This window comes from Rutidosis leptorrhynchoides, chromosome 1 (assembly GCF_046630445.1).
Source record: "Rutidosis leptorrhynchoides isolate AG116_Rl617_1_P2 chromosome 1, CSIRO_AGI_Rlap_v1, whole genome shotgun sequence".
NCBI classification, from domain to species: Eukaryota; Viridiplantae; Streptophyta; class Magnoliopsida; order Asterales; family Asteraceae; genus Rutidosis; species Rutidosis leptorrhynchoides.
In genome coordinates this window covers 640,997,362-641,069,450 of record NC_092333.1, presented here as the reverse complement: position 1 = coordinate 641,069,450, position 72,089 = coordinate 640,997,362, and the positions used below count along the sequence as shown (strand labels likewise).

General features: G+C 32.3%; 1 protein-coding gene and 1 pseudogene across 1 annotated transcript; one reads left to right on the top strand and one right to left on the bottom strand.

Annotated features, from left to right (window-relative positions):
• Window positions 1-30,693: 30,693 nt before the first annotated feature.
• LOC139886927 (uncharacterized) lies at window positions 30,694-42,546 on the top strand (annotated as a pseudogene).
• Window positions 42,547-43,381: 835 nt separating this feature from the next.
• On the bottom strand, window positions 43,382-46,997 carry LOC139885705 (protein DEHYDRATION-INDUCED 19 homolog 3-like). Its single transcript, XM_071869460.1, has 5 exons — window positions 46,719-46,997; window positions 46,354-46,496; window positions 45,990-46,067; window positions 45,466-45,719; window positions 43,382-43,712 (listed from the first exon to the last, which is right to left on the bottom strand). Exons 1-5 carry the CDS (start codon window positions 46,798-46,800, stop codon window positions 43,601-43,603), a joined length of 669 nt encoding a protein of 222 aa, XP_071725561.1. The 5' UTR covers window positions 46,801-46,997; the 3' UTR covers window positions 43,382-43,600.
• Between the last annotated feature and the right edge of the window lie 25,092 nt (window positions 46,998-72,089).

Sequence of the window (72,089 nt, the reverse complement as noted above, 5' to 3'; positions counted from 1 at the left end):
CAAACCTTTCATAATTCTTGAAAACACCTCAATCGAGAGGATGAACCAACTGCACTTCATCTACGGAAGAAAAGATCGATGCATATAGTTATGCACCTGAAAACTCTCGAAAACTGAGTAAACGTTTAACGCGTAACTGTGCTAATTCCTTTAGCATTATTATTACCGAAAATAACTTTGCAATCTCTTTCCAAATTAGCCAATTTTGTCACAGCTCCAACAAGTCAACTTCGATTTTTTGTTCGAAACAACCTTATTATAACCTTGATATATATGTGTGCTCTTTTATTATTACCGGGGAATTCTGTATATTCCATCATATTACCAGCAGACGTACCAGCAACCCCGTTGCTCCTTGGCTTAAATCTCTTCGACAAAACACTATATTTATCTATTGAAGTCTTATCATGAACTCATCGGCATCTTGTAACAAGAATTGCCATACCAAGTATCGGGAAATCAGCAATCAGTATTTTAAATCTCGCAGCGTTTCTACATCAAAAGTTATATATACATATAACATTTATCTCTTAGAATTATGATATCTCATTCTGAAACTCTGAACAAATCACAAGGACTAAACTTGTACATAAAGAATCCTGATGATTCTGTTTCAGATGAAATCTTAAGCGAATACCTTGCTCCTTAATCGCTCTAAATCATCGTGAATGAATTTCTTCATCACAATTTGATTCTAAAATTCTAAGATATTATCGTATCTTTCAATATTAATATCCTCAATATTTCTCAAGATATCTTCATAAATATTCTTATCCAAAATCATCTATTTTCTCGCGTTATCAGTATTACATCATAAAGGAAACTGTATAGTTTCTATATTCTGTAAACCTTCGAGTTTAAATTATGAATGTTTTTGAAGAAGTGTTGGGAACTGAAGCATGAGTTAGTATAATATAATGACACTTGATCAACGTGATTATATTACAGTAAGGCATGCTGAGTTTCTAATGGAACGTGATGATTCACAGACTATACCGTCATGATGTGCCATATTACACGACTCTTACATTCTATCTAATCTCTAAACATATCAAGAACGTATCTTCCTGATAGTTCTATCTTTTCTCGTGACTTCTGGTAATTTGAAATGTTAGACCAAACAATCGAGACATATTATTGCATTTAAGAAAAGAAAATTTTAATTTCTATAATTATCGAAGAATCGAATCTTATTACGAAGATTTTCTCTAAATTCCTTGAATTCCGGAAATCCACTGTGACTACGTCAAAAGATATGACGAAACTTTACCTTTCTTATTTCACTCTTTTGTGATAACTTCACTCGTACTCTTCACATAAACAAATTGTTGTATCCATATTACTCGCTGATGATAAAAATCTAATTTCTAGCTCGTATGCGTCATGAAAACATACTTATTGTCAGTCATGACCATCCCAATCAAATTTCGGGACGAAATTTCTTTAACGGGTAGGTACTGTGATGACCCGAAATTTTTTGACCAAATTTAAACCTAATCTTATTATGATTTCGACACGATAAGCAAAGTCTGTAATGTTGAGTCTCAAAAATTTTGAACTGTTTCATATATTCAATTGACCTTCGACTGCTATCGACGATTCACGTGAAAGGACCCGTTCATATACATTATAAACGATTCACAATAGTTGATTACATTGCGAGGTATTTGACCTCTATATGATACATTTTACAAACATTGCATTCGTTTTTAAAAGACAAACTTTCTTTACATCAAAAATTGACAGGCATGCATACCATTTCATAATATCCACTATCCAACTATAAATTGATTTAATAATAATCTTTGATGAACTCAATGACTCGAATGCAACGTTCTTCGAAATATGCTATGAAAGACTCCAAGTAATATCTTTAAAATGAGCAAATGCACAGCGGAAGATTTCTATAACACCTGAGAATAAACATGCTTTAAAGTATCAACCAAAAGGTTGGTGAGTTCATTAGTTTATCATAATTATTTATTTCCATCATTTTAATAGACCACAAGAATTTCATTTCCAGTTCTCATAAATATACGTCTCATGCATAGAGACAAAAATAATCATTCATATGGTGAACACCTGGTAACCGACATTAACTAGATACATATAAGAATATCCCCTATCATTCCGGGATCCTCTTTCGGACATGATAAAAATTTCGAAGTACTAAAGCATCCGGTACTTTGGATGGGGTTTGTTAGGCCCAATAGATCTATCTTTAGGATTCGCGTCAATTAGGGTGTATGTTCCCTAATTCTTAGATTACCAGACTTTAATAAAAAGGGGCATATTCGATTTCGATAATTCAACCATAGAATGTAGTTTCAATTACTTGTGTCTATTTCGTCAAACATTTATAAAAGCGCATGTATTCTCAGTCCCAAAAATATAAAGGGTAAAAAGGCAAATGAATCTCACGCATATAATTATTGTAAAACAGTTAATAAAACATTTGCATGTATTCTCAGCCCCAAAAATGTAAAGAGTAAAAGGGAATCAAATGAAACTCACGCATATAATTATTGTAAAACAGTTAATAAAACATTTGCATGTATTCTCAGCCCCAAAAATGTAAAGAGTAAAAGGGAATCAAATGAAACTCACCATACTGTATTTCGTAGTAAAAATACATATAATGTCATTTAACAAGTGCAAGGTTGGCCTCGGATTCACGAACCTAAATTAATTATATATATTTATGTGTTGGTCAATATTTGTCTAACAAATTAGGTCAAGTCATAGTGTACCACAATCCTAATGCTCGAGACTAATATGCAAAAGTCAACAAAAGTAAATTTGACTCAAAATAATTTCCAAAAATCTATACATGATTAATATATAGTTTAAATATCGTCGTTTTATATTTTTAAATATTTTTAAAAGATTTATTAGAGTAAATAATATAATTTATTTATTAATAAATAAAATTTTATATTAAATTTATATAATAAAATATACCTTTATATATATTAAGTAATAAAATTTATAGGGTTCATTTAATATCATAAAGATAATATGATAGGTATTATTAAAGTAAGTTATTACAAGTAGTAAAATATGTTTGTATCACATATTTATTTGATAAAATAATATCTATAATGATAGTAAGTAAAAGTTGTATTATTTTGTAATAATAATTATTATTATAAAAATATCAATATTTATAATTACTAAGATGACATTATGATAAAACGATAATTCTAATTATGATAACTTTAATATTTACGATAATTTTTAATATTATCTTTAAAATAATAATTCTATTTAAAATAATAATAATAATAATAATATTTTATAGTAACAATGACATTTCTATTAAAATGATAATTTTTGTTAAAATGATAGTTTTAATACTAACGATACTTTTAATAATAACAGTAATGATAAAAATAATAAGAATGATAATTTTATCTAAATCAATATCTTATAATATTTTAATTTCATCATGATACTCTTATTCATTATTTCCTAATCGTTTCGTTTAATAGCTTTTAATCGTCTTTTATATCGTGTTCATAATAATGATTATAATAGTAATCAAAATAATTAGGTGTTACAAATATTTGTTTTAATTACACTAATATTAATAATGATAGTTACTATAACATTATTAACGATAATACTAATAATTATCTTAATAATAATATAGTAATAATAATAATAACAATAACAATAACCATTTTTAAATAATGATATATATATATTAATAATGATAATAATAATAATAATAATAATAATACTAATAATAATAATAATAATAATAATAATAATAATAATAATAATAATTGGATAATAATAATAATACTAATTATAACTTTAATGATAATAACGATAGTTATAATAAAAAAATAACAATTTTTAATGATAAATCTCTTTTATTGATAAAGATAATAATAATAATGATAATAATAAGATAAAACTAGAACGACGATAAAAACGACGATAATAATAATCATTTTTAGTAAAAATATCAAAAATTCAATTGATTATAACTTCTAATCCGTTCATCGAAACCATTCGATATCTAAAGGAAAAGTTCTTAATTTTTCGCTAGCTTTCCAAAGACATGCATATCTTATACCTTATCTCAACCGTAAGTGTAACTAATTTAAGATTCAACCTAACCTGTCTAAGGGCAATATCAAAAGTACAAGCATGCATAATCCTAAATACTCGAGCACTAGTCAGGGATACACTATTAGTATGTAAAAGTTAAATTATGAGTACTCACGTATCAATATTGAGATTCAATATTGCAGGAAAGGTACGTAGATGCAACGGAAATGATAAACACTATATTGACCTCACGAGCATACCCATGAACCATACTCAATCACCTCCATAGCTATAACCCATAATTTCCTTAATCATATCCTACTCGAAAAACAATTTCGAAATCACTCGGACAGCACTCCGTCGTAATATTTTATGTATACTAATAATATCTTGAAATAATACGGAGTAAATATATATATGTAAATCGATTGAGAGAGTTTAGAGAAAAATATTTTCAAGTTTCTATGAAATAATGAAACCTATTGAATTCTATTTATAATATATTTTTGAATTATTAAAGTGAATTATTAAAGTATGAATTATTAAAGTGAATTATTAAAGTATGAATTATTAAAGTAAATTATTAAAGTATGAATTATTAAAGTGAATTATTAAAGTATGAATTATTAAAGTGAATTATTAAAGTATGAATTATTAAAGTATGAATTATGAAAGTTAAAGTAAAGTAAAAATAAAGTAAAGGTAAAGTTTAAGTATAGTAAAAGTATAAAACTATGTACGTATAATACGCGTATAAATATATATAATATTAATTTAAATCGTTATATATATTTAATAAAATAAAATATAAATATCGTTATCTTTATCATACTAGTTAAGTAATGAGTTGTCAAAAGTGGTTCTAGATATTTATAAAAGTTATATACGTTTTAATAATAAAGTTCTTTTTAAACTGAAAACGTTTTTGTACGTTTGAAACTAAATAGATCAATCGAGTTTTTATGAGATTCAATATTCCACTATCCTTTGTCTAGTTCTCAATGATTAACAATTTGTTCTTATTTATAAATCACTTTACCATTTTCCGAATATTGTTAAAATGGAAAGATTTCTCAAATCAACGTGGGCCTTTCAACAGAGACTTGCAATCATAATTCAATATATATGATAATTCAATCATTTGATCTTATCTTCTAATTCCATTGATAAACATTTTGAAACAGATACAATCATATAAAGTATTTAATCTAATATTTTGTTTACGTTTCAAGTTATAATATATATACACATATACATATATAATCATATTCGTTTAATGGTTCATGAATCGTTGGAACTTGGTCGAGGTTGAATGAATGTATGAACATAGTTTAAAATTCTTGAAATTTAACTTAACAAATATTGCTTATCGTGTCGGAAACATATAAAGATTAAAGTTTAAATTTGGTTGAAAATTTTTGGGTTGTCACAGTACCTACCTGTTAAAGAAATTTCGTCCCAAAATTTGAGTGGAAAGGTCGTGAATGATAATAAGTATGTTTTCATGATGCATACGGGCTGAAAATTAGAGTTTTATCATCAGCGAATAATTTGGATAAACAATCCATTTATATGAAGAGTACGAATGAAGCTAACATAGAAGAGTGAAATGAGTAAGTGTAGATTCATCTTATTATTTGACGTAGATATGATTGATTCCCAGATTTCAAGGGATTTGAAGAAAATCTTCTTAATAAGATTTGACTCTCCGATAATCAAGGGAATTAGGATCCGCTTTAAATGTGATCGTCCATTTTAATTGTTCTGTCGGAGATTTTCTTATAAATTCACCTCCTTCATTTCCTTACAACTCACACCTTCTGTTGATGCATTTTATGCAAGTCCCTAGACATCTACCCACGTCCATTGCAGGTACAATAGTCTACATGCCACCATGATTGCTCGTTATTATCCTATCCATGTTTGTATGTGGTTACAGGAACTGCAGGAACGAGATTTAGATGTTTGACTATGTTAGACTTAGTCAAACGTATGAGTGAATCCTCACTAGTACAGTTGATAGGCTCATATGCACGGTTGATGCTAAGCTAAGTCACAATTACAACCTAAATGAGAGGACACGAGTGAGTGATCACCCGTACGGCTGTTGAAGCCAACTCGTACGTATGTTGAATGAATCGTATGGGTGAGTCAACAGCAGGGGTATATAAAGTCTTATGTTCTTCATTTTAGGTTAAGCCTCTCATTTGTTACACACACTCAGATCTAGTGAGCTCCTCCGATTCTCTCTCAGTCCAAATCACCCAGGTGGTGAATAATAGCTCTAGGTGTTGATCTAATCACACTTGATTTAGTTGTGGTTTGACTAAATTAATCAAAAAAAACTTAACCTAATCACTAAAGGGTTTGATTCACTTATTCCGCCATTGTGTGAGTTAAATCTGTTGATTTCTAAGTTCCTAGTCATGTTTCATCACCTTCTATTCTTCCCCCTCAACTCATATTTTAAAGTATTCATCAATATGCTCCATCCAGTTCTGATTCTCGATATACTTCTAACTTTCATATCGGTCATTCTTCTTTTTCATCTACCGCCGGAAGAATCTATTTACTTCTACTATACTCTTAGGTTTATAGTGGTTCTAGTTCTCCCGTGTCTTTATATTGCTATATGCATCGATATATATGGTTTATAATTTCTGGTTTGTCGTTGGGCTTTATATGTTCCCTTATATTTCAAAGTCTCTGCTTCTGTCTTCTATAATCATTATCATTCAAAGTTAATGCTCTCTTTTATTTGCTGCAAATTATACCCCAATTTCTTTTTCGGAGTTTTGTCCTTTCGTTTCTTCTTCTTGCGATTAAGCACCGCTTGTAATGGTCCAGAATTCACATATATGAATTTCAGAATGAACATTGTTAATGTTCTAGGAAGGAAATTGTGATGGCACGATCTTGACTTGTCAAATTACTAGAATACCTTGGAAAAGGCCGAATCATCAAGAAATATTTTCTTGATATTTTAGAGGTTAAATAGAATACAAGAGTCGTATAACATGGCACATGATGATGTTATGATCTGTGAATCATCACATTCCATTTAGAAACTCAGCATGACTTACTGTAATATAATCACATTGATCAAGTGTCATTATATTATACTAATTAATGCTTCAGTTCCCAACACTACTTCAAAATATTCTTATTTTAAACTTGAATGTTTCAGAATTTAGAAACTAAAATAGTTTCTTTTATGATGTAATACAGATAACGCGAAGAGGTAAATGATTTCAAATAAGAAAAATTAAGAAAATATCTTCAGAAATATGGAGGATATTTATAATGAAAGATATGATGATATTTTAGAATTTCTAATATTAGAGGATGATGAAAAATATTGTCCGCAGGGGTTTAGAGTCAGGAGCAAGGTATTCGTTAATGACTTCAGCAGGTACTGAATCATTTGGATCCTTTGAAGTCAGGTTCAGTCTTTGTAATTTGTCCACAGCCTCCTTCCTACTTGGCTCAATCCGTTTTCCAGTTCCAAAACTTCTCTTTTTCTGCGCTTTGCCAGTACACTTCATCATTATCATCCAGCTTTTACCGTTTAAAGTCGTTTATAGTTTTTGCTGCTTCATCAGCATTTTTTCCATTTTCGGAGAACCAATTCGTAGTTCGGAGTGTTTTTCAGAAACTTCACATTCATATTAAGTCCAGAAGATAGATGTTATATATACACATATAACTGTTGGCGTAGACATGCTGCGAGATTTCAAAATACTGATTGCTAATTCCTAATCATTCGTATGGCAATTCTCATTACAAGATGCGAATGAGTAAATGATGGGGTTTCAATAAATAATTATAATGACTTTGATGTCGTAGGGGGTGTATACAAAATAGTATTATTTTTAGTACGAAATAATATTAAATATGCTACAATTTTACACAAGTTATTTATTTATTTATCGAGTGGATATACTTAAACCTTGCTACAACACTTATAGGCAGTGTACCTAATCGTATTATAGTATAGTTTTTAGTAAGTCCGGTTCGTTCCACAGGGAGCTCGTGAAGTATAACACTATATTTTTTTTAAAACTATATTTTTACAAATATATATATATAAGTAATATTATTATTATAAAGGGGGGTTTTTACCGTTTTATGACCGGTTTGTCAATTTTAAAACTTTAGTCGCAGTTAAAACCAAATGTAAAATATTAAAAATAAATACAAGACTTAAATTAAAGCATAAAGTAAATAACGATAATGAAATTGCGAATAATAAAAGTGCGATAAAATAAACTTGCGATAATTAAAAAGTACGATAATTAAAAGTGCAATTAAATACAATAACAATAAAAATGCGAATATTAGAAGTGCAATTAAATATAAAATAAAGGAAATAAAAGAATTATGCTTATTTAAACTTCCGTAATCATGATGTTTGACGTGTTGATTTTAGTTTTATGCCCATGGGTTAATTGTCCTTTGTCCTGGATTATTTAATATGTCCGTCTGGTTTTTGTCCATAACAGTCCATCAGTCATAAATATAAAGTGCGAGTGTCCTCGTCAAATTATCCTTATACCCGAAGTTAAATATTCCAACTAATTGGGGACTTAAACTGTAACAAGATTTTAATATTTTGTTTAATAATTACACCAGGATGTCGACTGAGTGTAACCCAAGGTTTTAATATTTTGTTATCAATTATACAAAGTGTCCTTGTACATAATTTCACCCCTGTTTTAATTATTCTAGTGGCTATTAATCCATTCCCGTGTCCGGTTAAATGAACGATTATTCGTACATATAAATACCCCGCCCATCGTGTCCGATTGAGTGTATATGGTAATTTATAGGGACGCCCAATTGTAAATCTTTATATTAACATTAACAAACTATCATTTAGTTAAACAAATATAAAGCCCATTAATAGCCCATAGTCTAATTTCCACAAGTGTCGTTCTTTTGTCCAAACCCCAATTATGGTACAAAGCCCAATTACCCAATTTTAGTAATTAGCCCAACATCATGATTACTTCGTTTTAAATAAGCATAATAATAACTTAGCTACGAGACATTAATGTAAAAAGGTTGAACATAACTTACAATGATTAAAAATAGCGTAGCGTTACACGGACAGAATTTCGACTTACACACTCAAATGATCTCTATCATAAATCTTATTATTATCATAATTTAAACTTAAAATTAAGATTATTGTTATATCTTATTACATTAACATTATGATAGAGATATAGAATATAGATATTGATAATTGATATTGATAATAGATAGATGGATCGAAAAAAGGATAGAAAAAATGATCGAAAAAGAAGTCTCCTCAATTGATCGTATTACATAGCTTTTATAGGCGAAATTAGAATTGAAATTTTCATTTATGACCCCTGAACTATGCTCAATTAACAACTTTTTATTATTTAATATTATACTTATTATGAATTATTTAAATATTATATTTTATTCTTGTGCATAGTTGACTCGTAATTTTTACACCGTTGCGTCGAGCGCTGAAAGTTGGTTCATGCCTCGGTTCCGGATTTTCGAACGCCCTTTCGTACAATTTTATATCGTGTACTTTGTGTTTTGTAACTTGTACTCTTGTCATTTTTAGACGTTCTTCATCAATAATTTGAACCTTTTTGATTGTATCTTGTACTTTTGAGCTTTTTGGACCTTTGTGTCTTCAATTCGTCGTTTTCGCCTTTTGTCTTCGCACTTATTTAATATAAACGAATATTACTTGAAAATGGAAAAATTGCAACTAAAATCTTGTCTTTCTTGGGGGATAATGCTATGAAATATATGTTCCTTTTTAGCCTTATCAATATTCCCACACTTAAGCGTTGCTTGTCCTCAAGCAATATAGTCTTGAAAAACACTTGAATCACTTCTTTATTCTTCACACTTTGTACATAAGTGATTTTGATAGAGCGGTATAAACAATGATAGTAACGATATGGTTAAAGGTGGGTGTGTCATCCACAGTTGCCTTGGGTTTAGGACAACGACACTTGCAATCAAATAGCCGATTTACTTTCGGTTTCCAAAGCAAAGTGCATAATTGAAAGGCGGTTTACAGTCCCTCATGACTATGAAAATGTAGATCCTTAAGGAAATTGGATCTTTATGAAAACATTTGATCTTTTGAAAATTCAAGCTAGATTTTACTCTAGACAAGTTTTCTGATTTGATCCATCATCGGTGTTGCAAAATATATTTGTGGATCAATATTTTGGCTAAAAACTTTTAGGTTCGTGTAATCCACTGCTATCCCGGTATCGGAAAGCACACATCCAGGTTACTTGTTCCGTATATTACCTTTCGGTAAACTACCGTCCGATTGTAAAGGAAAGAGATGAACAATAAACTGTTAAGGCAATGTCCCGTGACATGCATTTGATTATGGTCTTTTAACGTGTCGGATGCTAGAACTATCCTTGGTAGGAGCGATAGTAAAGATCATCCTATGATTTTTCGGTCTGGCACAGGGTCCTGTCTCCGACCATGCTATGCAACCACCGTTCTTACGGTTGACACCCGATTTGGTTCAGGTGACCTAATGAATTCCAGGTGAATTCCTAGGATTTTACGTTCAATGGTAATGAACGCATTGAAAATGGGTTTTCAGAAAACAAATCGGTTTGTATTTTTGATCAAAATATTTTCTCGTTCAAGCTCGAGTTTAGATATCATTGAATTCCATGAGTTTGAATTCTCAATCTTTAAGGTCAATCTCAAGGATTGAGTAATATCAGTCTTAAAAGCTGATTTTTAATCTTTAAGGAGATTATCCTTTCTGGGGATCTGATTCATTAGTCTTATCAAGCTAATTTGCACGGTGCCTCCCCATTGTACGAGATAAATCCTTCTCATGGTTAGGATAAATCTGACCACTTGGCGACCCTGTTTGATGCTGAGGTCCGTGGATTTCCTGCTGATTTTAGAGATGACTTTTCTAGATTTTTCGTCAACCTACAGCTGGTCTGGACGACAACTTCTTGACCTAAATCAAGAAGCGCGTGTCTTTTTCGGAAGACTTTACTTCCTTTTAATGATAGAATTGATTCATCGTGTAGATCCATCTTTCTTTCAAATATATTACAGTAAACCGGGTAAAACTGATTAGTATCATCCAAAACAAAAGTACCTGCAATAATCTTGTACAAAGATATGTGATAGATAGTTTTTAATTGAATAACTTGGTACATTCTCCCCACACTTAGTTTCTTTCTTTGCCTTTTTATTCTCCTTTATTCCATTTTAAATGAATTCAAGCATTTTAGGTTGTTTCTCAATTTATGTCCTTTCCGATGTAACGATAATTTCGGTATTATCACCTAGTTTTCACCGTTCATAAATATGTATAAACATGATTTTGACTTCATTTAATTGAAAATTTTTCAAATTTTCACAAAATTTGGCAAATAAACCAAGTATAAACCTGAGAGAATTTATAACCCTTCCCCACACTTAAGATCATGCAATGCCCTCATTTGCATGAAATCAGACTATAATTTAAATTCATGAGGGTGATTAGCGTAGAAAAGTGATTAAAAATACCGAGTTTGTAATTACAAAGCTCGTCGAATGATAGATGGCGCCTCATCGTTCATTCCTTCATTTGTTATATCATATTTGTTGTTTTGCGTCTTGTCGTCAAAATTAGTACCTTTTGCTGAACTTTAATGACAGTCTTTGAAAGTGCGTTGTTTTACCCTGTTTTGTACATAAGATAAAATACAAACATATATATATATATATTTTTGAAGTTTGGTTTATAACCCCACTTTTCAAAAATTTATAAAGTATAATATTTTTGGCATACTTTAAATCAATAAAATTAAAAATAATGATAACAAAATTTGTCGCCCCGCCCTCGGGTAAAGTAATTTCGGCTTAATGACCTAGTCTTCAACTCACGACGAATTTTAGAAATCATTTTTGAAATCATTTTTTTCAACTTAATGAATTAAAGTAAATTTTGTTTTTAAAAACTTAAATTAAAATGCATATTAATTTCATAAAAAAAAAACTACAAAACAAAAAATTCAGAATGGAGGGAGAAAACTAGTTCTTTAGTGTCTGCTAGCGGAAAAGACCAATCGGGTTCCATTCTCGGAACTACACGAGAACAGAACAACTAACTCTAGATAGCATTTTCTTTTTAGAACATTTGAATCTCCCCACACTTAGGTAGCCGTGGTGTCAAAATTGTGATTAACTTCATCGTTAATTTCTCTTGGTCCATAATCAACTTGCATATCCGTGACTTTTTCTTTAAGCCATTGGTCGGATTCCTGTGTAATATCCACAATTTCAACTAGTTTCTCCTTTTCTTTAGGTGATAGATTGGATACTAACCGGTTACATAACTTAAAGTTCCCCTTGGTTCTAGCATCGCGAATCCGTTTAATAAGTTTCTTCATTGAACTATTAATAACGGGATCATTTAATTTCGTATCAACAACGGGGTTCTTTGTTATCATGTCATCATTAGGTGTTACTTCATTTTCCCCACACTTAGGCGTTTCATTATTGTTAAGCACTACCGTTGGAGTTGGTAAAACCACATGGTTCTTACCAATTGTTTTTACTGGTTCAACGGTTTTGGCTGGTGGAGATTTAGACTTTCGAATCATAAAGGTGATCGATTTGTCACCACTTTTAAGTGTCATTCTTCCATTTCCTACATCAAATAACGCCCCGGTGGACGCTAAGAATGGTCGACCTAAAATTAGAGGAATGTTTGGGTCCTCTTCTATGTCAATGACAATGAATTCGACTAGAAAGGTTAAATTGCCTACTTGAACGGGTAGGTTGTCGGCAATTCCAACTGGGTGCTTAATGGTTTGATCAAAGAGTCGAACACTCATATCCGTTGGACTTAACTCACCTACACCTAATCTCTTATATAAGGAAAGAGGCATAACACTCACACTCGCACCTAAATCTGCTAGTGCATCATACATGACACAATCACTAAGTAGACAAGGAACAATAAATTCACCCGGATCACCTACCCTAGGTGGAGGTTTTGGTGGAACTGTCTTTACCGGGTTTACTTCTACGGCTTTTGTTTCTTGTACTTTCTTATTCTTCTTCTTCTTTTTCTTTCCAGAAGTATCACAATCTTTATTACCTATCACTTGCTCATACTCAACTCCTTTTCTTGGAAACGGGATGGGTGGTTTGTATGGTGCCACCACTGGCTTTACATACTCTGGTGGTGGTGGTGTAACTTCTTCATTGTTACTCACATCTAAAACCTTCCCAACTTCTGGAGCTGGTTTTTCAGAATTTGTTGACACCATGTTAACATTCTCATTCCGAGGATTTACTTCAGTATTACTCGGTAGCTTTCCTTGTTCCCTCTCACTCATCATGCTAGCAAGGGTACCTACGTGTTTTTCAAGATTCAAAATGGAAGCTTGTTGAGTTCTTAATGACTGATCAAACCTCTCGTTCGTTTGGGTTTGAGATGTAATGAATTGTGTTTGAGATTCAATCAGCTTTGCCATCATTTCTTCTAGATTTGGCTTTTTCTCTTCGGGTTGTTGTGGTGGTTTATACAAGCTAGGTCTTTGTTGATTGAAAGTGTTGTTTTGAGTCGGTTGGTTATTCGGACCTTGTTGGTTATACCAGTTATTTTCGGTCCTTTTGGATTGTAAAGAATGTTTTGATTTCGATTTAAGTTTAGCCTTGGCGGTTGATAATTATTTTGATAATTATTTCCCGGCCTTTGGTTCATATAGGAAACATTCTCTCGTTGTTCCATCGTTGGTTTAATGTGACAATCTTTCAATAAGTGTGGTCCACCGCATTGCTCACAACTGATTCGTATTGTGTGAATATCTTTATTCATCTTTTCCATTCGTCTTTTGAAAGCATCTATTTTTGCGGAAACGGAATCAAAGTCATGGCTAGAATCGGCTCTAGCCGCTTTAGATGATCGAAAGATATCTTTTTCTTGGTGCCACTCATGCGAGTGGGAGGCTGTGTTATCAATAATTTTGTAAGCTTCAGTTGCGGTTTTCTTCATAATGGATCCACCGGCTGTTATGTCGATGTCTTTTTGTGTGGCGATGTCTACGCCTTTATAGAAGATTTATACTATTTGAAAAGTATCTAATCCGTGTTGAGGACATCCTCTCAACATCCTTCCGAATCTTATCCACGCCTCATATAATGTTTCATTTGGATTTTGCGCGAACGTAACAATTTCTCCTTGAAGTCTCACGACTTTGGATGCCGGAAAGAATTGTTTAAGAAATTTTTCAACTAAAACATCCCATGTGTCAATCGCCCCTTCAGGTAACGATTCTAACCAATCTTTGGCTTCTCCCTTTAAAGTCCAGGGAAATAACATGAGATAGATCTGCTCATCTTCCACTTCTCGGATTTTGAATAGTGTACAAATTCTTTTAAACGTACGAAGGTGTTCGTTAGGATCTTCATTCGGTGCACCACTGAATTGGCATTGGTTAGTTACCATGTGTAGAATTTGTCCTTTGATTTCATAATCTGGCGCATTAACTTCTGGCTTAATAATGGCGTGACCTTGGCCCGTGCGTGTAGCTCTCATTCGGTCTTCCATACTTAGAGGTTCTAGATTTTCCATGATTAGAAGTGTTGTATCTGAATCACTAGAGGTTTCTGATTTAATGGTTTCTTCCTCAACAATCTCTGTTTGAATGATTGGTGGTTCCGGAGGAAAGTTTAATGGTTCGGGATCTACAAACCGTTCCTGAATATTCTCCGGATTCTCAATTGTGAGGTTTGTTTCAAAAACTGGATTATCGGAAATTTGAGTTTGAGGATTTGGCGGCGATATTCGTTAAACGATGTCTTGATCGAGTTACAGCTGGTGAACGTATGACCGGCGGCGAACGTCTTGCTCGGTGCATTCACTGAATATCCTATTAGTTTTTAAAAAGGAAAGAAAAATTATAATAAGTTATCCAATTAATAGACTTTTCTGATTTTGCCCACGTTTTGAATAGCCAAAAGATGCAGCAGAGGGGCAGGATTCGTTTGGTCTCAATATAATTGAGTACTGTTTGGCTCCAATAACCCGGTCCACGTACAAATCCAACTATTACTACGAACCAGAAAATTTTGATGTCTATCAATTTAACCACTTAAAATAAATTTTCGTAATTTTAAGAAATTTAGAGAAGAAGTAGAAAAAATTCTAAGTCCTAAAAACTAGAATGGCGAGAAATAAGAGAGAAAAAGATTGCGCGTCGAAAAGTGTCGAAAAATGAAAAAGACGAAGAGTGGTTTGTAAACACGCGGTTAATCCAACCTTATAACTATCACTATCTTAAAATTAAAACTACAAATAGAGATTACTAATTGGAATTGTAATTGATACATAGGTAAACGGCGTCGAAAGATAAAAATAAGAAAGTAGCACGAAAAATAGCGTCGCAAAATTCTAAAGCACCTAAAACTTAGTCTAAGGAATAAGTACTTAAGGGATTTTACGGCAAAGCCTAAAAATCTAAAAATGAAAATAACTATGGCAAAACTAAACTTAATACTAAAAGTTGTGACTGAGTCTAAAAATCTAAAGGTAATAAAACTTAAAATAAATTTTTTTTTTTTTTACGTTTTTTTTTTTTTTACGTTTTTGTTTTTTTTTTTTTTGCGTTTTTTTTTTTTTTTACGTTTTTTTTTTTTTTTTTATATTTTTGCAAATATAAATTAAAAATATAGCGTTTTAGTGCTCCCCGGCAGCGGCGTCAAAAATACTTGATGTCGTAGGGGGTGTATACAAAATAGTATTATTTTTAGTACGAAATAATATTAAATATGCTACAATTTTACACAAGTTATTTATTTATTTATCGAGTGGATATACTTAAACCTTGCTACAACACTTATAGGCAGTGTACCTAATCGTATTATAGTATAGTTTTTAGTAAGTCCGGTTCGTTCCACAGGGAGCTCGTGAAGTATAACACTATATTTTTTTTAAAACTATATTTTTACAAATATATATATATATAAGTAATATTATTATTATAAAGGGGGGTTTTTACCGTTTTATGACCGGTTTGTCGATTTTAAAACTTTAGTCGCAGTTAAAACCAAATGTAAAATATTAAAAATAAATACAAGACTTAAATTAAAGCATAAAGTAAATAACGATAATGAAATTGCGAATAATAAAAGTGCGATAAAATAAACTTGCGATAATTAAAAAGTACGATAATTAAAAGTGCAATTAAATACAATAACAATAAAAATGCGAATATTAGAAGTGCAATTAAATATAAAATAAAGGAAATAAAAGAATTATGCTTATTTAAACTTCCGTAATCATGATGTTTGACGTGTTGATTTTAGTTTTATGCCCATGGGTTAATTGTCCTTTGTCCTGGATTATTTAATATGTCCGTCTGGTTTTTGTCCATAACAGTCCATCAGTCATAAATATAAAGTGCGAGTGTCCTCGTCAAATTATCCTTATACCCGAAGTTAAATATTCCAACTAATTGGGGACTTAAACTGTAACAAGATTTTAATATTTTGTTTAATAATTACACCAGGATGTCGACTGAGTGTAACCCAAGGTTTTAATATTTTGTTATCAATTATACCAAGTGTCCTTGTACATAATTTCACCCCTGTTTTAATTATTCTAGTGGCTATTAATCCATTCCCGTGTCCGGTTAAATGAACGATTATTCGTACATATAAATACCCCGCCCATCGTGTCCGATTGAGTGTATATGGTAATTTATAGGGACGCCCAATTGTAAATCTTTATATTAACATTAACAAACTATCATTTAGTTAAACAAATATAAAGCCCATTAATAGCCCATAGTCTAATTTCCACAAGTGTCGTTCTTTTGTCCAAACCCCAATTATGGTACAAAGCCCAATTACCCAATTTTAGTAATTAGCCCAACATCATGATTACTTCGTTTTAAATAAGCATAATAATAACTTAGCTACGAGACATTAATGTAAAAAGGTTGAACATAACTTACAATGATTAAAAATAGCGTAGCGTTACACGGACAGAATTTCGACTTACACACTCAAATGATCTCTATCATAAATCTTATTATTATCATAATTTAAACTTAAAATTAAGATTATTGTTATATCTTATTACATTAACATTATGATAGAGATATAGAATATAGATATTGATAATTGATATTGATAATAGATAGATGGATCGAAAAAAGGATAGAAAAAATGATCGAAAAAGAAGTCTCCTCAATTGATCGTATTACATAGCTTTTATAGGCGAAATTAGAATTGAAATTTTAATTTACGACCCCTGAACTATGCTCAATTAACAACTTTTTATTATTTAATATTATACTTATTATGAATTATTTAAATATTATATTTTATTCTTGTGCATAGTTGACTCGTAATTTTTACACCGTTGCGTCGAGCGCTGAAAGTTGGTTCATGCCTCGGTTCCGGATTTTCGAACGCCCTTTCGTACAATTTTATATCGTGTACTTTGCGTTTTGTAACTTGTACTCTTGTCATTTTTAGACGTTCTTCATCAATAATTTGAACCTTTTTGATTGTATCTTGTACTTTTGAGCTTTTTGGACCTTTGTGTCTTCAATTCGTCGTTTTCGCCTTTTGTCTTCGCACTTATTTAATATAAACGAATATTACTTGAAAATGGAACAATTGCAACAAAAATCTTGTCTTTCTTGGGGGATAATGCTATGAAATATATGTTCCTTTTTAGCCTTATCAGACTTTTTGGAGAGGCTAAAGTCAAAGGGTAATGAAGTTGTTGATACATCTGCTAATAATGTGGTGGAATGTAAAAGGTTCCCTGGTAACGATGGTGTATATCTCAAGGTTATAATAAGGTTAGTCTGACTAAAAAGTCGAAGTTGACTTGCTGGAGCTGTGACAAAACTGGCTACTTTGAATAGGAGTCGCAAAGTTATTTTTGCTAATAAATGCCAAAGAATCTGACGCGGATACGTTGTTTAAACTTTTACTTTGGTTTCAAGAGTTTTTCGGGTACATAACTGTGGGTAAAATGTGGTTGGATCATCATCTCGATTGCTCATCATTCGAAGTGTCTTCAAAAATTTTCGAAGGGTTTGAACACAGATTGTAATCGTTAACATACATTTGATGTTCTAACACAGTTTTGAAGTCAAAATATAGCTTATGAAAGATGTAAGGATCTAAGAGTGATGATTTTGGTCATATCTCAAGTTGAATTTTGAGATTTCAAAATCAGAATATGTAATTAAATTTTGAATGAGTATGGTTGTTTTGATTTCTATAAAAGAATGTATATTTTTGTGAAAGTAGGGAGTATAATGGATGATTTGCTGAATCAGATTCGAAGAATGTAACATATTAATTGTGAATTTATATATCTCTCGGGTATTACCTACCCGTTAAAAAAAATTTCACAATTAATATTTTGTACAAAAGAATTTTATTACAGTCTTTATGAAAATATATATATATATATATATATATATATATATATATATATATATATATATATATATATATATGTATATATATATTTTCTTCGGATGTAACATAGATTTAATGAGTTAATGTTAAATTAAACTCATTTGATTTACGGTTGAAACTAGAATTGAATAATCCCTAAAGGCTTTAAAAAAGTACATAACTTTTACGCAGTATTTTTTTAATGACATTGAAATTATGAATCAATACTTCGTCATTTGTTGATGTATGATGTTCGGTTCGTGGAATTCTTGTGAATTTTGCAAAGTACGAATGATGTTATCTGAAAAGTTTCGGGTACATCGATGATGAAAGTGTAAAATCAAATATATACTTGATTTATTATGAATTGGAATTTGTTGAATTGCGACAGAGATTGTAGTTAACGTTGGTTAAGTTGTGGCCGAAGGACGTACATTATTGCATATTTGTAATATGAATTAACCGAGTAGTTAAGATTCACACACAATAGCTTAGCACGGAAAGATTTATTTCAGAATATATATATATATATATATATATATATATATATATATATATATATATATATATATATATATATATATATATATATATTAATATACATATAATTTCTTCAGAGGGAATGAGTTAATTCTTCATAACTCGTTGATACAATATACACGTTATTGATTCGTAATGATGTCCACAGTGATTCTTAAACTGACGGAGTTTGTGATGTTATCGGTGTTGATTCGAATGTTGACTGTACTGACGATGCTGGTAACGCTGACGGTACTGTTGATGCTGTTGGTAAAGCAAGTTTAGCTTGTTAATCACACACCATTTTTGTCAGGGTTTCTACTCTTCCTTCTATCATTTTGGTTCGCTTAACTGATTTATGGTTAGGGCTAGATTAGATAATCTCTAAGACTTTAGAGATTACATAATCGCGGAATGTTTCTCCAATGAAGTTATGAATTAATACTTCATCAGTTATTGTTGTTGGTACTCCTTGGTATCTATGGTGCGTATGACGTTGATGCTCGTGGGACAGATTGTGAAGTTGAGGTTTACGACGCGGTTGTGGTTGGAGGTGGTAATGGTACTGTTGGCGTTGATGATGGTGGTACTGGTTATGCTGCTGCTGCTGCTGGTGTTTGTAATCTCTGCACCATATTCTCCAAAGCCACTACCCGAGCGCAAAGCTCGTTGACTTCTTCTATTACACTGGGGTGATTGTCGGTTCGGACGAGCGGATAAATAAAATCTAAAATTTGATGTAATATATAATCGTGACGAGATACTCTGGAAATGAGCGAGAAAATGGTGTTTCGGACAGGTTCGCCAGTAAGTGCTTCAGGTTCTTCTTCAAGAGGGCAATGTGGTGGATGGAAGGGATCACCTTCTTCTTGTCTCCAATGATTAAGGAGACTACGAACCCATCCCCAATTCATCCAGAATAGGTGATGACTGATTGGTTGATCTATTCCGGTCACACTGCTTTCGGAGCTTGAATAGGATTCCATTTCGGAATCTGAGTGACTTGAACTGATGACGAATTCCATTTCGTACGATTGGATAAAGGATTTTTTTTTTCAATATGAAATGATTTTGGCTAACGGATGGTATTCTAATTACATAGAATATATATATATATATATATATATATATATATATATATATATATATATATATATATATATATATATATATAGATCAAAAGATTTCGTAGATTACGGAGGACTTTGCGGGATATGTCAGGCAAAGTTTAAAGTAACAGATACGATAAGATATGATTTAGCAGATATGCTAAGATATGAATTTTTGTCTATACACTATTCATGCAATCAATGCAGTAAGACGTGTCTTAAGACTAAAAATGATACGCAGGTAATTTCCTGAGGATGATAAGTAGTTAATTTTCGACACAAAATGATAAGCAAAACTTTTGACATGCAGACATGGTCGAAGTCTAGACTCACTAATGCATCCTATCGACTTATCAGTTAGACACACTAATGCAGACCTGGTTCGCTAAGACCACCGCTCTGATACCAACTGAAAGGACCCGTTCATATACATTATAAACGATTCGCAATAGTTGATTACATTGCGAGGTATTTGACCTCTATATGATACATTTTACAAACATTGCATTCGTTTTTAAAAGACAAACTTTCTTTACATCGAAAATTGACAGGCATGCATACCATTTCATAATATCCACTATCCAACTATAAATTGATTTAATAATAATCTTTGATGAACTCAATAACTCGAATGCAACGTTCTTCGAAATATGCTATGAAAGACTCCAAGTAATATCTTTAAAATGAGCAAATGCACAACGGAAGATTTCTATAACACCTGAGAATAAACATGCTTTAAAGTGTCAACCAAAAGGTTGGTGAGTTCATTAGTTTATCATAATTATTTATTTCCATCATTTTAATAGACCACAAGAATTTCATTTCCAGTTCTCATAAATATACGTCCCATGCATAGAGACAAAAATAATCATTCATATGGTGAACACCTGGTAACCGACATTAACTAGATACATATAAGAATATCCCCTATCATTCCGGGATCCTCCTTCGGACATGATATAAATTTCGAAGTACTAAAGCATCCGGTACTTTGGATGGGGTTTGTTAGGCCCAATAGATCTATCTTTAGGATTCGCGTCAATTAGGGTGTCTGTTCCCTAATTCTTAGATTACCAGACTTTAATAAAAAGGGGCATATTCGATTTCGATAATTCAACCATAGAATGTAGTTTCAATTACTTGTGTCTATTTCATCAAACATTTATAAAAGCGCATGTATTCTCAGTCCCAAAAATATAAAGGGTAAAAAGGCAAATGAAACTCACGCATATAATTATTGTAAAACAGTTAATAAAACATTTGCATGTATTCTCAGCCCCAAAAATGTAAAGAGTAAAAGGGAATCAAATGAAACTCACGCATATAATTATTGTAAAACAGTTAATAAAACATTTGCATGTATTCTCAGCCCCAAAAATGTAAAGAGTAAAAGGGAATCAAATGAAACTCACCATACTGTATTTCGTAGTAAAAATACATATAATGTCATTTAACAAGTGCAAGGTTGGCCTCGGATTCACGAACCTAAATTAATTATATATATTTATGTGTTGGTTAATATTTGTCTAACAAATTAGGTCAAGTCATAGTGTACCACAATCCTAATGCTCGAGACTAATATGCAAAAGTCAACAAAGGTAAATTTGACTCAAAATAATTTCCAAAAATCTATACATGATTAATATATAGTTTAAATATCGTCATTTTATATTTTTAAATATTTTTAAAAGATTTATTAGAGTAAATAATATAATTTATTTATTAATAAATAAAATTTTATATTAAATTTATATAATAAAATATACCTTTATATATATTAAGTAATAAAATTTATAGGGTTCATTTAATATCATAAAGATAATATGATAGGTATTATTAAAGTAAGTTATTACACGTAGTAAAATATGTTTGTATCACATATTTATTTGATAAAATAATATCTATAATGATAGTAAGTAAAAGTTGTATTATTTTGTAATAATAATTATTATTATAAAAATATCAATATTTATAATTACTAAGATGACATTATGATAAAACGATAATTCTAATTATGATAACTTTAATATTTACGATAATTTTTAATATTATCTTTAAAATAATAATTCTATTTAAAATAATAATAATAATAATAATAATATTTTATAGTAACAATGACATTTCTATTAAAATGATAATTTTTGTTAAAATGATAGTTTTAATACTAACGATACTTTTAATAATAATAGTAATGATAAAAATAATAAGAACGATAATTTTATCTAAATCAATATCTTATAATATTTTAATTTCATCATGATACTCTTATTCATTATTTCCTAATCGTTTCGTTTAATAGCTTTTAATCGTCTTTTATATCGTGTTCATAATAATGATAATAATAGTAATCAAAATAATTAGGTGTTACAAATATTTGTTTTAATTACACTAATATTAATAATGATAGTTACTATAACATTATTAACGATAATACTAATAATTATCTTAATGATAATATAGTAATAATAATAATAACAATAACAATAACCATTTTTAAATAATGATATATATATTAATAATGATAATAATAATAATAATAATAATACTAATAATAATAATAATAATAATAATAATAATAATTGGATAATAATAATAATATTACTAATTATAACTTTAACGATAATAACGATAGTTATAATAAAAAAAATAACAATTTTTAATGATAAATCTCTTTTATTGATAAAGATAATAATAATAATGATAATAATAAGATAAAACTAGAACGACGATAAAAACGACGATAATAATAATCATTTTTAGTAAAAATATCAAAAATTCAATTGATTATAACTTCTAATCCGTTCATCGAAACCATTCGATATCTAAAGGAAAAGTTCTTAATTTTTCGCTAGCTTTCCAAGTACATGCATATCTTATACCTTATCTCAACCGTAAGTGTAACTAATTCAAGATTCAACCTAACCTGTCTAAGGGCAATATCAAAAGTACAAGCATGCATAATCCTAAATACTCGAGCACTAGTCAGGGATACACTATTAGTATGTAAAAGTTAAATTATGAGTACTCACGTATCAATATTGAGATTCAATATTGCAGGAAAGGTACGTAGACGCAACGAAAATGATAAACACTATATTGACCTCACGAGCATACCCATGAACCATACTCAATCACCTCCATAGCTATAACCCATAATTTCCTTAATCATATCCTACTCGAAAAACAATTTCGAAATCACTCGGACAGCACTCCGTCGTAATATTTTATGTATACTAATAATATCTTGAAATAATACGGAGTAAATATATATATGTAAATCGATTGAGAGAGTTTAGAGAAAAATATTTTCAAGTTTCTATGAAATAATGAAACCTATTGAATTCTATTTATAATATATTTTTGAATTATTAAAGTGAATTATTAAAGTATGAATTATTAAAGTGAATTATTAAAGTATGAATTATTAAAGTGAATTATTAAAGTATGAATTATTAAAGTGAATTATTAAAGTATGAATTATTAAAGTGAATTATTAAAGTATGAATTATTAAAGTGAATTATTAAAGTTAAAGTAAAGTAAAAATAAAGTAAAGGTAAAGTTTAAGTATAGTAAAAGTATAAAACTATGTATGTATAATACGCGTATAAATATATATAATATTAATTTAAATCGTTATATATATTTAATAAAATAAAATATAAATATCGTTATCTTTATCATACTAGTTAAGTAATGAGTTGTCAAAAGTGGTTCTAGATATTTATAAAAGTTATATACGTTTTAATAATAAAGTTCTTTATAAACTGAAAACGTTTTTGTACGTTTGAAACTAAATAGATCAATCGAGTCTTTATGAGATTCAATATTCCACTATCCTTTGTCTAGTTCTCAATGATTAACAATTTGTTCTTATTTATAAATCACTTTACCATTTTCCGAATATTGTTAAAATGGAAAGATTTCTCAAATCAACGTGGGCCTTTCAACAGAGACTTGTAATCATAATTCAATATATATGATAATTCAATCATTTGATCTTATCTTCTAATTCCATTGATAAACATTTTGAAACAGATACAATCGTATAAAGTATTTAATCTAATATTTTGTTTACGTTTCAAGTTATAATATATATACACATATACATATATAATCATATTCGTTTAATGGTTCGTGAATCGTTGGAACTTGGTCGAGGTTGAATGAATGTATGAACATAGTTTAAAATTCTTGAAATTTAACTTAACAAATATTGCTTATCGTGTCGGAAATATATAAAGATTAAAGTTTAAATTTGGTTGGAAATTTTCGGGTTGTCACATCACGAACAATTAATTGTAAATAGATATGTGTGTATGTATATATAAATAATAATTCGAAATATAATTTGAAGTATTATATGTTGTTGTTATTAAAAATTAATAAAATAAAAATAGGATATTATAATAATTATTATCTAAAACATATCTATATATATAAATAAAGTATATTAAATATATATTTTATGATTTCGAAGTTATTTAGTAAATGACAGTAACACTCAATTGTCATTCGATTGATAATAAACGAGTTAAAAAGGAACTTATGTGATTTTAAAATAAACGATGATCCGAAAATGAGTTTTATAAATTATAGGCTTATTAATAATATATTTAGAAGTTATTTGATAAATTTTAACACTAAGTATATTTTACTTGGGGTTGAGAGTGAATAGTTAATTTAATTTTTATTTAATAGTTAAGGACCAAATTTTATACCATAATGACTGAAATAAATAAAGATGATTAAAATAAAATTTTGGAATTTTTTCAAAGACTTTTTTATCCACCACTAAATATCAACGGAGCACGAAATGATCTCCGTATTATTCATGTCACACACTAGATTCTAAAATTCCCAGCTGCTTTATTATTAGTGTTATTAAAGTAATATTATTGTTTTACTTTTGATTCCCACTAGCTAAATTTATATATGAATACGTGATATGATCATAAGCCACCAACCCATTTCCTTGTTTCCTTTTTCTCTATATAATATAATACTTCCACCAATTCATAAAATCAAATTAAACAACTGGCCAACTAATATGCATGCACTTGATATTGTTGAATTCATAATTGTGATAATGCCACTTTTAGTTCAATATAATATATATATATGTGTACGCATCAATCATATTTCAGTTTCCTCTTTCTGTTTTGAGTTCCATCATCATAGAATCTCAAACAATACAATAACTATTACTATTTCAATTACTTGTGAGATTACTGTTTTTTTTCCTTTTTGTTTGACACTAACACTCCTATATATATTTCTACATATTAATATGCATATACATACACTCGAGCATATATATATAAATATACTAAAGATTTTATGATTAAACACAATCACCACTATTAAACCCACTTGTTTTCTTTTATTTAAAACAGACCCACTATCATCAAACCATCTTTTTCTCTATTATCTATAAATACATATATCATATACATATAACATGACAACACCAAACCCACTACAATTCACAATACAATCACCACCACCATGCTTCGATTCTAATTCTGTCTTGCTTATGTTTTAAATTCTCGAGAACCACCACCAATACAGTTACCATATACTACTTTTTGTGCATCCGTGAACCAACCAGAACCATAATGAAGAATGCCACTTTCAGGCTGCTATTTGAACTACCAAAATGACCCACCACCTGCGATTACTTTTTGCTACTGCTTTATGTTTCTTGCTCGACAAAACAGACTGCTGTTTGCAGCTGCATCTTCGCCACGAACCACCATAACAGGCTACTGTTTTCCTGGGTTTTAATTTAAACAAGTACCAAACCCACAACTTGTAAGTGTAGTCGTTTAATGTTTCTATTTTCGATCAAACAAAACCCACAACCACACTCTCGAATACCACCTCAAAACCATGACCATCCATTAATACCACCACCTGCGGCCTCATCAACCATCGTCTTCATCTCCCTTTTCTCTTTCTCTCTTGCCCGATAATCATCAAACCGACACATTTCATTATTGATAGAACACCCGTTTTGTTGCTACTTCTTTTCATAACCCAATACACACCCCATCGATTAAACCCCAACTATACTACTGTTCGATTTTCTGTTATTGCTGCTAGTTTTTGTTTCTAAATAGTAACAGTTTTGGTGATAGATTAAGAATGATGATTTGAGGAAGATGATGAATAGTGACTATGATTACGTGAATATGATTATGGTTACTGGTATGATGTATGTTGATGATGATGTCGGAATAAAGATGATGATGCTATGGTGATAATAAAATGATGTGATGATGATAATGACTAGATGATAAGACGATGAAAGAAGGAGACGATGCACACAAGTTAAAATTTCATCGTTTAGAACTCCCTGTATGTGGATTAGTCCACTAGACAAGTTAAGCCCAACAGTAATCTTTTAAGCCCAATTATTTATTTCAGGCCCAAACAACTATTATATGTTCGATGTAATACTTGAAAAATCTGTTTAATTATTTCGGTTATAAAATCCAAACAATTAGAACCCATGATCGAATAAAGATGAAGATGATATTATGAAGATGATCGTGATTATAATTAAATTATGATGATATATGTGATATCATGATCGTGATGTATGATATGATGATGATGATGGATGTCACGATGGTATGAGATGATGAAACATGAACGAGATGATGATGGTGATGATGAGTGAAAATGTTGATGATGATACGGATGACGTTATGAAGATCAAGATGATGAGAAACTCATGTTACGATTATGATATTAGTGATGATGATGACGATAAGCTTGATGATGATGAACCGAAGAACACATGTATCATTAAGAGAATTCTTTACATTACTGCTCGCGTTTTAAAACCAAAAAGGTAAAATAAGAATTGGGCACTTATATTGTTAAGTGGGCTTATGAACCATCTTTCATTTTGGGCCGATGTGTAGTTAGTGATGATACATGATGAGTTGATAATACTAGATGATATTGATGATGAGTATGATTAGGTTATGGTTAGATTTATGATGATGATTGATGCCGTATAATTATGCGATGATGATGATTGTAATATAAGGATGACGGTGTGCATAAGTATTGATAGTGATAAAAATTAAAGGTTTGATGAGAAATATAATAAACTGTTTCGAATATGTTAAATAAATTAACGTGTGAGATGATTCAAGAAAGTAACAAACGGAAGAGTGGTTTGGAAGCGAATTGGTTAAACGAGAGGTCTTGGGTTCGAGCCCTGGCATGGACGTTTATTTTTAGACTTGATACTTTAAAGGTAGATTTCTTTCTATTATTATTATTATTATTATTATTATTATTATTATTATTATTATTATTATTATTATTATTATTATTATTATTATTATTATTATTATTAGAATTATGGTTAAGATATCATTTTTATTATTAATAACCTTATTAGTGTTACTTTTACATTATCATTATTATCACTATTAAATCTTATTATTATTAATATGGTTATGATTACAATCATTATTAAGTACATTTACTATTATTATTATTATAAAATAATACAAAATTTTATCATTAATATTATCTTATCAAATAACTATTAAGTTATATAAAACTATATTTAATACATATAACATGACTATATTAACATTTTTAATAATAAATACTACTTATTTAAAATATATATATAAAAATAAATATATTTAAATTATTAATTAATATAACTTAAGATTTATTTGTTTAATTACAAGCATATATGTTAATATACATATCACTGATATAGGTTCATGAATCCGAGGCCAACCTTGCATTGTTCAGTTCCGTCGTATGCATATTTTTACTACAAAATATCGTATCGTGAGTTCATTTGATTCCCTTTTACTCTTTACATTTTTGGGACTGAGAATACATGCGCTGTTTTTACAACTGCTTTATTAAATGCTTTTGAAATATATTTTGAACTGCGAATACATGAAATGCTTTTATAAATGTTTGACGAGATAGACACAAGCAAAACATTCCTCGAATGAATTATTATGCAGACAGAAGTTCTGCGAATTATTGTTGAATTATGTGGACATGATAATTGCCACCATTGAATTATGTGGACATGATAATTGCCACCATTGAATTATGTGGACATGATAGTTGCCACCAATTGATATGAATGTTATGTATCGAGAGAATGATTTTATACACAGGTTATGTGTATGTTATTTTTGTGCACGAGATATGTGTACGGTTACTAAGATTTATGAAAGATGATTTCGTACACGAGAAAGGTGTAATGTATTTAAAAGATATCGCATGTACATTACAGGTGGGTATAGGATTCGGGCTCATTTGTACCATGCAGCATTTAAATCTTGTGGTCTATCAAAATGATGAATTTTATTGTTTTAAGATAAACCTATGAACTCACCAACCTTTTGGTTGACACTTGAAAGCATGTTTATTCTCAGGTATGAAAGAAACCTTCCGCTGTGCATTTGCTCATTTTAAAGACATTATTTGGAGTCGATCATCGCAATGGGACCAGATGTTGGTGACTTCGTCCAGATGGATTAGGACGGGGTATCACAGTCTCCCCCTAATCAAATTCGTGCTAAGTAGTCTTCCATTGTACGCATTCTCCCTATTCCGTGCACCTACCCGTGTCATCAATTTGCTCGAAGGTTTGAGACGAAATTTCTTTTGGGGCGGGACGGGTGAAAACTCAAAAATACCATGGGTTAAATGGGACAAAATACTTTTACCATATGAGGGTGGGGGATTGAACATTGGATTGCTAAAAGCAAAAAACCTATCCATACTAGGGAAATGGTGGTGGCGATTCAATGTTGAACCAAATGCGGTTTGGGTCCAAATAATAAAAAGTCTATATGGACGGGACGGGGGGTTGAAATCTCACGATTATGTTTCTTCGAGAAACAGGAAATCAACTTGGAAGGAGATTCGAGCAGCTGGCTGTTTCATTGATGAACTTGGCATACCTTTTACCAACTCAGTTTCCAAAATAATCAGTAAGGGCGATGATGTGATGTTCTGGACAGATTGTTGGCTAGATAACACTCCTCTTTGCGAAAAATGTGGGGGATTTTTTAGATTAGAAACGATCAAAAATGTAACAGTGGACAAAAGGTTGATCAAGAACGGATGTGACTGGAATGCATCGTGGGAGTGGAGTAGAACACCGATTGGCAGAACATGAGATGAATATGTTGAGCTACTGAGCAGTCTAAACAGTTTCATATATGGCATCCCTGAAAACGATAACTACAAATGGAGTTTAAATTCGAATGGTCTATTCTGCACCTCGAGACTGTCAATGCTAATCAATGAGAAATTGTTGCCCGCTGACCCAAGTGAAAAAGAAACGCTGCGAAACAACTTAATACCACAGAAACTTGGTATTTTCGTGTGGCGAAGCCGTATGCGTAGACTACCCATCCTACAAGAACTTAACAAACGGGGCATTGACTTACACACTGTTAGATGCCCGGTTTATAGTGACGATATCGAATCCGTGGAACATATTCTCATCCAATGCTCTTTTGCCAAAGACGTGTGGTTGAGGGTTAAAAAATGGTGGAGTCAATCCAACTCGCAGCTTCAAAAGTTGGATAATACATTTCTAGGCAAGCAAAATCTCAACCAAACGAATCAATCATCAAAATTGTGGCAAGCAATCGAGTGGACGTGTGGATATATTATTTGGCGAAATAGAAACAAGACCATATTTCAAAGAAGAAAGGGAAACCGTCCGATGGCTTTAAACGAAATCCAACTTAAAACCTTCGAATGGATTTCAAATCGATCAAAGAAGACCAAGATATATTGGAACCAATGGCTTCTAAACCCGAGTTCATTCGATGATCACGGATAAGTAAGGCTTTTAGACTTTAGTTTTCTCTTAGGTTGTTTTCGTATTTCCGTGTTCTCAGTTTTCCAATGTATGCAATTCAAGGCATAATTTCATATGCCCCCAATGTAATATAATTCTAAACATTGAGTTGTAGTTCAGCTGGTAGTGGTCTGCCTGAGGTCAGGAGTTCGACTCCAATGGAGTGCAACATTGCACTCAATGTTATCCCTTGACATGAAGTATCCACCCATGTCGCCTTTCGCTTCGTGCGGGGGCAGCAGTGAGGGGAGTTTTACCGGCCATGCCCTCGGATTGGTCCGAGTTTCCTCCAGGGCAGTAGTTTGGAGGGTATGCAACTATGAGATATGAACGCGTGAGTGGTTAAGTCCCTCTGGGTGATTCCAACTGATGTCCCAAAAAAATTGTAATCTATTTCTAATCTAATAATAATAATTTTTGCCTTTAAAAAAAAAAAAACCGTAAGGATGATGATATAATGAGATTGAAAACACGGTTTTGGCGACCAAACCGGCCGTTAGTTAACCATATTAAATAAATATTTAAAAATTATTATCTATCTATCTATTCACATTAATTAATTAATTAATTAATCGCTAAGCTAAATCCAACGTGTCATTCTGTGGTTTAATTCCTGTTTACACTGCTGACATGTTAATTAGCCCATTAATCTGTATTATTAAATAAAAAATCCACGTCGCCTTCTAATTCCCCAAGTGTTAATACTGATCATCTATTCAATTAGGGTTTGAAATTACTTGATCCATATCTCTCAATTATTCGTCCATGATCAAAACCGACCATCAACATCATCCGTTATTTCCATATTTCCAATCAACACCTGGACAAGATCATCGTTACATGATAATATGAATTCGTAGGATTTGAAGATCAGCTCCATCGTTTATCCATCGATACCACAATTTAATAACGCATAGGATCAACGGTTTTCAGGTATGTATAATTGATTTAATTCTGCTTTATACTCAAAGAATCAATTATCTAATGATGGTTCCTTTTCGATTTAAAATATTAGATTTTTTATTTCAGAAGATCATCATTGGAACATAATATTTTGATTCTCATCCTCATCCTTGAATGATCAATGATTCTAAAAATTTAAAGTGATTTAATGTTCTTTAGTTTTTTTTTATTATAAAGTGATTTATGTTTTGAAAAAATAGGGTTCTTTCTTATTATACATACAACTCGTGATCTTAGAAATTGATTATGGTTAGGTAGCTGCAACTTGACAATCTCTAATTGTTGGTGTAGTTATCACTTTGTCTTTTTATTTGTTTATGATTATTGTAAATCTAGAGGTAACATAAGTTTCTTTGATGAATGTTAATTTTGATTGCTCACTATTTGTAGTGTGTGTATCATACTTTCTTGTTTGTCATTAATTCAACTAATTGATTTTTTTTGTCATCTACAGCATCAAGCACATGTTTCGGTTAAACTGTGTTATAAATTTTCATGTTTTGTTCCACACCTATATCCAAGTGCACCCCAACTGTTCGATGAAATGCCAATATGAATAGGTATGACCAGTTCATATTGCAAACTAAACACCCATACCCTAAGTCAAAGATATGTACACCATATTGGTTTTGTTGTCATGCTCATGTTTCCTATTCTTTGCTTTGGTTGTAGGTAAACTGGACTTTTTAGGTGCTACTGAAGGACTTTCTAGGAGCCATGGCAGAGTCAAACAAGAAGTTGCAGCAAAATGCAATGGTATTGCTTATTTGTGTCTTTGTTTGTTTTAAAACATGTGTATAGATAAGTGTTCAACTGTTCACGTTTTTAACATATATTGTTTCATCATAGTGATCGTCTCATAGTGGTGAGACAGTTTTTTGTGTGTTCAGGAAATTTTAAACTTGTGTGTAGATTCATGTGAAGGTGAATCACCTATAGCTGCTGCTTTCGAGTTAAAGAAATCGGAGGTATGTAAGGAACTTGGTTATACAATCAAGTTTTTGGTACAAGAAATTTGCAACAAACTATACCTATTAATGTGATCAAATACCGTCCCTCATAGAGTAGGAGCTAGAATTCAGGTTTGAAGGTGTAAGTTACCGAGCAATTGTTGCATACCTAATTACCTATCACTCGCCAGTAATCTACAAGTATTGTTTGTCTGCATCTAAGGTAAAATTTCAATTTTAAATCTGATTTGGTCGTGGAAGACTTACGGTTGTGTTTTTAGGAGTTTTGTTTCGATGTCATTTTTCTCACACTGAGGTAACTTGAATTTCCAGGATATTAGTTTTTCATAGTTAGAGGTTACTTGAAATCACATTTTGCTTGAAAAGAAAATAATACTCCTTTTTTGACGATAGATCGTCTCTTTTGAAAAATTCTAATTTTCTGTTTTCCCCAAATTAGTTGCATATTATATATTACAGGAAAAGTAAATTTTGGTGATGTTAGTGGTTAATTTCATGGAGATGTTTATTTTTTATGAATTTAATGATTTTTTATGAATTTAATGGCATTAAAAGATATTTATTTTAGATATGATCAAGAGTGATAAATTATTTTCGATATGAACATATGAAGCTTTAAAGGATAGCGATTATACAGTTGTGGAAGCTCAACTAAGAACCACACATATTAGACATCAGCTTCAAACAATAATGTTATTGACATCTATCGATATTTCAATTTTGCTCATTCAAGTATTCTTTTCATAAACCTATTAAAACTGTAGAATATAACAATATTGTAGTAATTATGATAGGGTTATAGCTTTACAACAAATTTTATGGAGAAAATGAAGTGTGTTGTTATATATTTGATACTATGGTAAGTGGTTTTTTTCAGGCACTTTACATGGGTCTAATGTAACATAAAAAGAAGATGTGAATGCTGATTAAAGGGTTGAAAGTTCAAAGAAATGGAACTTATCATGCATCCCGAGTTAGAAGAGCCTATAAAGAAGGTTTGTGATAATTGATGGACAATAGTTGTTATGGTGAGCAAAAGCTTTAGGTATGTATTTGGTAAGGTAGCAACAGTTCTTTTAATTTGCATTTGTATATTAAAACTTTTCATCATCAATTCTAGGCATATCTTAAGTTATTTAAAAAATATGATATATGTTTTGCACTTATATGTGGAGTACTTTTCGTAACAACTAACAATAAATGGATTCAGACCTAAAATTATTAAACTAAGAACTAAAAAGTGGTTTTTATTTTGGTTCTAATGTTTTGACGCACACGACCCGTCAACTGGGTATAATGTATAGGAATTTTGTAAATACCATGGGGAAAAAAAAAAAAAATTATTTGATAAAAGTTGTAGGTGACTTCTTAAAATAAGTGAGCCGTACCTGAAGATTGGTTTGTGCCTTTGTGGAAATAGTACTTTGAAAGTATATAGTTATGCCTAATAAGGTAATATGAATTAACCTGTAAAGTTTTTGATCACTTATAATTAGATAATTATATTGTGTGTTGAATCTGATAAGAACTTTATACTTGATAACAAGTTCATTAGAACTTTATGCTTAACTATATACTTGGATAGTACCCTTTTGTGTATGCTTGATAATAACCAATCCAGATGTGGTTATTACTGTATCCTTCTCCGCGATTCTTAACAACATATTTATCGATTGAGATTGATAATACCGATTGAAATTTGTTATAACTCTGATTTTGCTGGTTCAAGTATGCGGAAGATTGAGAACTGATAATACCGATAGAAAAAACACAAGAAATTTGGATGCCGTTTCACATAAATTCTGGTGTGTAACGAACAGATTTGTGCAAATTCATGTTATGTGATATAGCAAACAGGTTTGTCGATTTATCAACTCTGATATGATTTTGGCCTCACTTTGTTTTTACGACCACTTTTTCTACATCATTGTTAATACAAGACATAACTGGTGCAAGGTATGTTCAATTGTTATTTGTTTCATTTGTTTAATCCATATTACTAGCACTTTTAGTATATGAGTTTTTTATGTAATTAAACGTATAATGTATATTGTAGGTGATTGCAGCTTTAGTTTTCGGTGTTTTAGGTCGAGTTTAACTCTTCAATAATATAGCATGTTTTGTTTTTGCTGTTTTTGGAGGCATCTTGACATGATCCTTTCTAAAATTTTTGCCATAATCTGTGTTAAACTCACCTATACTGACACGACCCAATATAATTTTTGTATTCATATACTTCAATTATTTATTATTTATAAAAATATTGTACAATTTGGACAGTGTGATAACTGGACCAAACCTGTTTTATTCTACACAAAAATCATCCTTGACCCGAACCTGTTCTTCAGCGACTTGTCTAACCAACCCACCATTTTGTTACCTCTTATATGCTATAACCGTAACTTTATTTTGCGTAGGAAGTATGAAGGTTCAAGAGAAAAGCAAGTGACACAACCATGACTATTCAAACAGTGTGTATGTTCTAACTGCAAAATTGTACTTTACGATCAGGAGGCATACAGTTTATTTGACAGGTTTTAAGAAGAATAAATCATACAAGAATCCAAGCTTGTGAAAAGATAGACAAAGATAACCTTTCTCAATATTATTGATTTTGAGGTAGTGCATTTGTCACTTACGTGTTACAAAATCACTCTTTTGTTACTTATGCATATGACCAACAAGAGTTTGGCAGATAATATGTTTATATCAAGTTTTTACTAATTCCTTGGAAGCAACAAGTTATTAATTTTCTATCGATGTATATAATCAAGTTAGATATTGTAACAAAATCAAAATATATAAATATATAATAAGATTTGTAAGATGAAAAGAGGTCAATAACTTGTATTGCACAAGCTGGCCGGACTTTCACCCCATTTCAAATATTCTCCTTGCACAACCTGCTCGACCATCCAAGCGTATTACGAGTATATGTTTCCAATAGTGAAAGTCAAATATAGCTCTCCAAGCAGAAAAATAGTTAAGTTTGGTACTTCATCAATTTGAACTGCTCTACTAATGCTTTTAATATTAATGCTTATGATACTATTTCTATCAATGATAAAAGTGTTTTATTCATTGTAATTATATTATACATTTGATCAGTATTAATCTATACAATAAATTTGATTTCAATACAAATATTATCAATACAAGTAATCCGTACCAATATTAACGTTTTCGAATACTATTTTATAGAGCTGCGGTTCTTAAATCTAGTACATATACATAACGTATTTATTTAAAATTATACGGAGTATATAAAATTAAGAAGTGTTAAACTCTTTTGGCAGGCCTTTCTCTGCATTTCTTCCTCTTGTTTTGCAGGTAACCAAATCCTCCTTCTTTCTTCTTAATTTTACACATTTAAAATTTTAACTGATATGGTTGAATTCTGTTCACTAATTGTTGCTGTAATCGTTTGTGGGTTGATTGCTTTCCCCCCAATTTTGCATCTTTACTTGCAACTTATATATACTCCGTAATAAATTACTCCGTAATAAATTACTCCTTTATTTGATTCCGACACTGTAAATTTTATGAATACAATCGAGTTTCATCACGGTATTGGTCAATTGAATTGAATCTAAGCATCTTATCATCTAGGGTTTTGATATGTGTATATAACTAGACATAGATGATGTATCATTAGGAAAAGGGTTGGGCTTTATGCAGTGGCGGAACCAGGATTCGTTTTCACTGGGGGTGAATTTTTTTTTAAAACCGTAACAACTTTTTTGGTCAAAATATGGAGGTTTTGGGCAAAAAATCGAGGTTTTTAGGCAAAATATGGAGGTTTTTGGACAAAATTTGAAGGTTTGTGGGCAAAATTTGAAGGTTTTTGGGGGCAAAATTTGAAGGTTTTGGGGCAATATATATAGGTTTTGGGGCAAAAAAAAAAAAAAAAAAAAATTTCACCCGGGCCAAAGTCGAAAAATCCAAAAATTTTTCACTAAAATTTCAAAATCGACTAGGGGCGGGCGCCTCACCCTGCCCCCACTTAAGTCCGCCCCTGGCTTTATGTTTCATTCTTCTATTGGTAATATAGATTCTTTTTAATTTTTTTTCTTCTGAATTATTTTTGGCGTTACTCATAGTAACTCATACCTTGATGGAATATTAAAATGATGATGTCCGAATTAGGATATTAAAATCTGAATTAGCTAGGGTTTATGTCAAGATGTAACATTCTTTTGGAGGATTTTGAAAGCTTAATGGTGATAAAGTCATATTTGATTTCTTTTTTTTCTTTTTTTTGATGATTCTTGTGCTAATATTTTACTAAATTTAGAGATACTTGATAAATACGGTGATTCCATAAAATTCAATGTTTTATGTTTCGGTCAATTTACTTAAGAGCTTAGATCATAGCTGTATACAGTGGCGGAACCAAAAAAATTTTCATTGGGGGGAAATGTTATTCAAAAGCGTAGTAACTTTTATTGGCAAAAAAGAGGTTGTTGGGTAAAATATGGAGGTTTTTGGGCAAAATACGAAGGCTTTTGGGGGCAAAATATGGAGACTTTGGCAAGAAAAAAAATTCATTGGGGGCAAAATGAAAAAATCTAAAATTTTTGCACCAAAAATACGAAATTGACTGGGGGCATCTGCCCCCGGCCTACACTACTTTCACCCCTGGCTGTATACCAACTTTTAATTGATATATAGTGATGTATCTAGTCTTATTTCATTCAGAGGGCTTATCTGGGGTGTAAGAACAGATGGCTAAAAATGGGGTTGGGGTTAAAGGACGTAGAAGAAGGGTTAACCCGAGAGAAGAGGACTCAGATGAGGAATACAAGGTGACTGATGATGAAGAGTTTGATGAGTCGGATGAGTGTTTTTCTTTCGACAGTGATGAACCAGAAGCTGAATTTGAAGTGTTCAGGAGAGTTCCTAAATCAAGAAACACACGCAGTTCATCTAGTAGAAAAAGAAATGAGATGGTTAAGCCTCGGAAAAAGAGAAGGATCGTTTATAAAGATTATGATAAAGATGATGATGATGAGGATGAGGAAAAGGTTGATGATGAGGATGATGCATATTTGATGTCTTTGGGTAGGAATGCTAACCAGATTAAGAAACCTGCAGAAAAGAAGATGGAATTTTATACAGAAGTGGATAATAATGATTATGTTGCTCATGATGATGATGATGATGAGGAAGTTTCTGATGAACAGGATGAAGAATTGACCTCTTTGGGTTTAGTGGAGTTTATGGAAAAAGAGGACGTTTCGTATACCGAAGAGGATGACAATGATAAGGAGGATGGCGATGCAGAATTTGTGCCTAGGGATAGAATTAGAAACTGTAGGAATAATTGGCGGGAAAATAAGAGAGTTATGTATACAGAAGATGATGATGATCATGATGATGATGACGACGATGAAGAAGGGAGGGTTATATATAAAGAAGAAGATAATGATGATCATGATGATGATGAGGACGATGAAGAAGAGGATGATGTGGAATTTATGCATTCAGGTCTGAAGGTAAATCAGAAAAAGAATCTTCGTGAGAAGAGGAAGGTTTCGTACACTGAAGATGTTGAAGATGATATGGAGGATGAGCTTACACAAAGGACGGATGTTTCATTTTAAGATAACGACCAAGAAGATAAGGATCAAAATGATGCAGAGTTTATTATAAGTGAGAGTGAGTTTCTTGCTGATGAAGATGATTCTGAGTTTATGTCTACGTGTGGGACCAGAAACCAGATCGAGGAACCTAGAGAGAAGACGGTTGTTTCATACAAAGAAGACAATCAGGAAGAGGATGGAGATGAAAAAGATGCAGAATTTAACCCAAGTGATAGTGATTTTGATAACGATAACGAAGATGAAACTCCCAAGACGAAGAAGAGTTTTCGGGGACGTAAAGGACTAAAGAGAAAACCGTCAGAGAGTAAAAAGTCAACACATTTAAAACAAAGAAATCGTAGGGTCGGCCAGAAGTTAAAGAAAAACCAGATTGAAAAACGAAATAAGAATACTATCAAGAGACGTAGGCAGAATGTAGTGGAAGAATCCGATTCAGATTTTGCCAGTTCTGCATCGTTTAATCACGAGTACACGATCTCAGAAGATGAACGAGAACAAGTGAGAGAAGCGAGTATGTACTGTGCAGATTTTAGAACAAATTTAAGAGCTAAATTGAGAAGCTCTTCAAATGGAAATCAAGAACAAAGAAAATATCCGATACGAAAAGGTAAAGAAAAGGTTGAAGACGAAAAAGATGAAGTTGACAAGCATGTTTGTGGAATTTGTTTATCAGAAGAAGCAAGGAGAACTGTGAGAGGGTTGCTAAATTGTTGCCGACACTATTTTTGTTTCTTGTGTATCATGGAATGGTCAAAAGTTGAATCTCGTTGCCTTTTATGCAAGCAACGTTTTGCTACAATAACTAAATCCGCAAAATCAGATACAGGGTTTGATATGAGGACCGTTGTTATACCTGTTGCTGAATGTGATCAGGTTTGTAACCCGATTGTTACCTTACATCCCAAATACGCAATATCTCATTAATATTTATGAGACAAAATGTCCATGTGGTTTGTATCAGAAAACAAATCGGAAATCACTGGTGGTCCCTGTACTTCTTTTTCGTCATGGATGGTCCCTTTGGTTTGCATTTTGAATCACCGATGATACCATCTTTGACGAAAAAATGCGACTTACAGGGACCACAAGTGATTGAAATGCACATCAGTGACCATCCTTGACGGGATAAAAAGTATAGGACCACCGATTTCTGATACAAACCACATGGACCATTCGTGATAATTTGTCTATATATGAATGTCATATGTTTTTTTTTTTTTTTTTTTTTTTTTTTTTTTTGCAGGTGTATCTACCTTCTGAGGAAGAACTGAGGGGTTATCTCTATCCATATGGAAATGTAACGTGTACTGAATGCCACAACGGTGGGGATGAAGCATTGATGCTATTATGTGACATATGCGATTCGTCAGCGCATACGTTTTGCGTTGGTCTTGGACGCGAGGTACCGGAAGGAAATTGGTATTGTGAAGGATGTAGACCAACTGTATTTGGAACCCTAAATCTACAACGGTTTACACACACTTCTGATCGAAGACTAAGTAGTAGCGCAACAGAACTGTTATCTCCAATTGCGGGAGGTTTTGATCTTAATGAGATGTATGTACCAGAAACACCATTAATGCAACAAACTCGTGTTGTTCCTGAACCTATTCCTAGTACTAATGGAACTTTAGTAGCAGCTACACTAAGAGATAGACGAATGCGTCATCAAAGACATCATCATCATCATCATCGTCTTTTAAATAATAATAACAGAATGATTGGGTAAAATATAGAGGTAAACAGGTGTCGAGTCGTAACATTTGGCTCTTAGATCCTTTGTAATGGTTGCTTTTAACCCGTTTCTAGCTTCTTGCTAGCGGGTGTTCTTATTGAATTTTGCAGTTCCAAAAAAAAAAAATAATAACAGAATGATTGATCTAGTTGCTAGACCTAACGGAACATTGGCTTCTTCTTCGGGAGTTAGATTATTTGGGTCTCAACTTGATCAAACTAGGGGTTCAACTCCTCAAAGTTGATCATGTTATGCATCTGTTGATGAGTCATTGCAACATGAATATGGGTTTTGAGTCGAGATCAGGAATCGGTCTGACCCATGCCCCTCTGTACAGAAGATGCAGGAAGCTTGATGATAAGTTACTGTTGAATTTATTTAAGTTAATCATGATTATTACCATTATTATATATATCTATATATATCTAATCTAATTGGTCAGGATTTAGTATTTTGATTGGTAGTTATACGACTGGTTTACCCACCCAACATCCCAAAATTCTTTTTTATGTGCATCATTTTTACACTCCTTACACATGATGTCCATGTCATAAGGTCATTGAATGAAACTTGTACATTATACTATCGCGATTACATTCGTCCAAAAATAGTCATCGGTATCCATGCTATTGCGATTACATTCGTCCAAAAATAGTTATCGGTATCCGTGCTATTGCGATTACATTCGTCATTACTCTGATTGTGTTCAGTTTTTTTTTGCTATCTGATTGTAATTCATTCTTTTGATCATTAATTCACAAGTCAAAGTTCGTTCTAAAAAGTCACAGTTTGTTTTCATAAACTTAAAATCAAAATTAGGATTCATCATGTGTTTTTAGGCTCTGTATTAGATCCACGAGTGTTAGCAAATTTTTTTTAACAACTTTCATACAGAACTAATAATCTAAACGCAACTCTAAATCAATTTTTGCTATTTGGATCGAAATTTGGTGTTCATCATTGTTCTGTTATATTTTGTTCAAATTAATCAAATTTTAAGTGAGTGATTTTGCAGGATTTAAGTTGATTGCGTTTCAGAAATATATTGCAATCGATTACAAGTGTTTAAGGGATGTATTGTGAAGAGGTATGCTTTTTTTGATATTTTTCAGGTCCTTTAGACAGACTTTAGACAGACTTTAAGAAGGAAACTGATGTTCGCCATCTACAACTTAGTGTAGCTTATAGATCGAAGCTACTTTTAGCCTTAGGAAGGATTATGCTCTGTTTGTTATTTTTTCAGGTCCTGTAGAGTTTGGAGAGTTATGGAGTTGTCTCGGTCAGTGGCGGGTGAGTAATTGATTCTCATTTTTCTTTGCTATATTAGTAGATGTAGTGCTTATACGTGAGAATAGTCAGTTTTTCACTAATTGAATTTTGCAAAACTGTAGTTTTTAACTATTATGTGTGACAAATGTTGTCTGCACACTCTTAAAAGGGCTGCTTGCATCCAACTGTTTATTTTTAATGTAAACAACTTTAAATTTTTTTGATTTAGTGTCATCTGAATCTACTTGATGTGGTCCTGATGTGATCTCAATGTCACGCTTATATGCGATATCAAAACCAGTTAACTTGCACGATTACCCTAAGTAGAAAGTTGCACAATATAATAATATAAATACTTACATTAATCTGGCCTATACACCTTTTTGTGAAGTTTTCCAAATTAAGCATCTAATTGTGGTGCTTGTGTCATTAATCTCTAATTGTGGCTGCTTGAGATGATAAATTTGAAGGTATTGTTGATGAGGATGTAGAAAATGATGAAAATGAAGAAGAATAAGTTTAAGAGGTAGAGGAAGATAGTGACGAAGAAGATGATGATGTCAATCCCAGAAAGATCGCATGTTCTTTGACATTGTTTTTATTAAAAGCGGGTAGAAACTATATCATGAATTTTAGGATTCGATACATCCTTAGTGGAAAGGCTTGGCTCAACGTGATTGATAACAGGGTATAATACCATTTTAGTCTTGAAGTTTGGTTCAAGTTTATAAATTGTGAAAGGTTTAACATATTTTTGATTGTGTATTGTTGGTACATACTGCTTTTACAACAAACTAGGATTTTGGAAGCGGGGAGAGAGATGTCCAATGGGCTCATGCTCAGAAAACTCTACATGGGCTTCAAGCACCCGAAACACCAAATCTCTTCAATGAGAAGAGCAGCTATGGAGAACTTTCAGAAATTGTGGAACGGGCCAAAAGACGTGCTGAAGTTTCAAGGTATTCAATATTATTAAATATCATACAACTTGTTTTTTGAATTTCAAGTTTCTTTTCTGTTTTTATAATTAAAAAGTTATTAATTACAAGTTGTTGGATTGTTTGTATAGGCTTTGGGAGGTACTTACACTCAAGGGTCACGTTGAGTCAGTTGTGAAGTTGAAGGGGCTTGACATTGACACAATTCAACATGTGCATAATGATGTTACTTCACATTTACTTATCTGTATCTTATTATCTAATAGCACTCAAATAAAACTATTTCTTAGTGAAGTATATGATGATTTTTGCAGGTTATCAAAATAATCCCGAACTCAGTGTATTCTTAGTCAAGTATTTTCATTCTATATGTGCCTGTTGTTTGATTCTCTTCAATGGTTTTCATAAATCTGATATACCTTAAGGTTCAATCGAGTAGATCACGACATGATTGAGCTGTGAGGGAGAAGTATAAACTACCTCGGGTTAAGCAAGATAAGTTATATGAGATTTGTTTGTGCTTTGTGGGATGATCACGGTACTCGATTGTTACAAGGTATGTATCCAACTTTAAATTTATACATTCAAGTTGCAGACTGAATGCATATATCTTTTAATTGGCCAATTCTTAAGTAATCATTTAAAAAAGAAGAAAAATTACAACCTAATTCAAGCAATCTGTCTTGGATGAAGCTACATTATGTATTGATATTAGTGAAAACCAACTTGTCATGAGCCTTACGATGATGTTTGAATCCATGTTTCTTTAGGTGTTGTTTGCCAACATTCTTGATCATATCGGCTGGTCATTTACTTGAGTTTCTTTAAGTAAATTTCATGTTGATGCATGAACTATAACATCTTTATTGGTACCAGCTGCTACTGTGGGTCTTGCTACCGTGGATCATATCGGCTGGTCATTTACTATAACATCTTTATTCGTAATTTTATGTTGTGTAATCAATCTATGTATGAACTATAATTTATCAAAGTTTTACTTGTGTGGTGTTTACCAAAACATATTTTACTAATTCAAGTACCGTAAGAGTACTGTTGACACTTTTCCTATAATAACGTTATTTCATATATAAGTTTAAAAATCAATAATATTTGCGGATGAGTTTCCGTGCAACGCACGGGCTCATAAATCTAGTTTATTATATTATTTAAATGGAAAAGGCCTAGCCATCTCAAAATTTTGGGTAACTAGTTCTTGTCTTCTTTATTTTACCAATTTTTTTATTTGTTGGTGCTATATTTGAGTGGTTCATAACTGATGATATGTTGATTGATATTCACAACAAATTTACAATAATAAGCATAACTCATACGGAGTAAGAAACAGTTTATTAACACTGAAGATTTAATAAAGTTATTCTGTGTGTTTAAATTCTCTACCGTCACTCATCAAATTAAATGTCTAGTACTCTAGTTGATGTATGACAAGGTTTTAGGTAACATTTTACTTTTAACAGTTAAATGACACTTTTAACCTTTACAACTTTTAAGAAAAAATGTAAAACTGATCAGTCTATTTTCGGAGGCAGAACAATTATTTTTTTGGAATAAAATGAAAATGTAAACGTTTATTTTGAAACGGAGAGTACGTGCTAAAGAACACGACCCAAAGACTAACATCACTAGTTACATATGTTTTTGAACTTATGCTCACCCCAACAGGCCAACAGCCAACGCGACTTGATTAGATCTCTGAAACAAGAAGAGGCAATATTTCAACATCACACTTAGCTTGTCGATTCAGCCACTTTTAGTTCTACTCAAACGACGACAAACCATGAAATTTGGAGATTATGATAAACAAAGCAACATAATTTCATTCACCTTTCATTAGATGAAGCAACTAATGCATAGCATATGTATCATCTTACAAACAGAGTCACACCTATTATTCCTACTACTTATTTTTCTTCTTTCTTTTTATGTAAAACCATAAACAGGAACATCGATACAATAGCGACTTCTACAATTCGCACACGTAAAAAAATTACATCTTTTTTGTTACTACATTTCACTCTCCCGCTCACATAACCAAATCGAACCCTCCCCCGATAGAACATTGCCTGGACCCCACATCTTTTTTACAAGTAGTCATCATAAAGAATCGTCGACATCAGCATTCCTTGCACAAATTCCGATCTTTTACTCCTCTCTTCTTTATCTTCAATTGATAACGGTGGTGACGCAGGCTTGCTGTAACATATTTCTATGTTTAGTTATAGTAAAATATTGCAATTCTAATAAATTTAATAGCTAAAAGCAAGCTACACAATGAGTAAGCGTGAAAAATAACAAATTTCAAAATTCAGAAATTCTAAAAAGATGAAGATAGTGATAATAGATAATAACTAATGATTAAAAAAATTTAGCAAAATCTACATGATACACTCTAATTTCAGAAGGTAGGCAAAGTCTTTGTGATTAGGCTTAGAGTATGATAAAAAGCATATAATGATCTAAATCTCCTATAATAATATAATAATAATCCATACCTGTCAAAATGATTAGTACAATAACTATATTACTACCAAACAATTTTTTAACAAGCCTAAATGATTAGTAGTACAATAACTATATTACTAGCTAGAATGGTGATGCTATAGAATACTAAATATATTCCAAGTGTTCCCAGTTATCCTGAAGGATAATCATAGATAGTTCCATCACCAACTTATAAAAACGTAATTTGTAACAGAGCTCACCATGATAGAACAGCATATATATTTCAAATTTGTTTTAGATGTAAACTATGTACGTATATCTGTGTATATAATCTTGCTCGGCATCATTAACCACACTAAATGATCAACTTAAATAATCATATGGATACTTAACTGGACATATATAAACCCAATACATTCTTGTCATCCTACCCCTTGTAGAACTATTAAACCTTACAATAAAAGGTACCAATTTACAATAAAGTGCCTATAAATATTTCTTCCCACATTAAAATGTATATAGATTACTGTATTAGTTGATCATATGTATCCTTTTTGAACGTTAAATGAACTTTTTATTGTATCAAAGATTCCAGTTAGCATATATTTCTTTTTTGACATGTTATTAGAACAAAACTGTTAGTAAAAAAAAGATAAACAAAATCCGATTGATCATATATAGGATATATCCATTTTAAGCGTTAAATAATCTTTTACTGTATCAAAGATTCCAGTTAACATATACTACGTATTTCTTTTTTGACACGTTATTAGAATATACCTGTTAGTAAAAAAAGTAAAACAAGATCCATTTAGCTTTATTAAAGAAAGGTTGGTAAAAGGTCTATACGTATGTACATTTTATGTCTATAGTCTATACATACGTGTATGTTTACAAGTCCTATCCTAAATAAGTACAAAATGAAAGAAAAATCCAATATGCTAGTTAAGAAGAAGAAAAGTAAAAGGTCTATACACATGTACATTTCATGTCTATACATGTGCGTATGTTCACGATACCTATATATGAGGTATTGTACTCTAGCTAATAGCTAAAATACAAGTACCACATGGGGCCTACAATATACCAAATCCCAGCTTACATCCGAAAAGCGAACACTTAAGTTAAGAATAATACAAACAGGTTCAGGAAATGCATTGCTCGATTAGCAAACTACGGGGATAATTTTCAAGGACAATACGCTGATAACAACATAACGTATTAATCAGGTGATAGCTATAAAGCAAAACAAAAGCAAGATGTTTGACGCATCGATATAAGTCATATAACTCCCTACGAATACACTCACTGATGAAATGATCAACTACATGTAGCCACGTAGACACAAGCATATAGATATTTGAATAGTGCATCAAATTGCTTTCAAAATTTCACAAGTTTTAACCTCGACTGTTTAATCAATGTTGGGAATAATAATAATAACATATTCTATAAAGCTAACACATCCATATGTAACAAACGTGCAAAACTATAAAGTTCATACCTTTCTGAAGCTTTTTCACTTGTGCTTTTGGTTACAGCAACTGAGTCGGCAGACGAGATGGATTGAGTGCTCCCCAAGTCATCACCGATCGGCAATATAAATGATGACAACAACGGGTCCGGTGTTGCATTTGTTGGCTGAGATAAATACGATGAGCCTCCAAATAGAGACTGCAAATTTCCTTCTCGTAGTTCCCTCCTCAACAGCGAAAGCGTTGATACGGATCCTTTGCGAGTTTTCCTCTTTTGTTGCATGTATGTTTTAGTTAAAGAATTCAAATGTTAACTTCAATATCAAGAAGCATGCGTAAACATTAATATAAACAAAAAAAAGTTGACGTTTCACAATTTTTTTATTCCATTTAAGGTTCACCCCTTCATATTTTCGGATCGACCTCATTCACCCTACATAACCATGTATTGAAAGGAACTTAATCGGTTTAACAAAACACTAACACTCCGACTAACTACACAAACTATGCAAATAGCTTCAATTAAACAAATTTCGTATCGCAAAAAGGATATCTTAAATATGCTTCCATGTTGCAAGGTTATATGTGCTACCATGTCTATCCCCACCCTCACCGCACAAACTGGACAAACCTGCAAAAAGAGGATATCATCTTTATCGGTGTAATTTTAAATTCTATAACATTCATATAAAGAAGCAACTAGCAAGATACTTTGTGACACCATCAAATTCAGCTAGCATATTGTAAGTGCCAACTTAGTAACTGAAGTTTTCTCATAAAACAACCTTGTATTACCAAATAATAATAGTTCGCAACATATGTTGCTATTTAATGAAATTTTCCCAACTAAACACCATTATCATTAAAATAAGAATCGATATGAAGAAGCTTTAAAAGAGGCTGAAAACAATAAATACCCCATTTTTGGATTCAAGATGATGCTCATCATCAATATGACAACACAAGCCCACTATATCGAAATAACCGGTACAAAAGGGGCATGGATATTCCTCCCTAATATCATCATCCATCTCAATATCTTCAAACCCCATGAACATATCTGCACCAAATTGATTAGATTAACTAACATTATATCAATATAAATCATAGAAATTTAATGGAAACCCTAAAAAAAAACTTGATGATGGGACTACATACCAAATCCATATCTACGGTAAATTAATAAACTTTTTCAATTATCACAAAATGATTGAATTCATGATTCATGAGTTGGAACCAAAAGAAACCCTAAAAATTAAAACTTGACGATAGATTAACATACCAGATGATCGAGATTGAAGAGCGTATTGGTAACGTTTGGATGTAGAAGAAGAAAGACGAGCAGCCCATGAATCAGCGTCCATGATTGAATAATTGAAAGATCGAAGTGTTTGAATTAGGGTTTCTTTGATAAGAGTAAAGGGGTTGTTCAATTTTAGGGAGAAATGCAATTGAACTTTAAAATAAAAGAATTTGGGGATTTGGGGACAACAAGCGATTTGGGGGAAGTTTGGATGGTTTTATTAATTCAGGGAGAGGTATGTTGATTTTGGGTTGGTTTTTAAAGGTGATTTGATTAATGATAAAATGATTAATTTCTAACCCGAGTAATAGTACTGAAGTCGGCCACTGTACATAGTGTGTTACAGTATAGTTACGACTCCGTAGAAAAGGAGAGTTCAATTGTTTCTTAAGTTTCTAAATTTGGATAGAAGTAAGGATTAATTAATTAATCGTAAAGTATTATTTCATTCTTATGACTTAATCGATTTATTAAATTGAATGTGCAGGATTAAAACTAATGAAAATTTGATCCTATCATTTTCATGGCGTCTCATGTTTTATTTTTATATTTTATTTTATTTTACTTTTTTTTTTAAAATTCATACTTATTGGCCGGAGGTTCATTCGGAAGCAATCTCTTTATCCGTCTAAGAGAGATGGAGGATTTTCTCTACTTCTTGAAGTGTATCACTCTGGGTGGAGAAACGACTTCTCTTTATTCAAAGATAGGGGAAGGATTGTCTACGTCTCACATTCCCATACACCACGCATGTGGTATTGAATTTTGTTGTTATTGTTGTTGTTGTATTATTTTATTCTTCCAAAGATAATGGTCTCATTTAAATTTTATTTACTCCGTAATTCTCATCTTAATAATAGACCTTTACTTTTTAAACTATTCTTAAATTAATAGTCCACTTTTATAAATAAATAAGAATAATTATTTAAAATATTTTTATATCATTCATTGATTTAAGTGAGATAAAAAATATAGGTAAAAAGTAAAACTGAAAAGTAGACATAAAGTATAAGTGACAATCATTTTTTCTTAAACTGTGTGTTTTTTGTCTGTGAGCTATTAAGTTGAAACGGTGGAAGTATTTTTTTAAATTTTGACTTTAAATATTTTATTTAATTTATATAATGTTTAATAAAATTTATATGAATAAAGCAGAATTTAAATGTGTTTTTATTAGTATAATTTTCATCAAATATTATATACCACAAATAAAATTAATTAAAGTTAAAGTTAAAGACTTTTAAAGTCCACTATAACATCTATTTAAGACGAAGACGGTAATTATTTTTTATAATGAATTTTCTTATAAAGAATTAATTAGTATTATATGCTAGCATTCTCCATTATATTAAGATTACACTAATTAGTATAATATTTATATTATATTAAATATATATATATATAACGACCCACATTTTTCCATTTCTATCTTACTATTTTGCTCTTAGGATTTTGTGCGCGTAAACTTTATTTGACAAAACGTCGACCGAATAATGAACTTTTAGCCGACACTCTCTGTTAATTAAAGTTTATGTTTTTCTGTGCTATTACAAATAAATAATCTATAAGTAATAAATAAAAATGTGACATTTATATAAATAATATAACATTTGGGAAATAAATAATAAAAGTTAAGGATTAAATTAAAGAGAGTAAAGTACACTTAAACTTGTATTGATCATAATTAAGATAAATGTACAAAAAAAAAAAAAAAAAAAAAATTATATAAATAAAAATAATACAAATTAAGGGACAAGTGACTAAAACAACTCCTAATCTAACTCAAACAAACAATCCTAATCTAATCACAATTTTATCAATCCTAATCCTTTTCTAAGGCTTATCATATAGAAGTCCTAATGTGTTTATGCTTCTAATCTAGTGTCCTATAAAAAAAAAAAAAGAGACCCAAACTAGCTCATAAATTGCATCATAAATAAAATCACACAATCCCCCTCCTCTTATTTCTTTGTTCGGCAGTTTTTTTGGTCACCAACATCACCACTTTAAACCATCCCACCACCACCTCCCAATCGGCTGTTTCTGCAGCCCATCATCACCACCTTTCGACAACACCACAGCCCAACCAACATCACCACCCTCTGCTGCCATCTGCAGCCTCCACCGCTGCCCAATTACAGCAGCATCCTTATAACACCCCGCCAAATTACCATCTGACGGCGTGTTAATTCCGGTCCCACAGTTAACAGTTACGCCCTCTATATGAGACGTTTAAAGCAATCGCATTTAATTTTATTTAAAAATTAACTTTCAAAAATATAAGTCAAAAATCCCAAAATAGAAACACTGTTGTGATCGTAACCACAAGCCAACAGTATTTAAACAGTATAAAAGTTTTAAATGCGAAAGTAAATAATGTTCTTTAAAATCAAATGCTGACTCTACGGCCAGTCATGCAGCAAACACAGCGGAAGCATACCTCTTAAGGACCTGAGAATAACAACACACAAAAACAGGTCAACAAATAATGTTGGTGAATCTACAGGTTTAAAGTAATGTAACAGTATCTGAAAAACAGTTATCAGAAAAATAGTTTGATTTCCTTGACCACGAGATTCTATCGCTTGCATAAACCGAGCACCTGAATACTAGCAATGACCCGAGTATAGAAACCACTACACCCGACCTTACCTCGTAAAATGTTATACACTTGTTCAAATGTATTTAATGTTCAAAATAAATGCACCACTGTTTTTATAGCTGGTGAAGTTGTCAACCTAACGGATCCGTCCATCTAAATTGTGCTTACACTGATGGTATTAAAAGTATTCAAGCTAGAGGATTTTTGAACAAACTCATTATGCATATGTGTAGTACTCATGTCAATATAAAAGTAATTGAAAATGTAAATATAACAGCGTGTATTCTCATCCCTGAAAACATGTAAAAAGCAGGATTGTAGACTCACCTTCGAATAAGCTCGGAATGAAAGACAAATGACTTGTACGGTTTAGACCCGAGTAATGTAACCTAAGTATACGTATGTAGGTTGGTCAATATATGTATCTTATATAAGTGTGGTTTCATAGTTTACGTTGTCTTATTGCTCGACTCGACGCGTTTCAAAGTAAAAGTCAACTATATCATGCAAGTCAAACAAAGTCAACCGAAGTCAAACCGAAAGTCAAACTTGGTCAAAGTAGTCAACTAAAGTCAACATCAGTAGTTTCATGTCAAATATTGGTAAACATGTCAAACCTAAGTCAAACAATACGTTTTAGGTCATGAATGATCATTTTCACAATTTCAGTTTATCGTCATGCACAAAATTTATGAACACGTAGCATACTTAGCACATAATCTCATAGTACAAAATTCAAGTAAATATGACAAACTCCAGATCAAAAATATACTTAAAATAGATTCCAAAAAGTCCGTCCAGGGACTCATACGACAATTAAAAGTCAGGAATCAGAAGGGATACATTTGGGGTTTGCCAAGTCAGTTTCTGACCGCGCACTGATTTCATTTTGGCTATAACCGGAGTTAGGAACATGAAATTGATACAAGACCAGTAGCCATAGTTCAATGACAAATCAAAGTAACACATATCAAAAATCTAGCAACTTTTGTTTAGCCAATTGGTACAGTTTATTCGTGCAAGTTGAACATTCAGTTTTCAGCTCAAATCAGAATTCACATAAAGTATGGCTCTATTGTGCCCAATACATAAGGTTTCAGAGATTGACATAAACTAACAATAAGTCACATATCATGTTAAGTTTCATTTTCCAGAAGCATACATTCTCAAACGATATACAAAATTCACAAAGTACAAAACCGTGTTCAATTTACAGATTCGATTCCCATTTAGTTAGTCACATTCGTATACGATTATCCGAAGATCTAGATACAATTAGCCTATGATATCCACATGAAAGATCAAGTAATTTTTGTCTAATTTTCAATTATTCAAAGCTTTAATCACAGAAGTTAACACATTTTATCATACAAGGTTATTTTCATGCAAGTGCTGTATAAAACTACATTTACACTAATTCTAGCATATCTCAGGCTATACATAAGCAAACAACATGATATCCTAGTCTAAATTGAGTGTTTTTAAATTATCTTTCCAGTGGTATAAGTATCACATGCCAATTCATTTTCTATCAATACTAGATTTCTGATCAAGCAACAAAAACACAACGATAATTCAAATCGACATAACTTAATCATACGGAAACGAAATCAAGATCCAAAGCCTAAACTCAATAGTTTTTCGCAAGGAATCTGATTATAACATAATAATTAGCATTTGAAAAACTTAATTGTTCTGACCAAACAAATACAAATTCGTTTTTAAACCCTAGCGCATCAAACAATCAAAATAACGATTACAATTAACACGTACGCGTATAGACTTGAGCAATTGACAACATAACTATGAAACTTTATAAAAATCAGATTTTTAAGAATTAGGGTTTATGCAATTATACCTTTGATCGCGAAAAGAATTATATCAACGCGTAGAGGAGATCGGAAATTACAACTTTCGTGTTCAAGGTTTTATCAAAAAGTGAAAATTTAATGGTGGTAGTGGTGATGGTGGTCGACGGCCTCAGAGGGAGGGAGAGGATCGACTGGTGCAGCTTTTGTGTGAGGGTTTTATCTAATTTAGGTTTAACCTTCTAATTTATACCAAGCCATAAATACACAATTAACACATAAGTCCCTAAAGTTACAAAAATTAAAATAAAAGGGGGTGGGGAGGGGGTTTCGGCCGATGGGCCCCATGGGAGTGTTCCCGGGCTCTCGTTTTGCAATCCCGTGTAATCGTGGTTCGTTTTAAGTGCCGTTTAGTCGTACCGAAGGCCCGGAACGCTAACCCGATCGTTAAACGCAACCAATTGTCTAATTTATTAAAAACCCGATAAATTAAATATTTTTAAAAGTTAATAATTATTAAAATAAACCCGAGCGTTTTGTTGCTCAAAAAGCTTTTATCAAAATCGTATCGTTTTTATCGTATTTCATTATCCGAAATATTTATTTCAATTAATATCAACCCATATCAATTATTAAAACCTTCCGAAGATCAAGTGCGCATTTAATACACGTAAACGCATAAAAGTTAAATAATCGCCGTTAAATAAACTAACGGAAGGTTAACGAAAGTAACGAAAAAATCAGGGTTGTTACATTACCCACCTGTTATTGAAAATTTCGTCCCGAAATTTTAGTTATCGTCCGCTGAAGTGGTTTCCTCGGGAAACAATTGCGGATACTTCAGCCTCATCTGGTCTTCACGCTCCCACGTGAACTCTGGTCCTCTTCTCGCGTTCCACCGAACTTTAACGATAGAAATTCTACTTTGCTTCAACTGTTTGACCTCTCGGCCCAAGATTTCAACAGATTCCTCAATGAAATGAAGTTTGTCGTCGATACGTAGTTCCTCTAGAGGAATAATCAAATTATCATCGGCTAGGCACTTCTTTAGATTGGATACATGGAAAACGTCATGAATACCGCTGAGTATTTGTGGCAGTTCCAATCTGTAAGCTACTGGTCCTACTCTTTCAGTTATCTCAAACGGTCCAACATATCTAGGACTCAGTTTACCTCGTTTTCCAAATCGTACAACACCCTTCCAAGGTGATACCTTAAGCATAACCTTGTCACCAACTTGGAACTCTATGTCTTTCAGTCTAACATCGACGTAACTCTTTTGACGACTTCGAGCCGTTCTCAATCGTTCCTGAATCTGTAGAACTTTCTCAGTTGTCTCCTGAATAATCTCAGGACCTGTCAACTGACTATCTCCCAACTCACTCCAATAAACGGGAGATCTACACTTCCTTCCATACAATGCCTCGAAAGGTGCAACTTTAATATTCGCATGGTAGCTGTTATTGTATGAGAACTCAGCTAGTGGTAAATACTTATCCCATCCGTTTCTGAAATCAATGACACACGCTCTCAACATGTCCTCAAAAGTCTGAATAGTTCGTTCGCTCTGGCCATCCGTCTGGGGTGATATGCTGTACTCATATCTAAACGGGTCCCCATTGCTTTCTGTAACGATTGCCAAAACCTGGAAGTAAATCTGCTATCGCAATCGGATATAATGGATATAGGCACTCCATGCCTAGAGACGACTTCCTTAATGTAGATCTGAGCCAACTTCTCCATTTTATCAGTTTCCCTTATCGGTAAGAAGTGTGCGGACTTAGTGAGACGATCCACGATAACCCAAATGGTATCGTGACCTCCCGCCGTTCTCGGCAGTTTCATAATGAAGTCCATGGAAATTCCTTCCCACTTCCACTGGGGAATCTCTGGTTGAATCAGTAATCCTGATGGCTTCTGATGCTCAGCCTTGACTTTAGCGCAAGTCAAGCACTTCCCGACATAAGTGGCAATGTCAGCTTTCAAATTCGGCCACCAATAAAATGCCTTTAAATCTTGGTACATTTTATCTGATCCCGGATGAATTGAGTATCTCGACTTGTGTGCTTTCTCCAACACTAGTTCTCTCAATCCACCAAACTTTGGTACCCAAATTCGGTTATCAAAATACCGTGTTCCATCCTCCTTGATGTCAAACTTCTTATCCATCCCTTTGAGAAATTCAACATCAACATTCTCTTGTTTCATGGCTTCTTGTTGTGCTTCACGGATTTGCGATGTGAGATTTGTACGGACAACTATGTTAAGCGCTTTAACCCTAAGAATTTTCTCTCGCTCCTTTCTGCTTAAGGCATCTGCCACAACATTCGCCTTGCCCGGATGGTATTGAAGTTCGCAGTTATAATCGTTAAGTAGTTCCATCCAACGTCGTTGTCTCATGTTGAGCTGCTTCTGATCGAATATGTGCTGTAAACTCTTGTGGTCAGTGAAGATAGTGAACTTGGTTCCAAACAGGTAGTGTCTCCACATTTTAAGTGCAAAGACAACAGCTCCTAACTCAAGGTCATGCGTAGTGTAGTTCTGCTCGTGTATCTTTAACTAACGCGATCCATAAGCAATAACTTTATTTCGTTGCATAAGCACGCAACCCATTCCTTGACGTGAGGCATCACAATAAACAACAAAATCTTCACTTCCCTCGGGTAGAGACAATACTGGTGCAGTTGTTAACTTCTCTTTCAACAACTTAAAGGCAGTCTCTTGCGGTTCTGACCACTCAAACTTCTTGCCCTTATGAGTCAACGCGGTTAATGGTAGGGCGATCTTAGAGAATCCTTCAATGAATCTCCGGTAGTAACCAGCTAGACTCAAAAATTGCCTAATCTGCGTTGGCATCTTTGGAGTTTCCCAATTCTTAACCGACTCAATCTTTGCTGGATCGACCTGTATTCCATTGGCCCCTACAACATGGCCAAGAAATTGTACCTCTGGTAACCAAAAGTCACACTTAGAGAACTTTGCATACAACTGCTCTTCTCTAAGCATAGTCAATATCGAACGTAGATGCTGCTCGTGCTCTTCTCTGTTCTTGGAGTACACCAATATATCATCAATGAACACAATGATGAATTTATCTAGGTATGGCTTACACACACGGTTCATGAGGTCCATGAACACTGCTGGTGCGTTCGTCAAACCAAACGACATCACTGTAAACTGATAATGTCCATAACGTGTTCTAAACGCTGTCTTCGGGACATCAGCTTCTTTGACTCTCAATTGATGATACCCGGATCTTAAATCAATCTTCGAATAACAACTGGATCTTTGTAGCTGATCAAATAAGTCATCAATCCTCGGTAGCGGATACCGATTCTTGATTGTTAGCTTGTTCAATTCTCTGTAGTCGATACACAATCTCATCGACCCATCCTTCTTCTTAACAAATAGGACCGGAGCTCCCCAAGGCGAAGAACTCGGTCGAATAAATCTCTTGTCTAACAACTCTTGCAATTGACTAGACAACTCTTGAAGTTCTGGGGGTGCAAGTCTGTACGGTGCGCGAGCCACCGGTGCCGCTCCTGGCACTAAGTCTATCTGAAACTCAATTTCTCGATGCGGTGAGAGACCAGATAATTCCTCCGGAAAAACTTCAAGAAATTTCTTAACTATAGGAACGTCTTTGGGTCTCTTTTCTTCTGGTACAATTTGGCTTACATGAGCCAAGAACGCGATACATCCCTTTCTCACATACTTCTGGACTTTCAAGCAGTTAATGAGATGTAATTGTGAGCCATTCTTTTCACCATAAATCATCATTGGTTCACCGTCAGCCATAGGAATACGAATAACCTTTAGATCACAGACCACCTCGGCTTTGTTATCAGCTAACCATTCCATTCCAACCACAAGGTCAAAACTTTCCAGTTTAATAGGTATCACATTAATGCTAAAGGGCTTACCTTCTAACGCCAAAGTACAATCACGATAAATCTTATCAGCTCTCATCAAGTTACCATTCCCTAGTTCTATGGAATACACGTTATCTAGGTGAGAAACAGGTTTCTTAACATTGTGACAAATATCCTTAGATATAAAACTTCTATCGGTGCCAGTATCAAACAAAACATAAACAAGTTGATCATCAAGTGAAAACGTACCCGTGACTAGCTTTGGATCATCACGAGCTTCCGCAGAATTGATGTTGAACGCCCTTCCTCATGCATTTCCATTGTTGTTCTTAGGATAGTCCTTTTTGAAATGACCCGGTTGTCCACAACCATAACAGTTCTTACCACCATTAGCATTGTTCGCTTGCTTACAGTGCTGTTGTTGTTGGTGTTGCCGTTGAGATTAACCTTGTAATCTTTTGACAAATGACCAAACTTCTTACAACGGTCACAATTTAAAACAGAACAATTCCCAGTATGATGCTTGCCATACTTCTGACATTGTGGCTTCTTGCCCTTATACCCGGAGTTAGTTCCTGTGGTTCCAGTGTCGTTACGGTAAGAATCTTGCTTTTTGAACGGCTGTTGATTGAAATTCTTGTCTTGACCACCGTTCCACTTCCTCTTACCATTGTTTGGCTTATTCTCATTCACTGATGTGCCCTTCCCTCTCTGGGCAATCTGATCTAACAGCAAACTAGCCATGTCAATAGCTTCCTGCACATTTGTGGGTTTTGAAGTAGTGACCCCGCTTTGAATATTCTCACTCAGACCTTCAATGTACAGTTCTACCTTACGCCTTTTCGGAGTAACCATTTCGGGACACATTAACGCTAGCTCAAAGAACCTCTTGTTATAGGCGGTGAGATCGTTGCCTACTAACTTCAGCTCTCGGTACTCGCGTTCCATTTTCTTAACCTCGTTCCTCGAACAATACTCTTTGATCATTCTTTGCTTCAGAGTGTCCCAAGGTAGGGCATAAGCCTGATCACGGCCCAGAGATTGAGCATAGTTGTTCCACCAGGTGAGCGCACTGTCTACCAGTGTACCCGTTTCAAAGCCTACCCTGTCGTTATCATTACAACCACTAATGCCGAAAACCGACTCGAGCTTCTCAAACCACCTAGTGAGACCAACTGGCACCTCAGTTCCGTTGAAAGAAAGCGAGTTGCAACTAGTGAACGTTTTGTAAGAACATCCATTACGGCCTTGTGTGCCGTTTCCATTGGTGTTGCTCGAGCCACCACGATCATTACTGTTTTGAGCGTTGTTGAATTCTCTCAGTAGTCTAGCTCTTTCAGCCGCGATTCCTTCGGCGACCATTCTCGTAATTTGGGCGGTGGTTGATTCCTTTGGAGGCATCTTCAACACAGAAAAACACACCAGGTCAGTGTCAAAACAACTCTATATATGAAAATATACTAGCAACGAGTGTTGAAGACTAGTAAATAATAGTACGAAAAGATTCGCTAGTAGTGAGAAGTAGTGTAAGTAGTGATAGTAGTGTTAGTAGTGATAGTAGTAACACTAGTTGTAGTAGTAGTGGTACTAGTGTTATGTAGTGATAGTAGTGATAGTGACACTAAGTAGTAACATTAATGGCAATAGTAGTAGTATAACATAACACAAGTATTATGATCATACAAAGTTACTAAATATAGAATATTACCGCATGCAATAAAAGATAATAGTTACTAATAGCATAATCCACCATTAATATAAATAAAATCCAAGAGTGATAAACTAAATTCCAAAGTAGTAAACCAAACAATAAACATAATGTGCTAATAGCCCGGTTTATAACACCCGGTAAGTCTTATATAAAGAAAGTATGGCGGATGGAAAAGGAAAAGAAGCTCATGGTCAACGACCCTTCACTTCCTCTTCTGTCGGGTACGGAAGGCAGGTCCATCATTCCTCGGCCTATTACATTCCACCTCTACCGCAGCAACCCTGGCAGTTAAGGCTGCTATCAATCTCGCCATCTCAACGAACCTCGCTTCAGCCTCGTACGTATAAGTATTTATACCCGTGACTCTTTCCTCCATTCTCTCAAGATCATCGGGGTGCGGATATGTCCTAGCAATATCGCTCAAGGCGTTAACACGATCAACAATATCCCTGTTACGGTTAGTATGAACCAAATCCAATGCAAAAGGTTCACGGGATGGTTAGGTATCCGATGCGGAGCAGGTGCTGGTGCTGGGGCTGGAGCATTCACCTCAGCCACACTGGAGTCGCTGTCACTACTTCCTGAATCCTGTGACATCTAACTCATAGTACAAGAACGCAAACAAAACATATTAGTCAAGTAAATAACGTTAGTCACAAAGTACTCATGTAATGACTAAGTCCCGGTCGTAGTCTAGACTCATCAAGGTGTCCTAATGACCAAATCAGACACACTAATGCAAGTCCTAGTTTCCCTACGAACCGTTAGCTCTGATACCAACTATAACACCCTGCCAAATTACCATCTGACGGCGTGTTAATTCCGGTCTCACAGTTAACAATTACGCCCTAAATATGAGACGTTTAAAGCAATCGCATTTAATTTTATTTAAAAATTAACTTTCAAAAACATAAGTCAAAATCCCAAAATAGAAGCACTGTTGTGATCGTAACCACAAGCCAACAGTATTTAAACAGTATAAAAGTTTTAAATGCGAAAGTAAATAATGTTCTTTAAAATCAAATGCTGACTCCATGACCAGTCATGCAGCAAACACATCGGAAGCATACCTCTTAAGGACCTGAGAATAACAACACGCAAAAATAGGTCAACAAATAATGTTGGTGAATCTACAGGTTTAAAGTAATATAACAGTATCTAAAAAATAGTTATCAGAAAAATAGTTTGATTTCCTTGACCACGAGATTCTATCGCTTGCAAAAACCGAGCACCTGAATACTAGTAATGACCCGAGTATAGAAACCACTACACCCGACCTTACCTCGTAAAATGTTATACACTTGTTCAAATGTATTTAATGTTCAAAATAAATGCACCACTGTTTTTATAGCGGGTGAGGTTGTCAACCTAATGGATCCGTCCATCTAAATTGTGCTTACACCGATGGTATTAAAAGCATTCAAGCTAGAGGCTTTTTGAACAAACTCATTATGCATATGTGTAGTACTCATGTCAATATAAAAGTAATTGAAAATGTAAGTATAACAGCGTGTATTCTCATCCCTGAAAACATGTAAAAAGTGGGACTGTAGACTCACCTTCGAATAAGCTCGGAATGAAAGACAAATGACTTGTACGGTTTAGACCCGAGTAATGTAACCTAAGTATACGTATGTAGGTTGGTCAATATATGTATCTTATATAAGTGTGGTTTCATAGTGTACGTTGTCTTATTGCTCGACTCAACGCGTTTCAAAGTAAAAGTCAACTATATCATGCAAGTCAAACAAAGTCAACCGAAGTCAAACCGAAAGTCAAACTTGGTCAAAGTAGTCAAATAAAGTCAACATCAGTAGGTTCATGTCAAATATTGGTCAACATGTCAAACCTAAGTCAAACAATACGTTTTAGGTCATGAATGATCATTTTCACAATTTTAGTTTATCGTCATGCACAAAATTTATGAACACGTAGCATACTTAGCACATAATCTCATAGTACAAAATTCAAGTAAATATGACAAACTCCAGATCAAAAATATACTTAAAATCGATTCCAAAAAGTCCATCCAGGGACTCATACGACAATTAAAAGTCAGGAATCAGAAGGGATACATTTGGGGTTTGCCAAGTCAGTTTCTGACCGCGCACTGATTTCATTTTGGCTATAACCGGAGTTAGGAACATGCAATCGATACAATACTAGTAGCCATAGTTCAAGGACAAATCAAAGTAAGTCATATCAAAAATTTAGCAACTTTTGTTTAGCAAATTGGTACAGATTATTGGTGCAAGTTGAACATTCAGTTTTCAGCTCAAATCAGAATTCACATAAAGTATGGCTCTATTGTGCCCAATGCATACGGTTTCAGAGATTGACATAAACTAACAATAAGTCACATATCATGTTAAGTTTCATTTTCCAGAAGCATACATGCTCAAACAATATAAAAAATTCACAAAGTACAAAACCTTGTTCAATTTACAGATTCTATTCCCATTTAGTTAGTCACATTCGCATACGATTATCCGAAGATCTAGATACAATTAGCCTACGATACCCACATGAAAGATGAAGTACTTTTTGTCTACTTTTCAATTATGCAAAGCTTTAATCACAGAAGTTAACACATTTTATCATACAAGGTTATTTTCATGCAAGTGCTGTATAAAACTACATTTACACTAATTCTAGCATATCTCAGGCTATACATAAGCAAACGAAATGATATCCTAGTCTAAATTGAGTGTTTTTTAAATTATATTTCCAGTGGTATAAGTCTCACATTCCAATTCATTTTCTATCAATACCAGATTTCTGATCAAGCAACAAAAACACAACGATAATTCAAATCGACATAACTTAATCATACGAAAACGAAATCAAGATCCAAAGCCTAAACTCAATAGTTTTTGGCAAGGAATCTGATTATAACATAATAATTAACATTTAAAAAACTTAATTTTTCTGACCAAACAAATACAAATTCGTTTTTAAACCCTAGCACATCAAACAATCAAAATAACGATTACAATTAACACTTACGTGTATAGACTTGAGCAATTGACAACATAACTATGAAACTTTATAAAAATCAGATTTTTAAGAATTAGGGTTTATGCAATTATACCTTTGATCGCGAAAAGAATTATATCAACGCGTAGAGGAGATCAGAAATTACAACTTTCGTGTTCAAGGTTTTATCAAAAAGTGAAAATTTAATGGTGGTAGTGGTGATGGTGGTCGACGGCCTCAGAGGGAGGGAGAGGATCGACTGGTGCAGCTTTTGTGTGAGGGTTTTTATCTAATTTAGGTTTAACCTTCTAATTTATACCAAGCCATAAATACACAATTAACACATAAGTCTCTAAAGTTACAAAAATTAAAATAAAAGGGGGTGGGGAGGGGGTTTCGGCCGATGGGCCCCATGGGAGTGTTCCCGGGCTCTCGTTTTGCAATTCCGTGTAATCATGGTCCGTTTTAAGTGCCGTTTAGTCGTACCGAAGGCCCGGAACGCTAACCCAATTGTGAAATGCAACCAATTGTCTAATTTATTAAAAGCCCAATAAATTAAATATTTTAAAAAGTTAATAATTAATAAAATTAATTATTAAAATAAACCCGAGCGTTTCGTTGCTCAAAAAGCTTTTATCAAAATCGTATCGTTTTTATCGTATTTCATTATCCGAAATATTTATTTGAATTAATATCAACCCATATCAATTATTAAAACCCTCCGAAGATCAAGTACGCATTTAATACACGTAAACGCATAAAAGCTAAATAATCGCCGTTAAATAAACTAACGGAAGGTTAACGAAAGTAACGGAAAAATCAGGGTTGTTACAATCCTGCTGCTCCCGCTCACCAAAAACTGACCCAAACAGGCCCTCAAAACAGCTCGATGTAGCTGCGTTTTTCTGCTACCTTTTTGCAGCCTTTGTAACCACTTTTCCTGCAGCTTTTCTGCTGTTTCGGCGCGCCAGAGACCACCCAAAACAACCCCAGTTAGTCACCCTGCTGCTGCTCCTGGTTGCTGTTTCGGTCGCCACCCAAAACCACCACAAAACGCCACTTTTTGCTGCGTTTGGACTCTTGTTTTTGCTGCTACTTGTTGTACTCGTTCCCTGCATCTGTTTTTACTGCTGCTGCTATTGCTTTCTGTTTCTATTTTTGTGACCTGCGAGCCGAACCAAACACACCCTTGTTCATCTCCTAATTCTTTCAAGGTATACGCATAAAACTCGAACTTCTAATTCTCAAATTATTACTCGTTTTGCAGCATGAATAATACTAAAAGAATATATATTGATGAGTATAAATCATGGACATAATAATAATATATAGATACATGAAACATCTGTATAAAGATGATAATTATATTATGATTGTGGATATAATCTTGATCATTAGCATAATGATAATAATGAATATAATTATAGTTATAACTATAAGTATGAATAATAGTAATAATAAGAATTAGTTAATATTTCATGATGATTAAGTATGAAGCATGATTATGATTAGGTTATGAGTTGATCTAGATAAGTAAAGGTGATGATATTGAAGTTTAAAGATTAAGTTATAAGTAGGTTATGGAATTAGTTTATGATTATGATTAAAAGATAATGGAAGTAATGATGATGATTAATAAGGATTGAAAACTTAAAAGTATATGGTTAGTAAGATTAGGAATTATGATTATGATGAGTTATTATAATAAAAAGGTTATGATTTTATGTGCATGAGGGTAATTAATAAGCAATAAAGAAGATGATATACATGCATGCATGCATACGTACATATGTGCATGTATACATTGTAGGTATATGTGTGTGTGTGTATATGTAAATATATACATACGTGTATATGTATGTGTATATATGTATATATATGTACGTGTGTATGTATGTATGAATGTGTTGTGTAAGTTCTATAAGTTAGTAAATAATAAGAAAAGTAATAGGTATATATATATATATATATATATATATATATATATATATATATATATATATATATATATATATATATTAAACCTATGTTGGTCTTTGGTTACATTAAAGTATATATACCATATAGTTATGAACACATGCATGTATGATAATAATAATAATAAAGCATATATATGTATGTATCACATGGGTGTATATTTATATATGTAACATATAATGATAAGTATATACAATAGTTGATTAATTAAATAATAATACTATTATTAGTATAACCTATACACCTAATTATATAGTAACACTTAAGTACACTAAGTATATTATCACTTATATAAATATAACTTTTCTCGAGAACGGTCACTGTTAATATAGTTTGCTATATTAATAAACAAACTTTATGTCTATTAGACATTAACTAATCGAACATAATATCTCTAGGTTGAGATCTCCGTGTTCAACACTCCGATCATATAACTTGCGTGGAATATCAATTTGCTATTAAGGTGAACTTCATAGCCCCACTTTTTAACTTTCTCTATTACTTATTTTATAACTTTTAGGGTGAGACATATGCTTGCTTTCAAACTGTTTTACGCTTAGACACAAGTACCTGAAAACTGTTTAACTGTGCTGACATGCTTTGATTCATGCTAAATCCCTACCATGATATCGTTAATTGCTACGTATAAAGGAAGGCTTAGTTATTGTGAATAGCGCTATTGAGAGTGACGTCTCTAACCATTTGACCGTTGGTCTTTGGTTACATAATAATGATTAAACGACACTGACAGTTCAAGGTGTCCTGGGGCAACTTTTTTTACGTTTCGATATCATAACTTCAGCATTTACTTTTGATAACTAAAACTTGTGGTCTAAAACTATATATATTAAACCTATGTTGTTCAATCAACCATTTTGGTTGACACTTTAAGCATGTTTTGTCTCAGGTGGAGATTGCTAAAGATTATTTGCTATTTGGACTTTGCTGCTTTTGGAGTCCGCATATATACATTCATATTATTGCATTAGAACATTAAAGTATACAATTGTAATGACTTAGTACATTCCGATGCTTTAGTACATTGGTTATCAAATAAAACGTCTCATATAGAGTCGTTCTCATTTTTCCATACTTGTGTTGTGATATTGTGAAGTCATAGTCCCCCAGCCCTATTTGGGGGTATGACAGAGTGGTATCAGAGCCAGGCTTGTTATAGAGAACCAGGATTGCATTTTATGTGTGCCTTATGTGTTAGCTAGGGTGCCTTAGCAATCTTTAGGACTATAACCTTTCCTGCCTAAGTTTTAAGCATTTTTCCTTTAATCTTTATACTGCTACTTCATCTTACTCCTGCTTTTACCTCTGTTGATATTTTGTATCCTTTCCTAAGGATATGAAGCCAAAACCCTATCATCTTGCCTGATCCCGACTCTAAAGGATCGGTTAGTATGTGATTGTTATCATATCCATACATATCTTATGACCTGACTTCGCCATTGTAGCTCAAAGTATTTTTGACTCACGTGAAGGGATGTCACCCATGACTCAGCATTCCAACGTCAACTATCTAACTTTGATCACATGTCCTGACCATATGAGGTGATATTGAAGTGGAAGTATGAATTAGTGAAATATAATGACGCTTGGCTGACGTGATTATATTACGGTAATTCATATAGAAATTTCAATATCATGACATATGGAATAGAAAGTGAATCAAAGAGAAATTTCCAAGCCATTCATGTTATCACATGAAGGTTAGTCAACATCTGATTTGTAGAGTAGCTTGTTTCAACCAAACTATCTATCTCATACCTATGAGTAGATTAATAAATTCTCCTATACCATAAAGGTTGCAAAACTTTGCAATCTTTCTTTCTTAAACAACCTATCTCTTTATCTTTGACGCTTAATTATCACATCCCCGCTGGAAGGAAGGATGCATGTTCTTAAGTGACTTGAAGTGACACCCCCGAAACTTCTTCGAAGCATGCCTCCTATTATCTGCAATTACGCTCCTAGTGTAGATTTTCATAAACCCATTAGGAAACCCGTCGAAGATAAGCGACAACCACTCGCAAGATTTTCATTTGAAAATTTAAACGAAGATATTATAAACACCTCATTCACTATCATGTTCTCAAACTCTACCATTCATATCTCACTTGTCAGCAACAGCTTCACACATAAAAACTTTGAATTCCAAGAACATACGCCCTAATAATAGTCAACAACCGTATTTAAAAACAATAGATTTCATTACCTCGCAACGTTATTGCTTAAAATAACCCGAAAATTTTAAAATACCTTCACCCGATCTTCATCGATCTTTTTCCAACTCGTAACCTCCGAAATATGAAAATTATGTTACCAAAATTTTACATACACTATTTTACTGTGCGATCCCCTCGAAATTTTATAAAATAAATTTATTTACCACCATTCGTGCAAATTTTATAAATTGTATTTATTTATATAATAAAGTAAGCAAAAATTTACCTTTATTTATTTTCACTAGTACATATAAAATTTTACTCTCACTTTTTCAAATCAATTCTTTTATTCAAAAGATATTTTATTTAAAATAGTGCATGTGTACATAACTCTAGTTTTACTAAGAACTTCGTTCCTTTTTAAATTGTCACCTTAAACGACTCGAACTTCTGTAAAAATTTTCATTGCTTGTTTATATAAAAATTTTTCATACTATTCTACACCACGTAGTAATCACAATTCCTCTTGCTCTTCGAAACTTACCATTGAGTTCATCATTCAAAACTCTATGTTCTCAGTAACTTTTCCCTTTGTAAGGTTGACCGTTGAGAAGATTTTACTTCTGATATCTCACGGCTAAACCACAACAACCTCGTAAAACGTCAATTCTATGATTTAATCTCTTTTTGACACAAGAAAGTATTTTTCGGAGATTTCCTCACCTGTTGGAAATAATTTTTTTTTTAGCCAATGATTCACATTGATTCTCATCCGCACTTAAACTCATAAATGAATGCTAGATCGACTCGCCATCTAAGCGAGAACGTCTTTCTCATTAAGAGATCACACATTTTCGTGCGGTTTCCTATCAGAAATATAATTTATGATCCTCGTTATCCTCTCTAAAGGAGTTACCTTAAACATTTATGACATTTATGTGGTTACTCTAAACATTTCTTCCTTTTTGGGTTGCAACTAGATGTTATCCTAGTCAAGTTTCGATCCTTGAATTGACATGTAACTGAAATCATGATCATAAAGTTACATTCTACAACGTGCTTTCAAAAACTCTTTCCAAGGATAAGTTCGCAAGTATTATAATCTTTCGTTAATCTTTCATACCATTCTAAGGGTATCTTAGTAAGGCATACTTGTATATAAGCCTGATTAGTGACTTCTCAGTTGGAATCTCGTTTCGTCTATTCACATTAGACATTTTCTGAAAACCAAAGGTATCATGTCTATGGTTACCTTCCGAAATTTGAAGACGGTAACATATCTAACAAACACAAGCCATGCATCAAACTACATGGTTGTGATCTCCAAGTACTTCCCTCTGATTGTCTGCCCTAGTATGGCGACATAATCACTCAACGATTTTAAACAAGCTTAGTAATGTTCATAGCACATTTCAGGTATCTGATTTACTGAAATGCTTGTAACATCACAATATCTTTTGAGAAAAACCTAGTCAGGTGACACTCATATTAATCCTTTGAACGACCTCCGCCTTGATAATAAAATGCACTTCATAGGAGAACCTGTATAAGTTATGGGTCATAAGATTCAAATGCTTAGTACAGGGAAATATTCCTATAGTTAAAGTACGTTGGAATTCGCGTAGAGGCCCCAAGTATACCTGGGAACGTGAAGACCAAATGAAGCGGAAACATCCCCATCTTTTCTCAACTGAAACTTCGGGACGAAGTTTAAATTAACGGGGAGGTACTATAACGACCCACATTTTTCCATTTCTATCTTACTATTTTGCTCTTAGGATTTTGTGCGCGTAAACTTTATTTGACAAAACGTCGACCGAATAATGAACTTTTAGCCGACACTCTCTGTTAATTAAAGTTTATGTTTTTCTGTGCTATTACAAATAAATAATCTATAAGTAATAAATAAAAATGTGACATTTATATAAATAATATAACATTTGGGAAATAAATAATAAAAGTTAAGGATTAAATTAAAGAGAGTAAAGTACACTTAAACTTGTATTGATCATAATTAAGATAAATGTACAAATAATAATAATAATAATTTATATAAATAAAAATAATACAAATTAAGGGACAAGTGACTAAAACAACTCCTAATCTAACTCAAACAAACAATCCTAATCTAATCCCAATTTTATCAATCCTAATCCTTTTCTAAGGCTTATCATATAGAAGTTCTAATGTGTTTATGCTTCTAATCTAGTGTCCTATAAAAAAAAGAGAGACCCAAACTAGCTCATAAATTGCATCATAAATAAAATAACACAATCCCTCTCCTCTTATTTCTTTGTTCGGCAGTTTTTTTGGTCACCAACATCACCACCTTAAACCATCCCACCACCACCTCCCAATCGGCTGTTTCTGCAGCCCATCATCACCACCTTTCGACAACACCACAGCCCAACCAACATCACCACCCTCTGCTGCCATCTGCAGCCTCCACCGCTGCCCAATTACAGTAGCATCATGCTGCTCCTGCTCGCCAAAAACTGACCCAAACAGGCCCTCAAAACAGCTCGCTGTAGCTGCGTTTTTCTGCTGCCTTTTTACAGCCTTTGTCGCCACTTTTCCTGCAGCTTTTCTGCTATTTCGGCGCGCCAAAGACCACCCAAAACAGCCCCAATTATTCACCCTGCTGCTGCTCCTGGTTGCTGTTTCGGTCGCCACCCAAAACCACCACGAAACGCCACTTTTTGCTGCGTTTGGACTCTTGTTTTTGCTGCTACTTGTTGTACTCGTTCCCTGCATCTGTTTTTACTGCTGCTGCTATTGCTTTCTGTTTCTATTTTTGTGACCTGCGAGCCGAACCAAACACACCCTTGTTCATCTCCTAATTCTTTCAAGGTATACGCATAAAACTCGAACTTCTAATTCTCAAATTATTACTTGTTTTGCAGCATGAATAATACTAAAAGAATATATATTGATGAGTATAAATCATGGACATAATAATAATATATAGATACATGAAACATATGTATAAAGATGATAATTATATTATGATTGTGGATATAATCTTGATCATTAGCATAATGATAATAAGGAATATAATTATAGTTATAATTATAAGTATGAATAATAGTAATAATAAGAATTAGTTAATATTTCATGATGATTAAGTATGAAGCATGATTATGATTAGGTTATGAGTTGATCTAGATAAGTAAAGGTGATGATATTGAAGTTAAAAGATTAAGTTATAAGTAGGTTATGGAATTAGTTTATGATTATGATTAAAAGATAATGGAAGTAATGATGATGATTAATAAGGATTGAAAACTTAAAAGTATATGGTTAGTAAGATTAGGAATTATGATTATGATGAGTTGTTATAATAAAAAGGTTATGATTTTATGTGCATGAGGGTAATTAATAAGCAATAAAGAAGATGATATACATGCATGCATGCATACGTACGTATGTGTATGTATACATTGTAGGTATATGTGTGTGTGTATATGTAAATATATACATACGTGTATATGTATGTGTATATATGTATATATATGTATGTGTATATGTATGTATGAATGTGTTGTGTAAGTTCTATAAGTTAGTAAATAATAAGAAAAGTAATAGGTATATATATATATATATATATATATATATATATATATATATATATATATATATATATGTATCATCTTACACTTATATATATGTAACACTTACACCTAATGTATATATACCATATAGTTATGAACACATGCATGTATGATAATAATAATAAAGCATATATATGTATGTATCACATGGGTGTATATTTATATATGTAACATATAATGATAAGTATATACAATAGTTGATTAATTAAATAATAATATTATTATTAGTATAACCTATACACCTAATTATATAGTAACACTTAAGTACACTAAGTATATTATCACTTATATAAATATAACTTTTCTCGAGAACGGTCACTGTTAATATAGTTTGCTATATTAATAAACAAACTTTATGTCTATTAGACATTAATTAATCGAACATAATATCTCTAGGTTGAGATCTCCGTGTTTAACACTCCGATCATATAACTTGCGTGGAATATCAATTTACTATTAAGGTGAACTTCATAACCCCACTTTTTAACTTTCTCTATTACTTATTTTATAACTTTTGGGGTGAGACACATGCTTGCTTTCAAACTGTTTTACGCTTTGACACAAGTACCTGAAAACTGTTTAACTGTGCTGACATGCTTTGATTCATGCTAAATCCCTACCATGATATCGTTAATTGCTACGTAAAAAGGCAAGCTTAGTTATTGTGAATAGCGCTATTGAGAGTGACGTCTCTAACCATTTGACCGTTGGTCTTTGGTTACATAATAATGATTAAACGACACTGACAGTTCAAGGTGTCCTGGGGTAACTTTATTTACATTTCGATATCATAACTTCAGCATTTACTTTTGATAGCTAAATCTTGTGGTCTAAAACTATATACATTAAACATATGTTGTTCACTCAACCATTTTGGTTGACACTTTAAGCATGTTTTGTCTCAGGTGGAGATTGCTAAAGATTATTTGCTATTTGGACTTTGCTGCTTTTGGAGTCCGCATATATACATTCATATTATTGCATTAGAACATTAAAGTATACAATTGTAATGACTTAGTATATTTCGATGCTTTAGTACATTGGTTATCAAATAAAACGTCTCATATAGAGTCGTTCTCGTTTTTCCATACTTGTGTTGTGATATTATGAAGTTATAGTCCCCCGACCCTATTTGGGGGTATGACAATATAACTCATAAACTTAAACCTAAATATTTTGATTATGTCATATATTTTGCTTATTATTATTATTATTATTATTATTATTATTATTATTATTATTATTATTATTATTATTATATCAACACACTTAGTAGATATATTTTTTTGTGCTAATCTAATATAATTATATAACTATTATTGTACAATAAAAGTTAGAAATATATGATAAACATTGATCAAATCTTGTTTAACAAAGCTAAGGATAATTTTAATTATTCAACTTTTGTATATTGTCTTTATTATTTACGAACTTATGTTAGGATGATCATAAGTTTTAATAAAAAATTTGATCTCATCAATTAGATATTGACATAGACTAAAACTATTTTGTTTTTAACTAAATATAAATATGAATTTAAATGAAAAGTTATAAATGAATATGGATATGGACAGGGGCGAATGTATGCTTTAGCCTACGGGGTCCGGTGACACCACTAATTCGGAATTTTTTTCATAGTATATTCTTCAAATTGTGTAGGACACCACTAAATTTAACTATAGAACCCCATATATTTTTTAGATTTATGATTTTTTAGGCAAATAACCACTAAAGTACCCTTCAAATATAATTATTTTTCGAAAAAATTTGTAGACCTCGATTGTGTTTTCATCCTAGATTCGCCACTGGATATGGATAGCTCAATTCTTTTTGTGTTTATTGTCAATCCAATTAAATTGTGTTTACTATTTACAAACTTTTGTTGTGATGACCATTAAAAATATTTAAAATTGAAAAACTTACTAAAAATTAAATAAATCATTACATCTATACATTTTATCAAAATTCTAAAATGATAATGGAATAATTACCTTTTTTCCTTTTATAAAAAAAATAAAAAAGAAAAAAGAAAAATTATGAGTGCATGTAGGTGATGTCATAAATAGAATTATTTTTATAATTAAGTTAAATTTACTTAATGATATTTTAAATAAGGATTATCTAAGTTTAAAAAAATTATAAGCCCTCATGATTATGTTATTAAAATAATTAATTGTATTTAGTAAAAATATTAACATGTTAATTTTATAATATATGTAACATTATGTACAACCTTATAATAAAACACCCTAATGACCAAATGTACAATATTTGAAATATTATGTACAACCTTATGGTAAAACACCCTCATGACCAATACAATATTTGAAGCATTATGTACAATCTTATGAGAAAACACTCACATGATCATATGTATAAACTTTAAAAACAAATTGTAAAATCTTTTACAAATCACTTCATAAACACGTGTACAAATTTTTGAAGCATATTGTACAACCTTCATATAATAATTGTATTTTAATTTTTAAAAATTTATCAAGAGGCATTTGTTATTACTAATAATTATTATTATTAAAAATATAAATACTCAATTTTTAAACAAACTTTATTATTATTTATTATAATTATAATTATAGTTATTATATTATTATTATTATTATTCAAATATGTTTGCTTTTTACGAGATTAATTACGTTACATATGTATGCGAAATACATGTCTCAATAAAAGATTGTAATGTAGGCTGTTGACAAAGTTAAGTACATCAAGGTAGTTCATTTATTCTGACCAAGTTAAGTAAATCAATATATTTGTAAAGACGACAAGTTTCTTTGTCGAAATTCGTTGTTCACAGGTCATTAAACTAAATGACTTTAGCATTTACATTCTCTTAACACCTGAAATATATTATTAAACTGTTTCGTTAAAACAAACATGTGATTTCACGGGTCATTTCACTAGTTTTGAATAAAAATTATATTATATTATATTATATTATATTATATTATATTATATTATACTACCTCCGTCTCATTCCAATAGGGCAGTATTCCATTTTGGGTTGTCCCATTCTGATAGTCCACTTCCATAAATAGAAAAGAAAGAAGATATTTCATTGGTGGATCTGGAGAGAGAAGATATTTCATTGGTGGAGAAATGAAGTTAGTGGAATTTTCTAAAACTGCGTGTTTTTTGTCTGTGGACTATTGGAATGAGACGGAGGGAGTATTATATTATATTATATTATATTATATTATATTATATTTTATATTTATATTTATATTTATATTTGTATTTATTTATATTTATATTTATATTTTTATATTATATTATATTATATTATACTTATATACTAAAACACTCGTACTTATATACTAAAACACTCGCCAGATTTCGTCATTTCAGTTCTATCGGATTGTCGTTTTGAGTTTGCATTCACACTACAAACGATCCCTCAACTTCGGCTCAATTTACACAACGACCCCTCAACTTTACACTTTTTAGGGGTAATAAACGTAAATATATATAATTTTATTAAAATAAAAGAAACTATTTCCATCCGAATTTTTAATGGGCCCTATCTTCTTGCTCGGTGCGAGTTAAATTTTTCCGAGACCACCGTTCAACTCGAAAAAATCTAATGAACACAACGGGACTAACTACGAGCGAAATGGACATCGTTAAAAAAACTAGATAACGGGCCCTATATTCTCGCTCGGTGCGGGTTAAAATTTTCCGATACCACCCTTTAACTCGAAATAATTTTACGAACACAACGCGACTAACTATACGCGAAACGAACATCGTTAAAAAAATTAAATATTTCGGGCTGTATTACATACATATACATACACGTCCAACAAAAAATCCAACTTACTAGATATATTAGTTACCAAACAACGTATATCCAAATTCGACCGCGCGTCGAATACAACCGCAACAACGCGCGGTAGAATTTTTTTCTAGTTAAATCTAAATGAACGCAAAAATAGAAAAAATATACGTGCGACCTTTGTAATTTAATTAAAATAACTTTTGTTGTGTTCTTGATTCTTTGAAATGACCATTGTCACATGCAACTCATTTTACTGGACAGAGAAAACAATCGATAGCGAGAGGACTACTCGTACAAAATGTAGCAACCACAAAGAGTGTCAAAAAACTATATGCATTTTTGGACAAACCATATGGACAAGTAGAACAAATGAACATCACTAATTTGTAAGAACTAATTTTCCAAATATATCAATATAGATAAGAAACCAATGATAAGTGTTCTATATTTTCAAGCAATATATTTCTGCAATATACTAAGGTGCTGTTTGTTTTTTAAAATGTTTTATGTCTGTAGTCTGAAACCATGTATGCCAAAGAAGATGTGGTTCTAAAGTCTGCAAACTGAAAATAGAAGACTGTTTGATTTTTCGTATGCAAAGTCAATTATACTCCGTATGAAAAACGATTGTTAACAGGAGAGTTCGCATGAGATTTAAGGAAAACATAAATACTGTCTTTACAAATATTTTTTTAGCCACTAAATTCATCGAACAATAGATTATGATTTAAAATTGCATCCTAAATAAATTGAAAGTAATACAAAGTCAAAAGTTGGAATAAAGTGTTTGTAACTACAACCACACAATTTTTCCTACCTAACA

Excerpts from the sequence above, each read along its gene's own strand:
- LOC139885705 (XM_071869460.1), bottom strand. The coding sequence starts at position 46,800 with ATGGACGCTGATTCATGGGCTGCTCGTCTTTCTTCTTCTACATCCAAA. Across the intron at positions 46,497-46,718 it reads TCTTCAATCTCGATCATCTG|ATATGTTCATGGGGTTTGAA; the intron begins GTATGTTAATCT and ends AATTTGGTGCAG. Across the intron at positions 43,713-45,465 it reads AGTGAAAAAGCTTCAGAAAG|CAAGCCTGCGTCACCACCGT; the intron begins GTATGAACTTTA and ends AATATGTTACAG.